This window comes from Cornus florida, unplaced genomic scaffold (assembly GCF_030987335.1).
Source record: "Cornus florida cultivar Cherokee Brave unplaced genomic scaffold, ASM3098733v1 CherokeeBrave_3.0.0_Hap2_Chr06, whole genome shotgun sequence".
NCBI lineage: Eukaryota > Viridiplantae > Streptophyta > Magnoliopsida > Cornales > Cornaceae > Cornus > Cornus florida.
The window spans coordinates 100502530-100563477 of NW_026775576.1; the positions used below are offsets into that span (position 1 = coordinate 100502530).

The 60948-nt window shown below is 35.9% G+C and overlaps 5 protein-coding genes across 5 annotated transcripts in view; 1 reads left to right on the forward strand and 4 right to left on the reverse strand.

Annotated features, from left to right (window-relative positions):
- LOC132313342 (receptor-like protein 7) overlaps window positions 1-2014 on the reverse strand; it is a 3880-nt gene extending 1866 nt beyond the window's left edge. Inside the window, exon 1 of the mRNA XM_059812064.1 lies at window positions 1-2014. This exon is cut by the window's left edge and continues 1384 nt beyond it. Within this exon, the coding sequence (XP_059668047.1) occupies window positions 1-1831 (1831 nt within the window). The 5' untranslated portion in view covers window positions 1832-2014.
- A 4100-nt stretch (window positions 2015-6114) lies between these two features.
- LOC132314721 (glutathione S-transferase T3-like) lies at window positions 6115-6786 on the reverse strand. Its single transcript, XM_059813543.1, has 3 exons — window positions 6556-6786; window positions 6370-6472; window positions 6115-6242 (listed from the first exon to the last, which is right to left on the reverse strand). The coding sequence occupies exons 1-3, from the start codon at window positions 6784-6786 to the stop codon at window positions 6115-6117; spliced, it is 462 nt and encodes a 153-aa protein (XP_059669526.1).
- A 26774-nt stretch (window positions 6787-33560) lies between these two features.
- Window positions 33561-35159, reverse strand: LOC132314722 (protein NODULATION SIGNALING PATHWAY 2-like). Its single transcript, XM_059813545.1, has one exon. It carries the CDS (start codon window positions 35157-35159, stop codon window positions 33561-33563), a length of 1599 nt encoding a protein of 532 aa, XP_059669528.1.
- Window positions 35160-47364: 12205 nt separating this feature from the next.
- On the forward strand, window positions 47365-49013 carry LOC132314723 (protein NODULATION SIGNALING PATHWAY 2-like). The gene has a single exon (XM_059813546.1). The coding sequence runs from the start codon at window positions 47365-47367 to the stop codon at window positions 48901-48903; it is 1539 nt and encodes a 512-aa protein (XP_059669529.1). The 3' UTR covers window positions 48904-49013.
- Window positions 49014-50178: 1165 nt separating this feature from the next.
- On the reverse strand, window positions 50179-57488 carry LOC132313343 (ubiquitin-activating enzyme E1 1-like). Its single transcript, XM_059812066.1, has 7 exons — window positions 57274-57488; window positions 56534-56868; window positions 55906-56123; window positions 53145-53939; window positions 52004-52869; window positions 51472-51904; window positions 50179-50972 (listed from the first exon to the last, which is right to left on the reverse strand). Exons 2-7 carry the CDS (start codon window positions 56853-56855, stop codon window positions 50376-50378), a joined length of 3231 nt encoding a protein of 1076 aa, XP_059668049.1. The 5' UTR covers window positions 56856-56868; window positions 57274-57488; the 3' UTR covers window positions 50179-50375.
- Window positions 57489-60948: the final 3460 nt, after the last annotated feature.

Genomic DNA, 60948 nt, shown 5'->3' on the forward strand with positions numbered 1-60948 from the left:
TAGAGTGCAGGTCAAGGACACTGAGATTAGAAGGAATATCGTAAGGTTCTTGCACGTCCACAAGGAAATTGCAAGAAAGATTCAAGTAAGCTAGACTTTCATTACCAACTTTCCAAATCCAGTTTGGAATATCCCCTTCAATTTGGTTGTCTGAAAGGTCCAATTGCACCAGTCTTGTTTGGTTCTTTAGGTCAGGAAAACTTCGCAGCTTGCAAGAAGCCAATTTTAATGTGGTGATCCGGGGGAAGGCAGACAAGCCTGACTTACTACCACTTGTACCGATTGACAAGTCGTTGTATGAAAGGTCAAGATTAGTAAGATTACGGAGCTTGTAAATATTTTCCAAGTTTATAAGGCCAGTGAATTTGTTTGAAGAGAGTAAGAGGATGTTAAGATTTCCAAGTTCAAAAAAAGAATTGGGAATGCGTCCTTCTAAATTGTTACTCCTCAAATCGAGTGTATCCAATGAAGAGGATGAAGCATGTGAAAATCCATCAACTTGGCCACCAAATCGGTTAAATGAAAGCCGAAGTTTCTGCAGAGATGGGAGCGCCACCAACGATGGTGGAATACTCCCATTGAGTGAATTGTGACGCAAATCGATATGTACAAGTTTCGAGAGGCCATCAAAGTGAATGGAGGGAATCTGACCCGTTAAATTATTGTTAGACAAGTATATGTGGGTAAGATTTTTCAACTTCTGAAATGATGGGATTGGACCAGTAAACATATTGAAAGACAAATCCAGATAAACAAGTTGAGTGAGGTTTTCCATTGAATTTGGAATAGGTCCAATGAAGTTGCAATTGAAAAGCTCTATCCTGGCCAACATCCTAAGGTTATCAATTGAGTTTGGTAATCTCCCTGAAAAATTTGTTTCGCTAAGAACCAAGTTCTCAAGCGATCCATAGTGGTGAAATTCTGGCAAAGAACCATTCAGAAATCTATTGTTCGATAAGTCAAGCGTCTGTAAAGTTGATACCTGGAAGATCTGGTCTGGAAACATTCCTTGCAAATTACAAGAGCTGAGACGCAACAGTGTCAACTCCATGAAATTTGAAAGGAATTCTGGAACTGTGGTGGATAGATTGTTCTGACTCAGACGGATCACTGAAAGATTGCTTAGCTTCAAGAGAACAGAATCAAAAGGGCCTGAAAGATTGCAATTGGACAAGCTCAACACTCGCAAATTGGGCAAGGATGATGATAAGGCCTGGCACCACTCCTTTCCCTGTGCCGATATCTTTACACCATCAAGAAGAAGTTCTCTAAGTTCAGTGAGGTTCTGAACAAGCCCTGACAAATTTGGGTTCTCGAGTTTCAAAGGAAGAATAGCAGGGAAAAGGGTTGAGAGGTCAAGAGTAACCAACCTCGTCATGCTTGAAAGTTCAATTGGAATTTGCCCAGCAAACCCGGCATTTGACAAATTGAGGTATGTCAAACTGGTGAGGTATCTGAACGTCTCCGGAATTTGTGTAAAGTTGAAGTTGTTATTAGCCAAATTGAGACTCTGAAAAGACACAAAACTGAAAAGAGCACTGGAATTGTCGAATCCACCAGAGATTGATTCGCTGTTGAGGTCCATACCTATCACTCGACCAGTAGTGTTGTCGCAACTCACGCCACTCCAATGGCAGCAATCGGTGCTCTGATTCTGATTCTGATTCCAGTGTATGAGCTTGGTGGAAAATGAAGAATCGAATTTGAGGCTGTTCTTCAATTGGACTAACAGCGATGGCTGATCGTTGAGACATTGGCCAGAAACAAAGTCTGTGTTGATGCCAAACAAAATTGTGAATAAGGGTATGAAGAAAAGGAGTAGAATTCTCATTGTACGCAATACGCCCACGCTTAGGAGTGAGTGAAAATAAGAGGATAATGAAAGAGTGACCCATAATGTTGAACTTATTGGCTTTGTGGGTTCAGACTTTAGACCACACCACACGGCAGTGACTAGGAATAGGAGGAGGAAGAAGAACAGTGTGGTCAGAGTCAGGAAAGAGACATCAAATTAAACTGAAGCTTCCTCTTTGATATCTAAGACGACCCACATGACCTAACCCGCAATTCAAATTTGCTTGATTTCTTTTTTTATTAGGAAATTTAAAGGAGTAATGGTACAATGTTGAGTCAGTTTTTATTGGCGACTCAATGATGAACAGTGTCCAATAGGATAATGGTACAATCTCAGTTTTTATTGACTGGACTTAATGAACAGTGTCCAATAGGACTCTTAGGGTATCTCCAATATAGAATTGTTAAATTCGGATGTCAAATCTATATTTTGACAGTGTTACAGTGTCAAAATGCTACATTTTAGTAATTTTACACCAATGATGCATTTTATGCAAAATGCTAATTTTTGACACAATCACTATTATTTTTCAACTACCATTCTCACCATTCATATTTGCATCAATAATATTAATATTAGGCACATTCCAAGTCAAGTTGTAGACATTAGAAAGAAATTAAAATTAAACCTAATTAAAAAGAAGCAAAAATTTAAAATATCTAGTCAAAATAGGACAAATAAATAAATAAATAAATAAAACAAAATGATTTATGGACTTCTGTTGCTGATGGTGTCAAATGAAATCTCAATAACTAATAAGAAATTGACAACTCATCACCTTATCACAAACAGACAACTCCAAATTTATCCTCTCCACCTTTTCAACTATCTCCATCTCTTCGCATCATCTTTCAATGCCTTTGTCAGAATAAAGACAATCTCTAAATAAAAACAATCAGCGACCATGGATTTCGATTTCGGCGAAATTTTTTATGTTTCTCTCCAATGCCATCTCTACACTCCTCTCTCTCTAGCAATTTACTGCTTCACAGACATCCTCATTGGCAACCGTGGCACCCATGGATTCCGACGAAATTAATCTTTGTTTCTCTCTAACACCATCTTTGCACTCTTCTCTCTAGCATTGGTGAAATTTTTTATGATCTTTTTAAAATATATATATGTATACAATATACATATGTGTGTGTGTGTGTGCGCCAAATCTAAGCTCCGCCTTTCTCTCTCTCGCTCTCTTTCTTTGAAATAATAGTAGCTATTTCTTGTGCTACAATTGGTAAAACTTTTGACAAAGTTAAAAATTGACAGTCATTTTAACATTGCATTGGAGAACCCCTTTTGAAGTCCCCTTGTTATATTTTAGAAATGACAGACGTTTTAGCATTGAATTGGAGATGCTCTTACACAGTAATTTTTAAAGTAGTTTGCCAAATTTATAAAAATTAATTCAAACTTTTTTTCTATTTTCCAGTTTAAAGAGATCTTACTGTAAGTACACATATACAGTTGCATAGCGTGAAAAATAATTATTATTAATTTTTTTTTTACGTAAATGAAATAGAACTAGAGTAGCCTAAACGTTGGAAATAGAAACATTAATGACGAGTCTCCCAAGGCAGCGGAACAATAATTGACGTAGTCCACTACGAGAACATTCTCCACATGCAGCTTGCAGGATTTGTCTTAGTAGTTTTATGTCTAATTCAATACCAAACCAATGTCCTTCCACAATAAGGAAAATTTTAAAGTTGAATATTCTTTCAGGTTCCACCGAATTGATTTATGAAAGTGACATGCTCACATTCTTCACATTTTGGAGGGAAAATAGCAAAAAGTTTGTTTACCAAATGAAATTTTTAGTGTGACGGGCAAATACTTCTTTACACTTTGATATTCCTTCTCAGATGCCAGTAACTAACTTTCTTGAAAAATAAGTCATCATTACCATATACTAGCCGTCCAAGGAGCGATTATGTTAAATAACTCGATTTATTTGACAATATTTAGTTAATCTAGATGGCATGAATTCTACAATAAAGAAATAATATATTTATAAATAAAAATGATATTTATAAGCATCAAATGTGCCACAGCCCCGGGGGCTTGGAGCAATTGGGAAGTCTTTAAGTGGCCACACACACGGCCTGGCATCGATTCTTACCACTACCTTTATTACCTCCGGCTTACCTGGTATAAAAAAAATGTGCCACAAATTATTCTTAATTTTTTTTTTTTATTAATGTCAGACTTGATTTTTTTATTATTATTATTTTTATGTAAATTAGGGAGAGGAGTATTAAAACACGGTGCACCAGCTCAAAAAATTGAATGCTCTATCAACTAGGCACGGAGTATGCCCATTTTATTATTATTAGTTTTCTATGAGTTTTCCCTCTCAGCTGTTAATGGAACAAAGTCTAATGACTGCTCAATAATTATACTTGACATGGAAACTTTCTAAAAATCTCCTCGACAAACTTACACATTCACACTAACTTGCTAGGACAATTAAGGCTTAGAAATTAACATCAATCACATTCTATACAGCTTCCAGGAAAATGGTAGAAATTGTCCATAAGAATTTTAATTTGAACATAAGAAAAAAAATAATAATAATAAAATATAATGTTTTGGTTAACATTACTGCTACAAGGAGAAAAAGGAAGAACAGTTCAAATCACCCACTCCATGGAAAGAGACCTGTAAATGTTGCAGCAGCATCTCTTGTCTACTCCCTGACAAGTTATATAAATTTTACACTCCGACGAGTACCATTTCTTTGGCTTCCATGAAGCTCTCTTTGCTCACTCTCCAACCCTCCAATCCTCCCACTTTTGAGTAGAATTCTCATTGGACACAATACACCCACGCTTAGGAGTGAGTGAAAATAAGAGGATAATGAAAGAGTAACCCATAATGTTGAACTTATTGGCTTTGTGGGTTCAGACTTTAGACCACACCACACGGCAGTGACTGTAAACGTTATAAATGCAAAAGACTTGAGAGGACTAGAAATAGGAGGAGAAGGAAGAAGAACAGTCAGAAAAAGAGACATCAAATTAAACTGAAACCGCGTTTTGTATTTGGCAATTTTATTTTCCTTATTCCTTGTGCGACAAATGACTTCGAAGCCTCCCGTCTTTGATATCTAAGACGACCCTTCCTTTCATTAAGGGGCCACCCGCAATTCAGATTTTTTTTTTTTTTTTATCAGGAAATTTAAAGGAGTAATTGTACAATGTTGAGTCAGTTTTTTTTGGCGACTCAATGAACAGTGTCCAATAGGATAATGGTACAATGTTAGAGTCAGTTTTTATTGACGACTCAATGAACAGTGTCCAATAAGACTCTTACACGGTAATTTTTAAAGTACTTCGCCAAATTTGTAAAAATCAATTCAGACTTTTTTTTTCTCATTTTCCAATTTAAAGAGATCTTACTGTAAATACACATATACAGTTGCATAGCGTGAAAAATAATTATTTTTGTTTTAGGTAGATGAAATAGAACTATAGTAACCCATACGTTGGAAATAGAAAATTAAGTCACTGCTGCACATAAAATAGTTGCTTTGGACTCCCCAACGAACCATAACCCTGTTCGTTAGGGCATCGCCATTGGACTCTCCGAATTTGTCACATCAGCATTTTCTCATAGCCACCTCAACATTTCTCATAACCACGTCAACGTTTTAGAATCTCCAAATTTTAGTTATCGGATGTACTCCAATGATGCATTTTCGCTCTCCAAAAATGTTAATATTTTAATATTTTTTAAATTTTTAATAAATTTTATTTTTAAAATTTTTCCTAACGGTTATATCATAAAAAAAATTTAAATAATAGAATATTTATTATTAAAAACAATACGATACGACATAAATTTAAACAATACAATAAAAATAAAAAACAATACAATACGACTTGAATTAAAAACATAAAACAACTAGAAAAAACAGAATAATCATATGGAATGCTTGAGATAATCATATGGAAAGCTTGAGTTGCCACGTGCGCGTATAGATGCCAATATTTCATTTTGGCGTTCAATTAGCCATGCTTTCCTGGCTTATGTTGGCATCGATTCTAGATCTTTTTGCATGATTAACATTTCTTCAGCTCTTTGTTTGTTTTCAATCCTCTTAGTTTGCTTTGAAGTTCGAGTTGTCTGGTTTTTTTTTTTTTTTTATCTGCTTTGCGTGCCTCTCGTTCTATTTGAGCGGCCTCAAGAGTTTCAGATTGTCTTTAATAAAGGGTTGTTGCATGATCGAATTTGCTAATGAAATTATTCTGACTTTTAGATTATCTTTTATCCTTATTTCGCCTCTGCTTCGCTGCTTTTTGTCCTTCTGGTCGATGACATTCTTCAATATTCATCGGATCATTTTCGCTTATGTGCGCCGATCCTTCAACCGAACTTGGTGTCGTTGCTGCATTACTTGATAGAGTAGATGGGTTTGAGTGACCAATAGGCTCACTATCATCAATGTGGATTCCACTCCTCTTCTTCGGCTGTTTTTTTTTTTTTTTTTTTTTTTAATGTCAATTCTTTTTTACTATGTAAATGCCACTTATTGTTGCTCTTCAAATTGTTCCAACAACTGTCAAACTTAAATTTTGTGTTATTTTGACGAGCAAACAACTCTTTCGCTGCTGTCATCTAAAAAAATAAAAATCAATAATTATTAGAAGATAAATCTTTAAAATATCTTCCAATTAAATTTAATATAATAAATAACTTACCTTGTACTCATTGTCTTGTCCACTGAGGTAATTCCTTTCGATCTGGGCCATGCATCCAGAAAATTTGGTAATTATTTGTTGCATAATGGACCAACGATTCAAGCAGGCGATATGATTTCTTTTAGGTGTACCAGCACCATTAACGTGTTGCTCAAAACTTTTTTGAATTCGAATCCATAACGCTGCCTTTTGTTTGTCTGAACCGATGACCGCATCAGTGCTAATGACCATCCACGCATAACATAAAGTCTCATCTTCAACCGTGGACCAATTAGGAGGCCGAATAGCCTTTGCTTTCTGAGAGGTTGGGAGTTACTGGATTGTGGCACTTGAGTAGGAATGTTGGAAACTTGAGAAGGTTGATGAGACGGAAATTGAGATTCATATCCAACAAATTGAGATTCTTCTCCAACAAATAAGAAATGATCAAAATTATCATTTGATTGGTTGAATTAGGAATTGTAGTTGTTATATGGTGCTGGGGGATCCATGAAATTAAACTTGAGTAAAAAATATAACTAAAAGATTGAGAAAATGACTTAGTGGTTGTAATTATAAGTTGAAAACTAGAGAAGATGGGTTGGATATGAGGTGAATAATAGTAGGGGTTGATGTATTTATAGAGGAAAAATGAAAAAAAAAAAAATTAAATATATATATATATATAATGAATTTTTAAAAAAAAAAATCAAAAAATAGGTTTTTGTGTCAATATAGCCGTTAAGACACTATTTGGGTCAGCCAAACAGTGCCTAAAACGGCCATATGTCAATAGGAATATTTTTAAAAGCAAATTTTTTTAAAAAAAAGCACTTATATCTATTTTTTTTTAACTTTTTTTGTCCAAAAAAACCTTTAAGGCACTGTTTGTGTCAGCCAAACAGTGCCTTAACGGCTCTTTGTGTAACGACCCTAAACTGAATACCGAAAATAATAAAAATTAAAAAAAAAAAAATTTCGGCATGACCTCAGTTAAAAATGGTCCTACAACAACCTGTTGAAATAAATAAATAAATAAATAAAAACAACGGCCTTTCAAGATTTATCCAACCTGCCCCAACACACAATACAAAAGAAATATAATGTATTCCCCAATATCACAACATCAACGACCTTCTCAAATTAGCCCATCAACGTCATCCCCTTCAACTTAAGCATTTATATGATCTCAGTTTACAACAAAAATAATCAAGTATCTTAGTTATATTACAGTGCAATGGTTTGTAAAAATAAATACTCTTTTACATAGTTGAGACGATACAAAAAAAGAAATGGGTTAAGATACAAAAGATAACAAAATACAACTCCTAATCTTCTTCAAGCTTGCGAGAGATTGTCATCCTCCACTTCTTTTCCGAGCCCTGAAAAATGTTAAATAATAGGGGTGAGCAAAATTGCTCAGTAGGTAGTGCCTAGGACATACCTCTTAAGACCCCGTGAATCCACATAATGAATAGGAATAAGGAAATTAGGATCATACCATGCCGGGAGTAAAAGTATAACTATGATACCACATCATTAATCCAACACCACAAATAAATATGCCATGCACTGAAATGTCGTGCCATGCAATGTCACTCCCCATTTTCCCAAAACTATTTCCATTATCATTTCCAAACCGTTAGTGAACCCGTCCCATGGCAACTCCATGGCGACACGAGAGGAGGATTGGCCACTGTCCTTGACCCATGGCAACTCCATGGCGTCATTTGGGGCCCAGGTAACTCAACCACACTAGGGCGGTCTCCCTAATCCCCTCTAGGCCTCACAAACGCCGCGGTCCCTAGGCAACTCCTAGGCGGTCGGGTTTTTCACAAAAATCATTTTCTATCAAAACTTTTCACCAAAAATATTTTCATTTCCGTTTTCAAATCAATTTTTCCATTTCATTGCCCAATGTCATGCTTGAATGTCCCATATATTTCAATGTTGTGCAAATAGGGAAATTTCATGCATTTCAAGTAAATAATAAAAAATGAGCATATTATACAAAAATTCCCTAAGTATAATTCATACTTTTTTTTCACAAAATTCAACACTAAAGGCAACATGGGTATAAAATTATCATCAATTAGATCATTTACTAAATAACACATAATCACATGCTTTCACAACATATATAAAGAACATTGTATGGAAAGTTCACAAATTAAGCATGAAAAATCACAAATTTGAGGGAAATGACAACCCAAGAAATTATGGATTAGGAACTCCTACCTCAAAGGAGGAGAAAACCCCCAAATTTTCACCACAAACCCTCAAAATGGGTCTCAATTTTCGGACTCCCTAGGTTGCTCAAAACTGAAATTGCTGGTATACACATGTAGAGCTTGTCGTGTTCTTCGTTTTGCCTCAAACGGCACTTAAAAACATTAAGAAATGAGGGAGGAATCAACAATTGAAGCTTTGAAGAAAAAAAGAAAAGAAAATGCTGAGAAGATGGGAGAAACAGACCAGCGGGGAGAGAGAGTGAGGAAGCAGAGACCAAAAATGTGGTCTTATGACCGCTTAGTAAAATTGCGGGTCCCACAGCTATAATAAAAAAAAATCTTCTTAACACACACACACACACACATATATAAACCTTAAAACATTACACTTTGGTTCAATTATTTTGAGGGAAAAAAAATACCAAAATCAGCCCAAAAAACTAATTTTTTCCTTTTTTTTTCCAGCGAAACAGGCCTTACCAAACAGTGTTCTGGGCTAAAACACTATTTGGGCCAGAATTAAAAAAGAAAAAGAAAACTGATGCAGGCCTGCAATTCGCCAAACCAATCTTGGTTTTTAGCGACTTGGATCAAGATTGTCTTAATGGGGCCCACTTTTGAAAAGTCCATTGGAGCAGCCCAGTCTTCAAAATTGGCCTAAAATCGTCGAATCACTCACCATTGTACCTGCTCTAAGGGCATCTCCAATGGACTCTCTAAATTCAGACTCTCCGAATTTGCCACATCAGCATTTTCCCATAAGCACGTCAACATTTCCCATAGGTACGTCAGCGTTTCAAAATCTCCAAATTTTAGCTATCAGATGTACTCCAATGGTGCATTATTGCTCTCCAAAAATATTAATATTTTTTAAATTTTTAATAAATTTTATTTTTTAACTTTTCCCTAACGGCTATATCATAAATAAAAAAATTAAACAATAGAATATTTATTATTAAAAATTATACGATACAACATAAATTTAAATAATACAATAAAAATAAAAAAACAATACAATACGACTTGAACTAAAAACATAAAACAACTAAAAAAAACAGAACAATCATATGGAATGCTTGAGATAATTCTATGGAAAACTTGAGTTGCCACGTGCACGTATATGTGACGACCCTAGATTTTTCAACCCAGTGTGTCTTGTGATGAACCAAAAGAATGACCCGATAACGGATCCAAAATGCGGAAACGAAGGAAACTAAGTGGCCACTAGAGATGTACGTCATCCCTAAGGCATCAAAATGACTCCCCATGGCATGATCAAATTGCATTATATGCTATTGTGTAATGATGTGAACAAACACGCAAGTGTAAAATGGTATTTTAAACATGCTACAATAGCCCATGGCCTTATTACAACTCATTTACAACATTTGACATGTCAGACCTCCAAGTTAGAAAAATTACATTTCATAGACAAATCATGAACATGCTAACACTTGCATGTGAACAATAATGTTTCTAAAGAAGCTCAACTCAGCAAATCACCCAAGCAATTGCAATCTCCAATCTTGTATCCTGTACCTGAAATATGCCCCAGTATCGTAGGGGTGAGTAACATAAAGCTACTCGTAGGAAATGAGCATGCATCGACCTACGTTTTACAAGTGTACATGATTTAATCATTGTGGTTCATTCCACCTAACATCTATGTCAAAGGTGAGACTCAGGGAGCATCCTAACTACCTAAGATCATTTCTAGCATAAAACACATCATTTATGCAATTTCAACAACACAAAAGCATGCTACACATAGCAACAAGATATAACATGCTTACACAAAGCAACTAGTTAGAAACATGCTTACACGAAGCAACCAGATAGAAACATGCTTACACGAAGCAACCAAATATAGATTCTCAAAGTTATCAATTTGAAATCTAAATATTAAATCAACTAAATATAGCAATTAGTATGGATGTACTTAACAACATCAAATCGCCAATAGCCAAAACCACAGTCACAATATAAACATGATTGATAACTTGGAATTGAATGCGAAAACAAATAGTGGAAGACTTGGACATCACGTCTCGGATTAAACCAAGAACAAATTGGTTATTCCGGTCATTAACCCGCTGGGAAGACCACCCTAGTGCGCACTATCTCAATTGGGGAGAACTCATACCTCCCGCACTAAAGCCGAACTTTAGCCATATCACAGTAACAATGTCCCAAGACTCCAAAATAATCAAATAAGTTCACAACTTATACGTAATTTATATAATGCATTAAGTCACCTTCCATGCACAAGTAGATTGTATCCACACAACACATGCTCTAAATCCACAACTACTATAGGATGACAATGTCGAATCTTCAAAGTGCGATTCGTTAAACGTTATAACAATATAATCCAATATTGAAAACATAAACTCATAGATTCATTATAAGTCAAAAGTCATGCTTTAAACATATTATCAATGTCAAATACATGAGTTAATCAATAATACCATAGAAACAGAATTTAATCTATAAACTAATTAAATTCCCTAGATTTCAAATCTTAATCAAACGACCTCCAATTAATACTTGATAAACAATATAGCATGGTCATTACATACACCACATCAAAACTCGATTAGGTCATAAGAACAATAAAGTGGAATTTAATTAAATCATGATAATCAAATCCCTAACTTCTAAAACAACATCAAATGGTTCCAAATTAACATATGCTAGAACATAAATCATAGTTATCACAAATATCAAGTTAAACACTTAATTAGGCCAATGGAACCCTTAATTAGATTTTAATTAATCATTTTAATTAAAATCTCTAGATTTTCATACTTGTCCAAATGCTCTTAAATTAAAGTATGTTAAACAACATGCCAAGACATAATTTAAAAGCTTATCACAAGTCAATTTCATGTAAGGTACGGCCATGAGATTTAATCTTTCACAAAAGATAAATATTAAATAAAATATGCAATTTTTATTCAATCAATACCAATTTAATATATATTAACAAATATATTAAAACATGATTTTCTAGTATACCACAATTCAAATCAAAGTTATATATCATCTTGAATTTTAAATCTTATATAAAGAAATAAAAATTACCAACTTTCTAAATTTGATACAAGGCATACATATAAATTGTATAATCATGAAAAATACTCAATACAACACATATAAATCCTAAAATATTTCCTATCTCAATTGGAATGAAAATCCCAATTACCACCGAAATGAAATCGCCCTAAATTTTTAGTTTGCAAGACAGATATTTCAGCTTGTTACCTTCAACTTGGGAAATTCATAAAAAATTCAATTCTAATCCAAATTGAATGAATCCAAAACCCAATGAAAGCTTAAACACTGTAATTTGATAATATCAATTTAGTTTCACAAAATATTTTCTCAATTGAAACAGTTTTGACCCACAACTTTGAAATAAATTCTGCCCAGAAAATACATTTTCAGCCTGTAGCTTCCAACTTTGAAAATTCATGAAAAATTCATTTGACATCCAAATTGGGCAAACCTAATTTATTTTGGAAGTAAACATATGAGAGTATAAAACTGAAAATTTAAGCCATGATCCAATGTCAAAAGGTTAGTGAAATAAATCATCTAAAAATATGTTTTCTAGCTGTAATAAAAACATGGACAGCAGATAGTCTCGGATTTTTTAAAAAATTTACAAATGCTCTAAAATCGTGAAAAAATTCTGAGTAGTGTAAAATCCATGGGGAAAGTTCCAGTAAAAATTTCAAGGTAATTGAAGTACCACAGCTCTATATAAAAATTCGTTTCCGGACCGGATAAGAAAAGATTTAAATTTCCAGCAATTAGCTTGCAACTTCAAAAATTCATAACTAATTCATTTTAAATCTAAATTACATGAAACCAAAACTAAATGGAAGCTAATTGATTATATTTTCATGTTATATATTTAATTTGACAAGATTTATTTCAAATTAAAACAGTTTAAGGGCAGAATACAAGTCCTTCTCTTCTATACATGTAAAACACTCAATAATGACATAAAAATACTTCAAAATAATAGATCAATACCTCACTAGAGAATTGAATCCCTAGATACCAAAGCAAAACTAGGAGTTAGGCTAGATTCTTCAAGGTTTTGAAGAGGAGGATGAGGAGAACAAAAAGTATTCCAAGCTTTAAGGTCCAAAGTAAGTGGAAGGGCCTCAAAGATCAAGGTCAATGCCTATAGCTTCAAGCTTCATCCATGAAGGCTAGGGTTTTGTGGTGAGGAAAAAAGAGATGAAATGTGAAAATGTGTGAGTGGAGGAAATAGAAATCCTCCACTCACTATGTGATCCTACACCATGGTCAACACACACATCTATGGTCAATTGCACAAAAACCCTCCTTTAAAACCATAATCCCAAAGTGGCCCAAAGATATTTGCAAGACTAAATTGTAAACTTACACTTGTCACCAATCCATGGCTCCTTCCTAGGCTTAATCCCACACCTACACTTGTCAACTATCCAAGCCAACAAGTGCATCAATCCTAGGGCAACAAGTGGGTGAATCCTCACCTCCAAATGTCATCATCCAATGCATCAAAGTGTTTCCACACAAATATCAACAAATGGACCAATGAGAGTGTGACACTTGTCACACTTTTCAAAAATTGCAAAAAGGTCCTTTTTGAAAATATCTTCCAAATTTAATTACAAAATGGTCCCCAAGATGAAAAATAATTACTTTATTTAATTACACTAAAACCCCACAAGTTAAGAAGAATTACACTAAAGTATGCATTAATGCCCCTTTATGAAGGAAGTAAGCAATCAACATGCTTTTCTAAAAAAATAAAAATACCACTATCATGGAAATCAAATATCATGAATACATGCAAAACCGGAATCAAATCCGAGCATAAAAAGTGAGGTTGTGAAAGGAAAAAGGATAAACGAGAAAAAGACAAAATGTGAATAGTGTTCGGAAAAATAAAATATGAAAATGACACAATCCCCAAAAGAAGTTGTCAATCCAAGGAAAAGAGTCTCGGAAATCATTCCAGAGCATTCGAGACGATATCAAGTGATGAAAAACCGAACCCAAAAAGGAAAAGACAACGGAAAAAAAAAATTATCCGTAAAAATCCGGGTTATTACAACCTTCCCACCTTAAAGAGATTTCGTCCCCGAAATCCAGCCCCAACCAACAAAAGGCGAAACCAGGATAACTACAGAGTACATCTCCGAGTATCCCACACAACACGCCACACTAGTGACCTCAGAGCTGAAAGGAACACACAAACCAGTGTCATTTGCACCCACGTGCTCATGACAAGATGACCTCTCAAAGGAAAAATGACCACATGGCCACACGACAAGTCTAAACTTACACACAGAACCCAAGGTCAAACAAAAGAATGGAAAACAACAACAGTAAGCATTCCTCCTGATGAACCTCCAAACCGATCCATAAACAACCACCAATTGAACTCCAAGATCATCATAGATCAAATCAAAGTACCGAGCAAAGACGACATGGCAGTACGAATAGCGACCAGAACCCGCCCACGACGTACTCAAATGTGTGGTAGCAATGACAGTGCTTAGTGCTCGCCCACACTTTTTCGTCAGTAAGGTAGCATCGACGGCAACTAGTATTCGCCCACAACACATAACTTCGTACGGTAGTATGACAGTATAAAGCACTAATTCATAACCTGCCCCCCACTAGGTCTACCCATGAAACCTCTCGATACCAATGACATCAATGTCACAAAATGATCATAGCCAAAAGCAATATGGGAACCAGGCATCTGTGAGAGTTAGAATATGGTCCAAAGATATTCTGGACCATCTCGGCCAATCCCAAACTATGACAACAATGTCATAGGCACCATTATGCTTAAGGCCATAAATCTTCAATACAACAAAATCGACTACTCTAATGTCTCAAAATGCTACTACCAACAACATCAATCGAGAATCCAAAGCCTGAGAAACGAATCAAGACCTCCAAAAATTAAAACGAAACTCACCACAAGACATTCCATTGAAAGTCCTACATTTCTCCCTGAAACAGATCAACTACATTACCAATCACCATGATCAAACATCAGATCCACAACTTTATCACAGATAACTAAATCCTCAAAATACAAGTCCACTAAGTGGCACTCACATCAAAATGCCAACAACCAAGGTCACAAATGAATCTCTCAAAACCGTGCTTGGCATCACCAAGCTAAATCAAAATTCCTCAATTTCAATCCAAGAACCATCACTGGAACAAAAATTCCTCAAAACTACGCCTAGTCATAACTAGGACGAGAAAACTCCTCAACAAGCTATATCTAACAGTGATCCTCCAAAACTCTTCCTAAGAGTCAACCACATCAAGGTCTCCAAAATGAAAACAAGTCTCTGAAAGACATTCTCAAAAGTGCATCGAGCTCACCTCACGAATCAAACAAATCCTCAATGATATGGACATAAGTCCCCGAAAAAGAATCTCACATCAATCAACTCACTTTGAGCACCACAACCGTCAACAACCACGGTAGGAACTCCCCAAGGGAAGACACGAAAGAAAGGGGAACACTAGTCTTAAAAAGGACAACACCACGACTCCATCTCTGAAATGAAAGACAACAAAGTCAAAGACTTCACCCCCTACATGGAATTAAGTCGACCAAAATCTATCAAATCCTCAACAAGGACTCAAGACAACAACGATGATCCTCATGGACCAACTAACCCCAAAACAGTGCACAACGTAACGGAGGGAAGAGACTCACTCCTTGTGAAGTCCCTAACACGAACTAACACAAAACCATTGTGGAAACCCGCATACAGACTACGTGCGACCAAGGAAACGAATGGGAAAACCAAACCTGGAAATCATGCATATGACAAGGAATGCAACTACCAAAAAGAAAATCTACACACATAGATGAAAATCAAAAGCACATGCTGCACGTCTCCACATAAACACAAAAGCATGTCATTAAAGCGCAGTAACAACATGGCATCTTGAAGCATATAAGAAAAGCATGCTATCGCCACACAACAAGAAGACAAATGTGGATAGACCTCCACCTACTCATGCATCACAATATCATAAATCATACTACTAACATGGTAGTAAATGAAACTGCAGAAAACAAAATTGATGCAACAATGAACCCTATGGACATCGTGTCTTAGAGTGCCTAGGTAAAAAAGAAAGACCAGTCCTAGCCATACACTGACTCCAAAAACCAATGCAATAACAACATGTCTCAAAACAAATGTGAGCCCTTACCACAATGGTAAGACTCTTACAATCCATCTCTGAATCTAAGGGTGACACTATAAGTGACACTAACAATGCAATGCTCTCTCTACCCAAAGCATCTATCAATCGACTTGATCCCAAAAGCGTCATCGCGCAAGGAGAACTCAAAGAAAATGGTAACTATAGCCATACCAACAACAACCAAATCAATCACCACGAATGATTTCTAAAACAACCATCATCATCACCGATTAAAGGACAATGCCTATCAAAACAAAACCAACACTGATTCCATCTAAACTGCGCTTGTAACTAGCCAGCACGGTAGCATGACAGTGCCATGCACCTGCCCACAAACATACCCGCCTACGAAAAATGCAAGTTCTAGAGGAATATTCCTAGACAATCAATGATCCTAAGAGGTCCATAACCTCATAATGGCCCAAAACCAACAAATCCACCACTACGGTAACGCCAAATGACTCATCTTATAAGAGCCTAAATAAAAGGTGACCATCCACCTACCTAAAAACCAATACTAGGTCGACAACAACCTATACTACCACGAAACTGTGACTACAATCACCATCAACCTCAACTCGTGCCTCAATGACCAATCCCATGTCATGCCAAATATGCAACACAATTATGCATATACAATTCTAATCAAGCATACGTCACATGTCATGCTCTATAAATTACAATAAAACAATGCTAAACAAACGGCATACAACATGTAGCACGTAAGTACATAAACAGGTTATTAACCAAAACATGTTATCAACCAAAATATGTTATCACAAAGCATATAAACACAAAGAACATAGCAACAAAAGCATGATATGCACCCAAAACCCGTCGTCCTAAGGTTTTCGAACCTAGGAGCTCTGATACCACCTGTGACGACCCTAGATTTTTCAACCCAGTGTGTCTTGTGATGAACCAAAAGAATGACCCGATAACGGATCCGAAATGCGAAAACGAAAGAAACTAAGTGGCCACTAGAGATGTACGTCATCCCTAAGGCATCAAAATGACTCCCCATGGCATGATCAAATTGCATTATATGCTATTGTGTGATGATGTGAATATACACGTAAGTGTAAAATGGTATTTTAAACATGCTACAATAGCCCATGGCCTTATTACAACTCATTTACAACATTTGACATGTCAGACCTCCAAGTTAGAAAAATTACATTTCATAGACAAATCATGAACATGCTAACACTTGCATGTGAACAATAATGTTTCTAAAGAAGCTCAACTCAGCAAATCACCCAAGCAATTGCAATCTCCAATCTTGTATCCTGTACCTGAAATATGCCCCAGTATCGTAGGGGTGAGTAACATAAAGCTACTCGTAAGAAATGAGCATGCATCGACCTACGTTTTACAAGTGTACATGATTTAATCATTGTGGTTCATTCCACCTAACGTCTATGTCAAAGGTGAGACTCAGGGAGCATCCTAGCTACCTAAGATCATTTCTAGCATAAAACACATCCTTTATGCAATTTCAACAACACAAGAGCATACTACATATAGCAACAAGATATAACATGCTTACACAAAACAACTAGTTAGAAACATACTTACACGAAGCAACCAGATAGAAACATGCTTACACAAAGCAATTAGATATAGATTCTCAAAGTTATCAACTTGAAATCTAAATGCTAAATCAACTAAATATAGCAATTTAGTATGGATGTACTTAACAACATCAAATCGCCAATAGCCAAAACCACAGTCACAATATAAACATGATTGATAACTTGGAATTGAATGCGAAAACAAATAGTGGAAGACTTAGACATCACGTCTCGGACTAAACCAAGAACAAATTGGTTATTCCGGTCATTAACCCGCTGGGAAGACCACCCTAGTGCGCACTATCTCAATTGGGGAGAACTCATACCTCCCGCACTAAAGCCGAACTTTAGCCATATCACAGTAACAATGTCCCAAGACTCCAAAATAATCAAACAAGTTCACAACTTATACGTAATTTATATAATGCACTAAGTCACCTTCCATACACAAGTAGATTGTATCCACACAACACGTGCTCTAAATCCACAACAACTATATATATATATATATATATATATATATATATATATATATACACACACATATATATATAATGTTAATGTTATGTTATTAAGCTGTGGGACCCGCTATAATGTATAAGCCATTATAATGGATTTCAGTCCATTTCATCGGCATTTTCTTTTTCTCTCTCCCACGCAAACTCTTTGTTTCTCTCACAGTTATTTTTTTATTTTCTTTTTCAACATTATCAAGCTTAGATCAAAGCCACACTTGTGAGAATTAGACTTTGTTGTAAAAAGCAAAGTTGATGAGCGCGTCGAGATCTATGTTTTGATTAGAGCAAATTTTAGTTTGGAGCACTTGGGATTTTGAATTCTAGGGTTTGATTTGGGGGTTTTGCATTCTTTGAGGTAAGGGTGTTTTATTTGATCTTTTGTGAGTTTTCCCCTTTAATTTGATTTTAAGCATGTTTGATTTTAGCAATTTTGCCTATATTGTTGTGGTTGTATGTAATTAAGATGATGGATGTATTATATGTGTTAATTGAACCAATGATTATGATTATATACTTGGTGGTGAAGATACATGCTTAGTATTGACATTTTGGATGCCCCATGATTTTTAAATGTTAAGAAAAGTGATGTTGAATTTATGAAAATAAATGTTAGGATTTTCCTTCATAATGTGACCATGATGTAGATGGAGTGTATGGGATTTACTGTAAATTTTTCTTGAGAAATTGCCATGATGCTAAATATATGATGTGTATCTCTATGTGTTGTGTGTAAATAATATAGGTGTGTATGATTTGTTGATTGGATATAAAAAGCATGCTTTTGTGATTATGTCCTTATTTAGTATGTGTAATTGTAAAAATTTTGTTGACTTAAAGCATGCTATAAATTCATAAGAAAATTTTTCTTTAGTATGGAATGTTTTCAAGGTTTAATGATGTGAAAATTATGGTAAATTGTGAAGCATGAAACATTCATGCATCCATTGGGAAGGAAAAAGGGGAAAAATATATTTTTTAAAACCAATGAAATTGTTTTGGGAAAACGTTTTTGAAAAGTATTTGTGAAAACCCGGACGCCTAGGAGGCGCCTAGTGGTCCGTGGTGTTAGTGTGGTCTAGAAAGGAGACTAGGGAGAGACCCTAGTATGGTTGAGCTAACCAGGTCGGATGTGACGCCTTGGAGGTGCCTTGTGGTCATGGATGGTTAGCCAATCCCCCTTTCGTGACGCCTTGGAGGTACCTTGAGTTGGATTACACTAACGGTTTGGAAGTTGAAACGGTATGATTTCGGAAACGGGGAATGACATTGCATGGCATGGCACATCATTGGCATACGTGGTGCGTTTGGTAATTGGTTAAGATATGTATGGTTGTTGATGATACAGTGGTTTTTACTTGACTCCTGAGATATGATCCCGTTATCTTGCTTTCTATTCTCTATGTGGATTCATGGGGTCATAAGAGGTGTGTCTTAGACACTTCTTACTGAGCGTTTAGCTCACCCCATCATTTTAACACTTTTCAGGTCACGGGAATGAAATGGCGGATGGCGTTCCTCCACAGGATTCGATAGGTTAGTAAATCGTTTTGACATACTTTGCAGCTATGATCTCATTTTATTATTATTATTTATTTATTTACTATTATTTTATTTTTTTTTAATATAAACCCTGTGATGATACGTATATTATGTATTGACATAGGACATGATAGTGGTGTCCTTAATTAACCTCGGGTTCGGGTAAGGACTCGGTTAGCGATTCGGACCCCCGGGTTCGGGTCGTTACAAAATTGGTATCAGAGCTTTAGGTTCGAAAACCTAAGGACGACGGGTAAGGTTGATCTAAGTAGGACTTGAGTTGATTTAGATGTATTACATGTTAAAGTATTTATCGCTTTGAGAAGCTTGTTTAATTGTTACTTGCTTACGTGTTTACAATTTTGAAGGCATGTCTATTTGCTAAGTGCTTACGTGTTTAAATGCTAAAATGTGTGTTATATGGTTATGACGATGAAATGTATAAATAATTGAAAACATATTAATTATGATATGATGAGAAGTGTGATTTGGGTGGTAACGGCACGTGCTAGGCACGGTGTGTGCAGTTCTAAATTAAATGCTAATGTGACAAGTAATGAACATGGTATATGCAAACATATTTTGTGTAGCATTCTAGGTTTTATTCATTTTGTATATGCATATGTCTATATTCATATATGTTTATGCGGTTGAGCATTGGGGTGGTTGCTAGTACGGTAGAATACTTGTCACGACATTGATGGTTATGTGAGTTTTAACCTGAGTAAGCGAGGAGCTCGGTTGCTCTAGGGTTGTTTGGGTACCAGTTCTTATCAAACGAATTGTTTGGTTTTTAGCTCGTGGATTGAGCTATTTAGTGTATAGTCATTTTGATTTTCTTGTTGCATTTGTGCAGTGCTTAGAGCACGACTTCAGATTGGGTTTGTATTTCATGGCACGATGGCTGTGTTGTGTGTGAGTTTCATGCATCGGTGTATAGGTTCTTGTGACCATGGGGGTTAGGTGTGCGAGTGAAGGTTTTGTGGAAGAAAGGTATTACCTTAAGGGGTTGGTGTTTGTGACTTGGGTCACAGTTTTGTGTGGAGGTTCTTTTTGAACCGGTCGTAGTAGGTGTGACTGAGGTTGTTTAAGTCACGAATATAGTCTATGGGTTGTAGATGTATATTGCAGGTGTTCTGGTACAGTCTAAGAAAGTGTGTTGGTTATGGTTGGTTCATATGTGATTCCCATTCCGGGAAACTACAGGAGTGTGTCGCGAGTAATTGACTCATGGTGAGTTGATTGCATGGCTCGGTCGATGAGCGGGTTTATGGGTTGGCATTGTTATCGAGAGAATCTTGAGGTGGCGTATAGCGGTCAATTTTAGCTGTGTAGTGCAAGGTTGTGCGATAAGGCAGGTAGTATAGGGTCATTGAAGTGCTGGTCGATTGCAGATAAGGTGATAGATGATGGGTATTGTGTACCAAATGGACTATGTTTTAGAATTTGGAAGCTGTATACTGGGGTTGTATTTCAATTGTGTTTGGGGTATCAGGAGATCATGCTTGTTGTCTAGGGATTCAAAGAGATAGACCAATGATTAAAATGGTTTGGATGAGGGTGATCTCGTAGGTTAGCTGGTAACCCCATTTGACTTTTGTTGGGACCATGGGTGTTTTGAGGAACAGTGCGGAAGAGAGATAATGGTGTTGAACCTAGGGCGTGAAGTTTTCTTGTTTAGGCATATAGATTGCCTTAGGAAGAGTGGTTTGAATAGCCAATTAAGGGTTAGTGATTGATTACATCGTTGATGGTTTTAAGGAGACAATTGGGTATTGAGCATTCTGGAATTTGTGCTCATTTTTCTTTTGAGATTTCTTGGCATGACGTTGCCATATGGAGGTTATTTTCTAGTGGTAAATACTAGTCATTATGGGGAGTATCGAAAGTATTGCTTATTCTTTTGTTATGATGGTGTCATAGGAGAAATTGCTTGGTAGTGACTTGGTAATCTGGTGAGATGAGAGGTTTGAGTTGTCATTCGAGGATGATGGTAGTAGAGGCGTTATTGCGTGATGTTTAGTATTGATGAGCAGAATGGTTTGGGGTATGATCAGAGGGAGGATTGGAGAGTATGAGTTGTTGTTGTATGTTATCAGGTAGGTGATGGGGGTTGTGCATCAGTCAAGGTGATAGTGGGCAGTTTAGTCTTTAGAGCCAGTGAGGACGATGTTGCCAGATAGATACCTTTTTCTTTTGACGAGTCAGTGGGTAGTTGTGACTAAGGTCATGAGTCGGGTGTGCATGGTGATCGAGGCAGTATCGTCTTGGAAGGTAGTAATGGAGCAGGTGGTAAAATGCCATTTTATAGCATAGGGGTTGTCATTTGGGAATGACGGGATGCGGTGCCCGATGGGTTGTGATCGTTTCTAGTTTTGGTTTATTGTGAGCATTGATACTCGTGTCTGATGGTTGTGTTGTGAGTTGTATCTTAGTACTTGACGAATGGGTGGTAGGGATCTGATTGGTTTTGGTTAGCATGGGTGTTGCGGGTATCGTATGCGAGATTTCTGTGTTGATAGTGTATGATGGTCCGTTAGTGGCGAGGTCGCTTAGAATTGAGTTTGTAGTTTCGTACAGGTATCCATTTGGTTCTTCTCTTATGTGTAAGGAGTTCAGTTCATCTCAGGTGAGATTAGGAGTCATGGTTGGACAGTTGGTGTGTAGCACGTGATAAGGTGTCGGGTGTATTCAGGTGCGAGTCATCAGTGTCTTGTGAGAACAGGGTTTGTTATCCTTTCCAATTCTTCTAGTCTTGGCAAGGACATCGTTTGTCGTGAGTTTTTTTTTTTCCATTTAGGAGTTGTGCACGTTCGTGGTTGGACGGCCCTGTGTGTGATTTGTTATGTTGTTCAGTTCATCGGTAAAAGGTTTAGTTGATTTAGTCGACTCACTCCCACGAAGAGAGATAAAGTTATCGGTTTTTAGTAGTGCTTATTTTGAGGGTGGTTTTGACGGCACGAGTTGCCAAATAGGGATTGTGTTTCCAGTGTCTGGCACTTTCGGTGATAGCTAAAGGTGTGTCATAAATTGTAAGCTTGAGGATGGTTAGGTGATGTTATGTGAGTCATGTACTCGGATGTTTTTATAGGCGTTTGATTTGAGCAGTGTCTTGAGGACAATTGTCAATGTCGCCTTAAAACTACACGATTAAAGAAAGTGAATGTGGGATTCCATTGAGGAATAATGGGAATGATTGATTTTGATTTTGAGGTTTCAGGCATGAGACGGTCGTATTGTGTGTTTTAAAGAAGTAAGAATTGAACCGAATAATGTTATGGAGTCATCTACCTCGTATGAGTGCTATGAGATCATTAGAGAGTTATTACGCTGATTGATGATTGTGACGTTTGGTGTTGTGTTATTACTAGCCTGTTAAGGTTGTATAATTAAAGCATGATTGGAATTTTTAGAGTAAGTATGTGATTGTTAGTCGTTTTGGTTACGTAAAACGATGGATTGATAGCGAGTGAATCTTATGGTTGTCTTATGGACTGTGTGAGAGTATGTATGAGATTTGGACCTGAAGACAGGAACGACATTTGTGTTGAGACCGGATCGATGATGAGAATGGCCTGGCCAACCATTTCTCCTAAATCAATCCCTCTTTAGCACGATGTCAGGTCAAAGGTCAATGATTGTTTCAATTTGTCAAGGATAGTGAGAGCACGGTATTGCGCGTTGTGTCGGTGTGACAGTGTGGATTCGGATGAATTGTTTAGGGTGACGAAGTGTGTTAGGTAGTACCAAGTGTCTAGTATAGGGTTTGTGATTTGATTATTAATTATTGAAGATTTTGTTTTGAGGATTTGTGACCTGGGTACATGATAATTTGTTTTATTGTTCTGTTGATTCATGATTATGTAGTCATTGGGAGATTCATTATTTAGTCATCTTGAGGATAATAAGTTTAGTGATTGCTACTTGGTGTGGTTGGTAGTCGCTGTACGGGTATGTAATGGTGTAGTTAAGTGTTAGATAGTAAGCGTTCGGTCTGATAGGGATGTGTAGATCTGAGTTGACCTTGATTGTGAGATGGATGGGGTTCCTCGTTTGGGGTCTTGTGTGTTCTTTAAAGGATGAGTTGAGATAGGACATTGTCATGTTCAGGGGTCTTGTGACCATTCTTCTTTTAGACTTCGAAGTCTTGTGTAGCGGTGTAGAGGGGACCAGTGTTGGTTTTAAGTCGAGTGTAAAATCCAACAGATTTTGTGTAGGATGTTGTGAGTGACGAGTACCGTCATAGGGTAGTGAGCGTTGGGTTTTTCTAGCAACAATGTGTGATTACCTATTGGCGCCTGGTGTCAAAGGCAATTGAGTTGTTGAGTTCTTAGTCTTGCGGTCTTGTGAGGTGCTTGTGGTTGTGGGCCTCCTTCCTTAAGGAGGGTAGATTTTGAGGACGAAATCTTTTAAGGATGGTAGATTGTAATATTTATGATACATATATATATATATATATATATATATATATATATATATATAATGTTAATGTTATGTCATTAAGCTGTGGGACCCACTATAATGTATAAGCCATTATAATGGATTTCAGTCCATTTCATCGGCATTTTCTTTTTCTCTCTCCCACGTAGACTCTTTGTTTCTCTCACAGTTATTTTTTATTTTCTTTTTCAAAATTATCAAGCTTAGATCAAAGCCACACTTGTGAGAATTAGACTTTGTTGTAAAAAGCAAAGTTGATGAGCGCGTCAAGATCTACGTTTTGATTGAAGCAAATTTCAGTTTAGAGCACTTGGGATTTCAAATTCTAGGATTTGATTTAGGGGTTTTGCATTCTTTGAGGTAGGGGTGTTTTAATTCATGTTTTCTTTGAACTTTTGTGAGTTTTCCCCTTTAATTTGATTCTAAGCATGTTTGATTGTAGCAATTTTGCCTATGTTATTGTGGTTGTATGTAATTAAGGTGATGGATGTATTATATGTGTTAATTGAACCAATTATTATGATTATATACTTGGTGGTGAAGATACATGCCTAGTATTGACATTTTGGATGCCCCATGATTTTTAATTGTTAAGAAAAGTGATGTTGAATTTATGAAAATAAATGTTAGGATTTTCCTTCATAATGTGACCATGATGTAGATGGAGTGTATGGGATTTATTGTAAATTTTTCTTGAGAAATTGCCATGATGCTAGATATATGATGTGTATCTCTATGTGTGTTATGTGTAAATAATATAGGTGTGTAGGATTTGTTGATTGGATATAAAAAGCATGCTTTTATGATTATGTCCTAATTGAGTATGTGTAATTGTAGAAATTTTGTTGACTTAAAACATGCTATAAATTCATGAGAAAATTCTTCTTTAGTATGGAATGTGGTCAAGATTTAATGATGTGAAAATTATGGTAAATTGTGAAGCATGAAGCATTCATGCATCCATTGGGAAGGAAAAAGAGGAAAAGTATATTTTTTAAAACCAATGAAATTGTTTTGGGGAAACGTTTTTGAAAAGTATTTGTGAAAACCCGGACGCCTAGGAGGCGCCTAGTGGTCCGTGGTGTTAGTATGGTCTAGAGAGGAGACTAGGGAGAGACCCTAGTGTGGTTGAGCTAACCAGGTCGGATGTGACGCCTTGGAGGTGCCTTGTGGTCGTGGATAGTTAGCCAATCCCCCTTTCGTGACGCCTTGGAGGTGCCTTGGGTCAGATTACACTAACGGTTTAGAAGTTGAAATGGTATGGTTTCAGAAATGGGGAATGACATTGCATGGCATAGTACATCATTGGTATACGTGGTGCGTTTGGTAATTGGTTGAGATATGTATGTTTGTTGATGATACAGTGGTTTTTACTTAACTCCCGAGATATGATCCCGTTATCTTACTTTCTATTCTCTATGTGGATTCACGGGTCATAAGAGGTGTGTCTTAGACACTTCCTACTGAGCGTTTAGTTCAACCCATCATTTTAACACTTTTCAGGTCACGGGAATGAAGTGGCGGACAACGTTCCTCCACAGGATTCGATGGGTTAGTAAATCGTTTTGACATACTTTGCAGCTATGATCTCATTTTATTATTATTTATTTATTTATTAATTATTATTATTTTTTATATATATAAACCCTGTGATGACACGTATATTATGTATTAACATAGGACATGATGGTGGTGTCCTTAGTTGACCTCAGGTTTGGGGAAGGACCCGGTTAGCGATTCGGACCCCCGGGTTCGGGTCGTTACAGTTTTATTTTTATTATTTGGAGAATTTTTTTGTATATTGAGGTTATTGACTTTGTATATTAGAGGGGGCAATTTTTATGATCCTAGGTGTATTTTGATGTATTTGTATTTGAATAAATGGAGGGTTTTATTGGAATTTTCGGGTCGTTACAAATTATCCAGTGGTTGTGCGCGACTTTCTAGATGTGTTTCCGGAGGACTTGACTGTGTTGTCTCCGCACCGAGAGGTAGGGTTTGCTATTGATTTGATGCCTGGTTCCGCGTCAATTTCTATGGCACCGTATCGTATGGCACCAATTGAATTGGAAGAATTGAAGAAACAACTTAACGATTTGAGAGTGAACGGCTTCATCCGACTGAGTGTGTCACCGTGGGGTGCACCGGTGTTGTTCGCTAAGAAGAATAATGGTCCTTTGAGGTTGTGCACTGATTACCGAAAATTAAATCATGCCACCATCAAGAACAAGTATCCTTTGCCAAGGATAGATGATTTATTTGATCAGTTGAGGAGAGCCAGTTTTTTTTCGAAGATTGACTTGAGGTCAGGTTATTATCAGTTGCGGGTTAGAGAAGAGGATATTCCAAAGACCGTTTTTTGTACGCAGTATGGACACTATGAGTTTCTTGTCATGCCCTTTGGTCTGACTAATGCACCAGCGGCATTCATGGATCTAATGAACTGTGTTTTTCCACGATTAGTTGGATCAGTTTGTGGTAGTTTTTGTGTAACGACCCAAATCCTCATGGATCCGGATCATTAAACGGGTCCTTACCCGACCCAAAAACATCCGAGGGTAGTACAGTCATTTCACGTTAAATTTAAATAACAAGGTCCAAAAGGACAAAATGGTAATTTGCCATAATTGAATAAATTGAGTCTCAAAGGGGTAAAACGGTCATTTACTTGCATTACATAATAAACAAAATAAGGTCCGGGGCAATATAGTCCTTTTTGGTGGTTAAAATATAATTATGGCATTTTAGTGGGTCATAAAATAATTACATGTAACTTCACTTGGGTGCCAAAGTGTAATTTGGAAAACTAAGCACATATTACTTAAGAGACAGAAACCGGTCGACGTATCCACACCATACGTCAACTGGTTTGGGTTATAAACAATGGGAAACCCCACTGCCAAGATACCGGTCGACGTATGGGGAGCCATACGTCGACTAGTTTGGAACGTATGTCTCAATGACCCCATTGTGAAGATACCGGTTGACGTTTGGGAAGCCATACGTCGACCGGTTCTGGGTAATTCACACTTCCACTTCCCACTGACCTGTGGAAACACATATACACCAACTTTTGGTAATTCAACCACCCACGTCACTACAGTTACGTGAAATTTTATTCACATTTTAATATCAAATAAAAACACCACCACCATCAATAACATAAATTATCACACGTTACTTAAAATATATAAACTAATTTTGAGTGAGTAAAACTTAATTACATTTTCTCTATAGCCGTGAATACAAATTTAATTACATTCTCAAAATTATAATTGTACATGTAATGGCCAAATACAAAATAGCAAAAATTTCATCTTCTAACAACTTTTAAGCTTGCGGAGGATTTTCATCCGACATTTCCTTGCCATGACCTGAAAAAAATATAATAATATAGTGGGGTGAACAATTTACTCAGTAGGTGACACCTAAGACTCACCTCATGAGACCCCGTGAATCCAAAACAAAGAATAGGCCAATAAGAGTTGGGGTCATACCACATAAGGGAGAATACAACATGGTTATCCTTCTCAACACAAATAATAAGATCCAATGGAGATGCAATGCATGCCGATGTCGCTCCCCATTTTTCACAATCAGAATCATCGCTTTCAAACTGTTAATGTAACCCCTTTTAGTGACTCCGCAACGCCGAGAGACTGATTAGCTACTGTCCCTGACCTTTGGTGACTCCGCAGTGTCATTATGGGGCCCAGATAGCTCAACCACACTAGGGCAATCTCCCTAGTTCCCTCTAGGTTACATTAACCTATTGGCCCGTTGGTGGCTCCGCAGCGACCGGGTTTTCCAAAACACTTTCATCAAAATATTCTTTCCTAAAACTCCCCATTCTCATTTCAAAGACAATTTCTTCCCTTCATGCAACCCAATGGTGTACATACATGTCTCATGATCTCAATACTATGAAAATGAGGAATTTGACACAACACAAGTAAGTATGTTCTCATACTTTTAATATTTAAACAATAATGGATTATCACAAAATACAATAGGGCATGCTTTCATACACCATTCATAGCATATGAACAATACAATAGGCATAAAACTCATTATCTAAGCATGCATCTCATATAGCACAATCAAGACAAGTCTTCACATATTCACATATATACAATCAAGACATTTTAGGCTACAATTAACACCAATAAGCATGCTATAACACAATTCAAGTAGAATAACTCACAAAGGTGCATGAATAATGTGAATTAGGAAGCCCCTACCTCAAAATAAGCAAAACCCTTGAAATGGGTCAAGGAATTCGAAAATCAAGGAGGGCACCAAATCTAAAATTGCTTGCATGTATGCGTAGAGCTTGTCGTGCTCTTCGTTTTGCCTCAAATGGCACCTAAATCCGGCAAGTAATGAAGGAACTATCAAGCTTCAAAGATTTGAAGCAAAAGAAGAAGAAAAATTGAAGTTTGAGAGAGTGAGAGAGCTGGTAGCGGGGAGAGAGAGAATTAAGAGACCAAAAATGGTCTCTAACCATTATTTACACTAGTGGTGGGTCCCGCCACTTCTTTTTTTTTTCTCTTTTTTCTTTAATCCTCCATTTACACCACATAGATAAAAAATACACCACTTACATATACCACTTAATCCACATAAATTAAAATGCACAAAAAATGAAATTTGACACTATTAAGATCCCGTACACAAAACTTGAAAGGACAAAAATGCCCTTGTGGCGACACGAATTACAGAAAATTGAATAACGCTGAAAATCGAAAACGTCACATTTCGTGGATGACATTCTTATGTATTCATGGACTCGGGAGGAGCACGAGGTCCATTTGAGTATAATGTTATAGATTCTGCGAGAGCACCATTTGTATGCCAAATATGAAAAGTGTGAGTTTTAGCTACAAGAGGTGAAGTTTTTGGGACATGTTGTCTCGGAAGGTGGAGTTTCAGTCGATCCTTCAAAGATTAAAGCAGTTCTGAATTGGGAGCAACCCAAGAATGTCTTTGAGATTCGGAGTTTTCTTGGCCTAGCGGGTTATTATCGGAGATTTGTGAAGGATTTTTCCCGTTTGGCAGCTCCTATGACCAGATTGACCCGGAAAGGGATCAAGTTTGCATGGAATGAGGCATGTGAGTTATCCTTTCAAGAGTTGAAAACAAGGTTAACTACGGCTCCAGTGTTGGTAATACCCGAGCGTGGCATGGGTTATGTGATCTATTATGACGCCTCACGTGATGGTTTGGGTTATGTACTGATGCAGGATGGTAGAGTAGTGGCTTATGAGTCTCGACAGTTGAAGACTCACGAGCTTAACTACCCTACTCATGACTTGGAGATAGCGGCAGTTGTGTTTGCCTTGAAGTGTTGGAGACACTATTTGTATGGTGAGAGATTTAAGGTGTTCTCAGACCATAAGAGTTTCAAGTACCTTTTCTCCCAGAAGGACTTGAACAACAGACAAAGGCGATGGGTTGAGTTCTTAGAAGACTACAACTTTGATTTACAATATCATCCTAGCAAGACAAATGTTGTAGCTGATGCTTTAAGCCAAAAATCTCGTGGGACTTTGGCTAGTTTAGCCATTCAGAAGTGGAAGATGCTTGAAGATTTGGCTAAGATGGGATTGTATTGCTTTGATGACGATGATGATGGCAGTGAGTCAGCATTCTTGTTTAGTCTCATGGCTCAACCCACTCTTGTTAGACGGGGTGATTGAGTCACAAAGACAAAATTTGGATTTGGATGTCATGTACACCTTGATCTCCAGTGGTAAAACCGTAAAGGATTGGACCTTACATGCAGATGGAGGTCTACGGCTCAGGGGTTTGTTGGTTGTTCCCACAGTTTGTCGTGAAGACGTCTTATAAGAGTTTCACACTTCCCGCTTTGCAGTTCATCCAGGTGGTACCAAAATGTATCATAATCTGAGACGTCAGTGTTGGTGGAATGGAATGAAGAAGGATGTTGCACAGTTTGCGGGTAAGTGCCTTACCTCTCAGCAGGTGAAGGCCGAACACCAGAGACCAGCTGGTTTATTGCAGCCATTGCCGGTAGCGCAATAGAAATGGGAAGAGATTGCCATGGATTTTGTGACAGGTCTTCCTAGGTCACAGAGGGGAAATGAAGTTGTATGGGTCATTATTGATAGATTGACCAAGACAGCTCCCTTCTTGCCTATTAAGGCAACAGATAACGCAGAGACACTTGGTGTACTTTATGTGAAAGAGATTGTAAGATTGCATGGAGTTCCAGTAGCTATTGTTTCAGACAGGGATGCTAAGTTCACCTCGAAGTTCTGGGAAGGACTTCAAGCAGCGTTTGGCTTAGCATTGCACCTTAGTACGGCATTCCATCCACAGACGGACAGCCAGTCAAAGCGTACCATCCAGATCTTAAAGGATATGCTTCAGGCCTGTGTACTTGACTTAGGTGGTAGTTGGGAAGATCATCTTCCACTTATTAAGTTTACCTACAATAACAGTTACCAGATGAGTATTCGGATGGCTCCATTTGAGGCGTTGTATGGTAGACCTTGTAGGTCTCCTATCTGTTGGACTGAAGTAGGCGAGACAGCCAGCTTAGGACCCGACATTGTACTCAAGACTACCGAGAAGAGTAAGTTGATCAGGCAGAGATTGCTTACAGCTCAAAGCCGACAGAAGAGTTATGCAGATAGACGGAGACGACCGCTATCCTTTGAGGTGGGAGACCACGTTTTTCTTCGGGTTTCTCCAAGGAAAAGGTTGATGAGGTTCGGGAAGAGTGGCAAGCTGTCGCCACAATTTATTGGACCTTTTGAGATCTTAGACCGTGTAAGAGAGGTTGCCTACAGACTTGCTTTGCCACCGCAGATGGACAGAGTTCATAATGTTTTCCATGTATCGATGTTACGGAAGTACGAGCCGGATCCGTCTCACATTTTGAGTTGGGTTGATGTAGACATTGATGAGGATGTTTCCTACGAGAAGGGACCAGTTCAGATCCTTAACACACAGCTGAAGGTGTTGAGGAAAAAGACGATACCGTTGGTAAAGGTTCTTTAGAGGCATCATAGAGTTGAGGAGGTTACTTGGAAGCTCGAACAAGAGGTTCGCTCTAAGTATCCCGAGTTGTTTTCTTCCTCAGGTATGGCTTGATTTCGAGGACGAAATCTTTTAAAGTTGGAGATAATGTAATGTTATGCTTTATATATATATATATATATATATATATATTTATTTATTTATTTATTTATTTATTTATGTTAAAAGAAATTATTTTAACTAGTAGGCCCACCAATATTTTTAAACACACAAAAAGCCTAATGGCCATTAAGCAGATCAGTTTCTCTCTCTACGTAACTGTCTCTCTCGTCCAGTTCAGAAGCTTCCCTTTTCTTTTCTTTTCTTTTCTTTTTCTTTTCCAATTTCAAACTTTGATTCCTCCTTCCATACTTGGAATTTTTGGGTGCCGTTTGCAGCAAATCGAAGAGCACGGCGAGATCTACGTGTGAGTACCAACAATTTCAGTTTTGGTGCACTCTAGAGAGTTCAAAATTCTAGGGTTCTTGGGCTCAAATTGGGGGTTTTCATCAATTTGAGATAGGGGTGTTCTAATCTACAACTTCTTGGCCTTTTGTGAATTTTTTCCCTTAAATTTGATTCTAAGCATGCTAAATTTTGATTACCTAGCTCCTTGTTGTTGTAGTTATGTGTAATTAAAATGTTAAGTGTGTTCCATGTTATTTGAGTTCATATACATGCTTAGTATTGATATGTTGTATGTTCTATGATTATTTTTATTTATTGCTTTGAAAAATTGATGCTATTGTTATAAAAATAATAATAATTATTATTATAAATAATGAATGTTTAGAAATTCCTATTAAATTGTGATGATGATGTAAATGGAATGTGTGAAAACATATAGTTGAATTGATAAATTGAAACACACGCATTCATGCATTCATTGAGAAAGAGAAAGGGAGAAAAATATTTTTAGAACAAACGAAATTATTTTGGGGAAAATATTTTCTAAAAGTATTGCGAAAATCGGACGCCTAGGAGACGTCTAGTGGTCCGTGATGTTGGTGTAGTCTAGAAGGGAATGTAGTTGAGTTAATTAAGCCGGATGCAACGCCTTGAAGGTGCCTTGTGGTTGTGGATAGTTAGTCAACCTTCCTTTCGTGACGCCTTGAAGGTGCCTTGGGTCAGATTACACTAACGGTTTGGTTGTTGAAACGGAATTGTTTCGGAAACAGGGAGCGACATTTGCATAACATTGCACTTCATAACATTATGGGAAATTTTGTAATTTGTTGACATTTGCTAGATTCTTGTTGTTGTGGTTGAGATTATGTTTTCCTCATGGTATGACCCCGTTCCTTTTTGCCCATTCTTTGTGTGAAATTCACGGGGATATAAGAAGTGTGTCTTAGACACTTCCTACTGAGCTTATGCTCACCCCATTATTTTTAAACATTTTTCAGGATACGAAAAATGGGTGGAGGACGACGATCCACCAAAGGTTTAGACGAGCTTGGAGACTCATTTTATTTTGTTATCTTTTTTATTAGACTCTAATATTTTGTAAATGTAAACTTAACTATTTTGAGAAACTTTAGTTTAACCAGTATAATATTGTAAATTATGGATTTTAAAACTTTAGCTACATTTATGGTTTGTAACTTGTTGTAACAGGATTGCTCCTTGTTTGGATGAGATGCAGGAAGGAATTTTTGATATGTATGTAATTATTTTTGGGAATATGATGTAATACTTGTATTGTGCGTTAGGACAGAATAGGTTATTTTTAAGGCCAGTAAAGCTATTGCATCTTTTTATGTATTTCAACAAGTTATAGAGGAACATTTTCTGCGGAGGCCATGCCGAAATTTTTTTATTTTATTATTATTATTTTAGTGTCTTTTGGGTCCTTACACACTAACCATTGGACCTGCTCTTAACTATTACCAAGTCGAAGAACCAACAGTTTCGAGAACTTGGGACAGTAATCCATGTGTATCAAAAATAAATTCTATAGGGGTAACTAGCTTTGTTAATTACCAAATTTTTGGTAACACAAACATGAGGCCTCAGAACATCAAGTTTCAATATAGCAATCTGTGTAACTTTTTCTCTTGATTGGGAAACCACCAGATTTTTAGAACAACCTTAGTAATAACCCATTAATGATCGTAACGAAAAGGGGAATGTTAATTGAAAACATAACCCTGGACCAATCTAAACCGAGGTGTGTATTAACAAAATAAAAATGAAAAATATATCAAGGAAAGGAGAGAGAAACTTTAGCAACAGATAAACAACTACATAAATCCCACTAATCCATAAAATCTTGTACACAATTCGGTCCTTGTATAATATTCACATAATAAGGAATCAATAAAATACGAGTGATGTACAGACTATATGTCAAAGGATTTTTACTTCTCCTTTGTTTTTCCTACTGTCTCGCTGGTAATGTCCCTCGATTTATTACAAATGTTCTTTTTCTAAATCCTCCAACAAGTAACTGTCACTAATGGTGCCCCTCTCCAATCCAGGACCAGCTTGTTGTTAGTGTCCCCTTCAACCCTCACCCCATACAGACTCTCCCCTTCTCTCACCATTTCTTTGGCTTCCATGAAGCTCTCTTTGCTCACTCTCCAACCCTCCAATCCAAACCCCGCTTGAAGATCACAACAATCCTTCATCTCCTCCCACTTTTGAGTCCATTCAATAGAAGAGACAAAAGGTGCCACAAACAGACATTCCATGGCAATTCTTGCTTCAAGATGAATTGGAAAACTCCGCTCAATTGATTCTATTAAAGTTTGGTAATGTGCCACATACCCATCAAGAAATGACTCAAAACTTGAGCAATTTCTTGTCTTCTCCCAAGCTTCTCCGTCACCAAAAGTTACCATACCCCTGGTGTTGTTGTTACCATTTGATGTATAGGCTAGCAAATCCTTTGCTACACTCATAAATTGCATAGCTTCTCTCCTGCTCCTCCCTCTCCCCATATGTGGAAGTCCCACGTTACAATTAAACACCAACCATTCTCTCCTCCCACCCCTTCTCTTCATTCTCTTTATCTCACTCACCACATCATGCAATTCCCTCTCTTCCAACTTTAACTTCACACCAAAAGCTCGCGCATGGTCGTACAGCCATCTCTGTGTCTCCTTGAACTTCCATCTTGAAGGGTCACAATCTGGATCCTCCGCGCTACATTTTATTGATGTCAGCCTAATCTCCCTTTGTTGTCCAATGGCTTCGATCATCGAAGACCATTGAACCCCTTCTCCCATGTCGAAGTCAATGATGTGTATGATCTCCGCCTCATGAGGCATGGCCTCAAGGATGGCCAAGTTGGCTGCAAAGTGAGCAAACTTGCCATATGGGAATATCTGGTAGAATGCCTTGAAAGCTGCATGGAAGTTCTTGCCGGCCTCTTGTCTGATGTAATCTTCTTCCTTGTCCAAAGGTTGGAATAAGTAGAACAAAAGGCGTTCCATGATTCCACCTACTGGACCGACTTTCTCACGTATGCATTCCACGATGGCCTCAGCGAGCTGTGTTTGTTCTTCCTCCGTGGCTTCACCATAAGCCTTGACTAGGTGAATTATGCTCAGTTCATTATCAATCTCCATGTCTTCAGTAGGCAAGATTAATGATGGTTGGATCGATGTCACATCCATCGACATGTCACTTGGTTCAATAGATGGGCTAAGCCTCCATTGATGTCCTCCATCAACTGATAGTTGTTGGGTAGGAACACTACCTTCACTGTCCTCCAAATATCCAGATATCTCTCCAATTTCACCACTCGAGATCGGTTCAAACTCCTCGAAATCTAGAAAGAAATCATCTGTTGATAAACTGATGTCCAGTTCATCAACATTTCTTGGAAAATGAATGAACTCATCGGAGAACATGGATGGGAAATTTGGGATCATAAGAGAAATGTCAGAGGAGTCCTCTGTTGTGGTGAAAGGAGGCGAGAAACCAGAGTGATCCATATGATCATTCATACCAAATAGGTAATAACCATTGTCATCAAGGGATGAATTTACGTTGTTGTTGAAGTGTGGCCATGTAGGTTCCATTTTTTGAAAACAATGTTGAAATGTGAGAAGTTTGGGTTGAATCCCAATTGTGACGAGGCTTTCTATTTATATCAACTGGGGAGATAGCAGAGTCCTACCCAAATGAGACGAGAGTTTCATTCCAACACAATTCCCAAACTGAGGCATGTTCCTCCTTGTCATTTTCTCTATCAAGAAGGGTTTTAATAATATTTGGGAATTGTAGCAATCCCCACCTTAACCAGATATGATATTGTCCGTTTTTTACTTTCTCAGATCAAAGACTTTCCAAGGTCACCCATCCTGATACTATTCTAGTAGCATGCTTAACTCTGAAGTTTTGATGGGTTCACGGCCATCACAACTTTAGCTGTAACTCGCTCGCACGCGCGCGTAGGGCTTGGCCCTGGTGCCCCTTTGGCACGGCAACGCCCATTTTTGTTTTTGACCGTTTTCTTCCGTCCGGATTTCGAATCAAGTGATTCTTAAGTCTATCTTTGTTAATTTTTCATTGTCTATCCAATGGTGTGCTCGGTAGCACCCATAATTTTCTAAAAATTATCGTTTTGCTCCTAGGGCTAAAATTGTCCGTTTTAAAATATCGCTTCCGCATTTTGTTTTCTTTTAAATTCCGTGACTTCATGGAAAGTCACTCTAGCGTTCTTGGGATACCGTTTATCCCTAAGAACTTTACTTTCTATGTTTTCGCTTCCGTATTCTGAATCCGCTATCGGGTCAACTTTCGGGTCACATTGACACTTTCGGGTTTGTGATAACCTATTACACCCACAAGGTCGCCACAAGAAGGGTGACAAACATTCAACATTCAGTGATAAATTTGACATAAGATGGATAATTATGCAAAGCAACAACAACAATATATATATATATATATATATATATATATATATATAAGTCTTTTATTATTATTATTATTATTGCAAAAGCCAATTACGTAGTAAATTAGTTCACATGAAATGAAGATTTAGGTAAAAGCTTAATTCCTCTTTTAAAGTCATTTGGATTTCTTTACTAAAGACCATAACGTTTGTATTTGTTAGCTTATCGAACTTTATTTAGCCTGATTAATTATTAAGTTTTTGGTTAATTAGGACTAAATTAATTGTTGGCCTCTTTCGCCATTTAACCGTCATCTTGTTGAATTATGAAATTACAGATGATGATACTTTGCAACTTCATAATAATTTCCATCTTAATGTCTCTAACAACTGTTTGGCTTTTATCTATTGTCCTTAATGAAGTGATTGCCTCTTGTAACCCTGTATTTGGAATATAATGTTTCGTTTCATTCATTGACTTATATTGTGGATCTTTCTTCGTCTTGTGATCAACGATAAGAATCTAAAACGAAAGTGCATTTACTGTGATATATGTGTATATATATGTATCAACCAAGAAATTTCTGGAAGGAAAAAAAAAAACAACAAAAGGTCAACGTTTATAGTTAATACAACTGGTATTTCAACAAATAATAAATTATACAGTACATTTTCTTCTGCCTACCATTGTTTTGGAGTTCAAAAGTTATAATACTGCAGATGATTTGGGAGAAGAGATCAGAGGTTGCACATGAATAAGGTTTCTATGCACACACGTCGCGTGTACAGACAAATACAAGTATATATTTGCGACCTTATAATTAATTTATTTACTTTTAAATCACTTTAAAGTACATTAGCAGAAAAAAAAATTTGTTGCACAAACAAGGTATAAAAGTGGTGAAATACATTAGGGGCACCTAAAGTTTCAATCATGAGTCATGACTTGTGAATGTGACATCAAAATTAATAGTATTATTATATGGCTTGAGTATTGAAACCGCTACAGCAAAATTTGCAAGTCATTTTCGAGATAATGATATGGAATAGCCGTTACAATTGCATATTGCAGCACAAAACAAAAGTAAGTTCTGGTCCTAGTCAAGCACGTTACATCAATGCTAACAACATTGATACACACATAACACACAGATTTATATATATATACACACATACGTATATAATTGCTAGCTTGTTGCTTTGTAACAATTAGAATTCAGAATATATTAGTAACGAACTCCATCAAAAGCACATAAAGTTGGCAGTAGTGTTTACGTGTGGCCGTCTTTTTCAAAGTAATTTTATGGAATAATCGTTTATATCAAAGAATGAAAAACACCTCATCAATCTAATGACATGCATCACAGACAAATTTAGAGAAAAAGTCATGCAAATGCGTAGGTGGAAACAGGGCTAGCTTGGCGTAATTGTTGTTTTTTGTTGTAACAAGTCATTGTCGGCCCGTGTGTTTTCTTTGAGTTGTTGAAACCATGCACAAATTCTATGGCATGGTTCACGGTCACAATGTAATAAATTCGAGCGAATATCGATATAAATTTGTCGAATCAATCAGTTTGTAGAGACGTGTAACGGTACCAGACCCGTAAAAAATAATTACGGATCAACCAATACGAACTGAATCTTAAATATTCTCCATCAGAGAGATATGTATACTCTCAAACTATTCATTTAGATCATTTTGAAACTCCAACTTTGTTTACAAATCAAACATAACACGGTTTTTGATCTCAAAGCAACATATATACTTTCGAAATGAAGTAATCTTATTGGTACACTGATCTGTCAATAGTAAAAAAAAAAAAACTTGTATATAGTAAAAAGACACTCGAACTTGTACATGGTAAATGAAGCCAAAAACATGTTCTTTACTAGTACTTTTCACACATTGATCCTTTTCCTCCAAACTTATCCATTCAAGGATAAAACAACACAAGTTGATAATTAAAAATTATACAATAAATCTAATTCAACCGGCAGATTCCATTTTATGACTACAAATTATATCAGAAAAAGACGATAAAAAAAGCAATTATAATATAACCTCTTGTCGTAGTTATATGAAAGTGAAAATATCCTACAATTAGCACCCATAACAGAGAATGAATTATGTATTAGCTCAATTGAGAGTGAATTAGGTTCATGTTGGTTTTTGTATCATTATGGACATGCATCATTGTGTGTGTGTGTGTGTGTTTGTGTGAGAGAGCGAGAGACTTGAAAAATTGTTAATAAAACCTTACAAAAATTCACAACACCTATTATAAAAATAAATTATAAATATATATAAACACTACGTATGGTTACACAAACAAACAGGCAAGCAATAAAATGACAAGTGCACGAAACATTGTAAATTTGCAGAGGTTAAGCTCTAAAATCTCTTTATATTATATTAATCTAAATTATTTGGTGCTGATGATAATATATATATATATATAGATATATATGCAAAACAACTGCGTATATATTGACTTTTTTAAACCAAACCCAGCGGATCATTGGACACTAGTCAATTCCAGTTGTGTGACCACCTGCGTGCAATAGCTTGAGCTAATTAAGGGGTAATTTCAATTTTCCAAAGATCAAATCTTTCAGTCAAATTATATGAATATGAGAATTTCATAGCAATGTTAATAACAACTTCATGGAACAAAACATTATAAATAATTATATATGGTGCGTGTTACAGCATAAGACAATGTAAGTCATTGTCTTCGTCATGTAATGCTACTACAATAGTTCATTAACATAACCATTACAATATAAATATATATATATATAGTAATAATAAAATACATCACAAGCACATAAAATTCTCGAGCTACTTATAATTGGAAGTCTTTTTCAAGGAAATAAATATGGAAAGGTCATTATAACGGTAAGAAATAAGTAATGTTTGTTTCATTTTCAAAGACTTTGTAGCAAGTATATTGCTTTATAAAACAAAATTGGGTTCTAGTCTAGTGTGGTCACGTACTCCATTACGTTATTACTAACTTTTACATAATTTTATATCTACATATCGTTCGGACCTACTATATACTAAAATTTATAATTCAGTAATATGTCATGTACTTGAGGAGTGTAAGGTTGAAGATTCAAGTCTCAGTAAAGAAATAAAATAAATGTGTATCAGATAAAATATAAAAATTAAAAGAAAAAAAAAAATTTAGACGATGTAACATTGCTATGAGAATTTCATAGCAATGTTAATAATAACTTCATGGAACAAAACATTATAAATATTATATATGGTGCGTGTGTTACAGCATAAGACAATGTAAGTCATTGTCTTCGTCATGTAATGCTACTACAATAGTTCATTAACATAACCATTACAATATAAAAATATATATATATAGTAATAATAAAATACATCACAAGCACATAAAATTCTCGAGCTACTTATAATTGGAAGTCTTTTTCAAGGAAATAAATATGGAAAGGTCATTATAACTGTAAGAAATAAGTAATGTTTGTTTCATTTTCAAAGACTTTGTAGCAAGTATATTGTTTTATAAAACAAAATTGGGTTCTAGTCTAGTGTGGTCACGTACTCCATTACGTTATTACTAACTTTTACATAATTTTATATCTACATATCGTTCGGACCTACTATATACTAAAATTTATAATTCAGTAATATGTCATGTACTTGAGGAGTGTAAGGTTGAAGATTCAAGTCTCAGTAAAGAAATAAAATAAATGTGTATCAGATAAAATATAAAAATTAAAAGAAAAAAAAAAATTTAGACGATGTAACATTGCTATGAGAATTTCATAGCAATGTTAATAATAACTTCATGGAACAAAACATTATAAATAATTATATATGGTGCGTGTGTTACAGCATAAGACAATGTAAGTCATTGTCTTCGTCATGTAATGCTACTACAATAGTTCATTAACATAACCATTACAATATAAAAATATATATATATAGTAATAATAAAATACATTTATAATTGGAAGTCTTTTTCAAGGAAATAAATATGGAAAGGTCATTATAACTGTAAGAAATAAGTAATGTTTGTTTCATTTTCAAAGACTTTGTAGCAAGTATATTGTTTTATAAAACAAAATTGGGTTCTAGTCTAGTGTGGTCACGTACTCCATTACGTTATTACTAACTTTTACATAATTTTATATCTACATATCGTTCGGACCTACTATATACTAAAATTTATAATTCAGTAATATGTCATGTACTTGAGGAGTGTAAGGTTGAAGATTCAATTCTCAGTAAAGAAATAAAATAAATGTGTATCAGATAAAATATAAAAATTAAAAGAAAAAAAAAAATTTAGACGATGTAACATTGCTATGAGAATTTCATAGCAATGTTAATAATAACTTCATGGAACAAAACATTATAAATAATTATATATGGTGCGTGTGTTACAGCATAAGACAATGTAAGTCATTGCCTTCGTCATGTAATGCTACTACAATAGTTCATTAACATAACCATTACAATATAAAAATATATATATATAGTAATAATAAAATACATCACAAGCACATAAAATTCTCGAGCTACTTATAATTGGAAGTCTTTTTCAAGGAAATAAATATGGAAAGGTCATTATAACTGTAAGAAATAAGTAATGTTTGTTTCATTTTCAAAGACTTTGCAGCAAGTATATTGCTCTATAAAACAAAATTAGGTTCTAGTCTAGTGTGGTCACGTACTTCATTACGTCATTACCAACTTTTGCATAATTTTATATCTACATATCGTTCGGACCTACTACATACTAAAATTTATAATTCAGTAATATGTCATCTACTTGAGAAGTGTAAGGTTGAAGATTCAAGTCTCAGTAAAGAAATAAAATAAATGTGTATCAGATAAAATATAAAAATTAAAAGAAAAAAAAAAATTTAGACGATGTAACATTGCTATGAGAATTTCATAGCAACGTTAATAATAACTTCATGGAACAAAACATTATAAATAATTATATATGGGGTGTGTATTACAGCATAAGACGATGTAAGTCATTGTCTTGGTCATGTAATGCTACTACTACAACAGTCCATTAACATATTGCTTGTAGTATTCAAACCATTACAATATAAAAATATATATATACTAATAATAAAATACATCACAAGCACTTAAAATTCTTGAGCTGCTTATAATTGGAAGTCGTTTTTCAAGGAAATAAATATGGAAAGGTCATTATAACTGTAATGAAATAAGAAATGTTTGTTTCATTTTCGAAGACTTTGCAGCAAGCATATTACTCTATAAAATAAAATTGGGTTCTAATCTGGTCAGTGGTCACGGACGTCCGTTATGTCATTACCAACTTTTTTATAATTTTATAATTTAATACCATGTCATATATCTACTTCAAGAATGTAAGATTGAAGATTCAAGTCTCGGTAAAGAAATAAAATAGATGTGTATTAGATAAAATATAAAAAATAAAAGAAAAAAAAAAATTGCTTAAAACTTCCAAAATATTAAAATACAAGATAGAGAAGTAATGTAGTAATTAAAGAGCAAATAATGTAAATTATCACACATGGTGAATATGGAACAGTTCTTACATGCATGTCCAACAATAGAAAATAAAACAGAATGTTTGTCTCTCCTGAAATCAAACATGCGACTCATATAACATAATATACGTACTTTGATAACATGAAGCCAAAAACACAGATTATTAATCAAGATTCTGTCTCTCTACTTATCCATTCAAGAGTAAAACAATATGTGTGGGTAATTAACAATACAATTATGTAATTCAACCGGCAGATCCCATCTTATGGCATTTAATTAAATCATGAAGAAACCACTTAAATAAATAACTTCTATATATATATATATATATATATATATCTTACAATTAGCAAAATGTACTTTCAGTAATGTTTCTCGCAGACCATCAGATGCAGAGAATGTGTCGTAAAAGCTACACATCCCATTAAATACATGCATATTAGTGTGTGAAGAAGATTAAGGCACCAAATTTTGTCATATTCATCAGTAACAGACTATTTGGACACATTTCATAGTATGTACCTTTTTAGTCAAAGATGAAAAGTAACTACATTCCCACAATTGAGGAATATCCTATTTCCTGGACTATAAGACCACAATCAATCATAAAAACAGTCGTTGATTATTATTATTAATTAAAAAAACTTACACATCAGAAAGGGTCTGACATGGCGAATCCAATGACTTGGCAGGAAAATATCCCATCGCTCACTATATAAAGATATGCAAATAGACAAATTCAGGTGTTATAAACGTTTAAAACTCAAAATCTCAATTTACACACGTCATCCAAAAATTATCTCATTAAAAAACAATCACAAATTTGCAACCAGTGGACATCACTTGCCTGAGTTTATTTACATTGCAATAAAATCTCTACACTTCCTGCAATAAGTTGCTTTCAAAAACACTTATTTTAAATCAAAAACAAGCATGAAAAATATTTTAGCACACAATTGTTGTAGAGCACATGAATCAAACCTAACCAGACAACAATTTCTTCCCTTACATTCAAATACCAACAAGTTTAATTCAATTATCCCCATCAAGAGTTGTAATTCGTATCATTGTCATAATATCCAAAAAAATATTAATTAATTAATTAATTTACAGATTGCATTGGATTCACCAACCGAAAAAAAATAAAAAATTGCATTGGATACTAAATAAGAATTTAGAAAAACATGAATACGTGGAGTGGGTTAATAAAATGTTAAAGAGTCCTATAAAATGAATTTAAAAATCCTTATGCGGGAATAAATTAAGTTAAGAAACATATACACACATAAAAGCAAACAATAAAATATTTAGACAGAAAAAGACAAGTTAAAAACATTGCTAATTTGCAGGGAGTCACGTCAAACACTTTGTTTTAAGACTTCTTTTATATTATATTAACCAAATCGGTTTGGTGCTAGACGGCTAACAATTACAAAATGATACACAACATATTATTCTTATACCAAAATATAGATGAAATGAACAATTAGACATTAATTAAGAATACCGGCCGAAATGGTTCGAACTAAAGGGTGATGCAAGTAATTGTTCAGTCAAATGGGTTTATCCGATAACCTATATTCCATATTCCACACATATAGTGATTTAGGGATAGACCTTATAGCTAGCAATTTTGCTCTCAAAAGCAAGATAAATAATATAAAATGTTATCCAGGAGCATTGACGATTAAATTAATTTAGAAAACTCTTCAAATCAGTCGTGCAGATCCTTGACTCCTTATACCAATCAATGAGCATGACCCTATGGTGACATGAAGCCAAAAACACACAGTTTTTACTACATTTTAACAGATTCATGGATAAAACAGCATAGGTTGATAATTAAGAATACAGTAAAAATATAGAATGAACCAGAGATCCCATTTTATGGCCCCTAATTAGATCATAATATAAAATCCCCTGTAGCAGTGACACAGCAAATAAAATATCTTACAATTAGCAATGCATACCAAAGAAGTATCAGGAGAGTTGAAATGGTTCACTAATTCTGTATATGATTGTTTCAATAGTTCACTAACTCTGCATAAAGTAAGATAAAATATCTTAATGTAAAAAGGTATTCTCCTCCCAAATAAATGTGTATGAGATGGTCTAAAAATGACTAAAATGGAGATTAAATCAGATCCAGTGCCATTACAAATGATTAAATATATTCTTTGAAAACAATAGTGTGACTAAGCAATGGGTTAAACAGTTTTCAACTGAAGTGAGGTGGACATGGAAAAAGTGTACAGCTAAAGCTGTGTCACCATGGGGTTCTCACAGAGGATGCTCCCGGAACCCTTACAGTGTGCCACATTCTGCAGTCCAATGTAAAATGAACCAGTAGCTAGTGTCACGCCCTCAGTGAAGGTCAGTGATATTTGTCAGTGGCAATCAAATAAATTGTAGAACTAAAGCTACCAAAAACCATCATCAAATGCAGATAACATTACATAAAAGCTACACATTTCATTCATTGATTGAAATCATACTGTGGAAAGAGAAACTAAGACACCCAATATTTGTCATATCCATCAGCAATAGACAGTCAACACACTTCATAGTAAATTACCCATTTAGCATAAGATGACAGATTAATGCTACATTAACTATATTACTAAAGATAAGGGAGATCCAATTTTCTGGACTTCAACAAACCATAAGAGCAGTCATCAACGATTATACAAATAACTTGGACATCACCATCACTTAAGGTCTGACATGGCAAATCTAATAAAATTTGGTTTGATTTAGGTTTAGCATGGTGAGGTCATTATGGTAATGATCCAAAAAATGATGATACAAATAAATAATTGAAAGATTATACTGGATTCACCTACCTAGAAAAACATTATTGTATTAGGTTCTGAATATGATATGACGAAATTCATATACGTTCAATTGACTTAATAAATTGCAAATAAGAACACTGCAAAATAAATACAATACTCCTTAAATGTAAATAAATAAACATGTATAGGCACACAATGACAAAAGTTTAAAACATTATAATACGTAGGAGGTTATGTCGTTTAATCTAAGACTTCTTTATCAATCAACCCACTTGGTTGCAAGGATTTAAAAATGATACAACCAAATATTTATATCAACTCCTTTAACCCACAAATTCTACAACATGAGTCACTTCTAATTAAGAACACCAACTGAAATGGCTCAAACTAGTTAAGAGATAATCTTCATTTTCTTATGAGCAAATTACTGTTCAATCAGATCTGTATGACTATAGCTACAAGTTCATATTGAAAAACAAAAAATTCCTATTTCAAACGATGTTGTCCTAACTATTTTAGTTCACCTACATGTATCGAGTTCACCATTCTTATTCTTAGTATTCATGTTCAAAAAAGTCTGGTCAAAATTCTTCACAAACTCTCAGTTACCTAATGCAAACCTCGTCCTATTCTTCAATTTCCAAGTTATACAAGAAAGAAACTAAACACAGCAAGGACCGAGTTAAAAACAAAAATTAAATCAGGAAATTTTCCAGTCAATTTAATTAGTCCGTAAGAGAATATCCATATTAGGCCACCCCAGCATTCCTCACTTCCAACACAACCAAATATATAGAAAACAACAAAAGAATAAGGACTGTAAACCAATTTAGGGCTAAAAGTATGAAACAACTAACAAGTCAAGGAGTGTTGAATACTAATCTGGTTTTTGATCTTGATGCAATACTCCTTAATTATATGTGAATAAATAAACATGTATAGGGCACACAATGACAAAAGTTTAAAACATTATCATATGTAGGAGGTTGTGTCAAACTGTTTAATCTAAGACTTCATTATCAATCAACTGAGTTGGTGCCAATGATTAAAAAATGATACAAACAAATATTTATGTCAACTACTTTAACCCACGCACTCTACAACATGAGTCACTTTTAATTAAGGACACCAACTGAAATGGCACAAACTGGTTGAGGGATAACCTTCATTTTCTTATGATCAAACTACCGTTCAATCAGATCTGTATGACTATAGATACAAGTTCATATTGAAAAACAAAAAATTCCTAATTCAAACAGCATTGTCCTAACTACTTTAGATCATCTACATGTATCAAGTTCACCATTCTTATTCTTGGTATTCATGTTCAAAAAAGTCTAGTCAAAATTCTTCACAAACTGTCAGACTGTCAGTTACCTAATGCAAACCTCAACCTATTCTTGAATTTCCAAGTTGTATAAGAACGAAACTAAACAGTAAACACAAGAAGGACCGAGTTTTAAAAAATAACAATAATAAGGGAATTTTCCAGTCAATTTAATAAGTCGGTAAGAGAATATCCATATTAGGCCACCCCAACAATGAGCCAACATTCCTCGCTTCCAACACAACTAAAAATATAGATAACAACAAAAGAATAAGGAATATAAACCAATTTAGGGCTAAAAGTATGAAACAACTAACAAGTCAAGGAATGTTGAATACTAATCTGGTTTTTTATCTTGATGAAAACATCAACAGGGACTTGGAGAAAAAGATTGCATGTAATGCAATACTCCTTAATTATATGTGAATAAATAAACATGTATAGAGCACACAATGACAAAAGTTCAAAACATTATAATATGCAGGAGGTTATGTCAAACTGTTTAATCTAAGACTTCTTTATCAATAAAATGACTTGGTGCCAATGATTAAAAAATGATACAAACAAATATTTACAGCATGAGTAACTTTTAATTAAGAACACCAACTAAAATGGCACAAACTATGATGAACTTCATTTTCTTATGAGAAAATGACTGTTTAAGCAGATCTGTATGATTGTAGATACAAGTTCATCATATTAAGGGTAGTTTGAAAAACAAAAAATTCCTATAATTCAATCAGCTTTGTCCCTAACTATTTTAGGTCATCTACATGTAACAATTTCACCATTCTTATTCTTAGTATTCATGTTCAAAAGACTATTGACAAAATTTCTCCACAAAGTTATATTACCTAATGCAATTATGCAAATCTGGTCTTATCCTTGAATTACCAAGGTGTATAACAATGACACTAAACACCGCAAGGACAGAGTTAAAAACAAAAATTAAATCAGGAAATTTTCCAGTCAATTTAACAAGTCGGTAAGACAATATCCATATTAGACCACCCCAACTTTCCCCACTTCCAACACAACCAAATACATAGGTAACAACAAAAGAACAAGGACTATAAACCAAATGAGAGCTAAAAGTATGAAACAACTAACAAATCAAGGAGTGTTGAATACTAATCCAGTTTTTGATCTTGATGACATCAACAGGGACTTGAAGAAAAAGATTGAATGTGATGCAATACAATTTGGTTGTCCTTTACTGTTGGAAGTTATTGGATTACCAATCAGAATGCCCACCCAGAGGCCAGGTGTCATTGTATAAGAAGTTACTTCACCAAGAAGAAGACTTGTGGGGCCCAAATTTCTCATTGAAAGGTTATTATTTTGAAAAGACATGAATAGTTATCTAATCTCTTGATTAAAACATATTAAAATAAAGAGAATGTATACAGCTTACCAACTTCCAGGAAGACTCCAAGAAAAGGAAGAGGACTCAGCAGGGAACTTGTTGGGGGTAAAACTCTGTAGAAACCATGTTGAGAGTCATTGGGTAGCTTCCTTCTCTCTCTATTTCCTCTAATATTTTAATTCTCTATTTCCTCTAATATTTTAATTTAAACTTTGTATCAACATTGTTCACCAGTTATATATAAATACACACACCAGCAAGACCTATCATCAAAACTCACAAGTCTTCCTGCCCTGTAGATATCCTCAAAAAAAAACAATGATGCAAACTGAACTTTTTCAGCCATCATGGCCATTCTACAACATTATGGAGTCAACTTCTGATCAAGTTGGACTGTATGATCTGCAGATGGATGGCCATGTGGGTGATCATGAATTCTCTCCCTCATTCACCACAACTGAGGACTCCTCTGGGATTTCCTCAGACCTGTTTTTTCAACCCATGTTCTCCAATGAGTTTGTCAAATTTCCAATTTCAAATGATGAACTGCAATCTATGGAGAATATTGCACATGATATGGAAGGGTTTGAGCCTATTTTAAATCAAATTGAAGATATTTGTAGTTGGTTGGGTGAAAGCGAGGGTGAAGCAAGTTTTCCTTCACAACTGTCTGTTGAAGGAGAAGATGTGTGGAGTCCTGGCCTGTCAATGAAATCTAGTGAGGCCTCGACAGTCATACCATCGGAGAACCTCTCATTAGTACTGCCAGCAGATGACATGGAAATTGATAACCAATTGAGCATCCATCATCTGCTTCAGGCATATGGAGAAGCCATGGAGATGGAACAGAGAGAGCTCATGGAGGTGATTGCAAAATCCATAGGCGAGAAAATTAACCCAATTGGTGAAACGCTGGAACGTCTTGCATTTAACTTATTCCAATCCACAGAGAAGGAAGGCGACTACCTAAAAGAGGAGTCAAGCAAGAACTTTGAGGCAGCTTTCATGGCGTTCTACCAAATATTCCCATATGGCAGGTTTGCTCACTTTGCAGCAAACTCAGCCATCCTTGAAGCTATACCAGGTGATGCAGAGACAGTCCACATAGTGGACTTTGATATGGGAGAAGGGATTCAGTGGCCTCCAATGATTGAAACCCTTGGGCGGCTAGGAAAGGCAGTTAGATTGACATCGATAAAGTCATGGGAGGAGGATTATAGTTGTTCTCCTTCACAGTGGAGATTTGAGGAGACCAGGAAGAGGCTCTGTGATCATGCAAGGTCTTTTGGTTCACAGTTAAGGGTTGAGGAGATGGGTATTGAGGATTTGGTGAGTGAGATAAAGAAGATGAAGACAAGGGGTGGTGGAAGGGAATGGTTAGCCTTTAACTGCATGGTGGGGCTTCCACATATGGGAAGGAGAAGGAGTAGAAGTCATGTTACGGACTTTCTAAGAGTAGCCAAGGAATTATTGGCCAATTCTGCAACTACTGGAGTCATAGCCATTGGTGATGGAGATGCTGCAGAGAGATTGAAAAATTGCTCCGGATATAGTTCATTCTTCAACGGGAATGTAACGTATTACCAAGCCCTGTGTGAATCAATGGAGTGGAATTTCCCCATACATCTTGCAGATGCAAGAACAGCCATTGAGAGTCTCTTTGTGGCACCATATGTCTCTAATCTTTCTTGGTTTCAAAAGTGGGAGGAGACGAGGGAATTTTCTGATCTTCAGACAGGAGTGGGGTTGGAGGGTCGTAGACTAAGCATGGCAAACTTAATGGAAGCCAAAGAGATAGTGAAAGGAGAGAGTTCCTACAAGGTTAAGATTGAAGGACAGAACGCGAATGAAATGGTTCTGGAATGGAGCGGAACCCCATTAGTGAGAGTATCCACCTGGATATAGGAAACACAGAAGCCAAAAATTGAAGGCAAATCATATACCACAATTTCTTTCTTTTCAGTATATGTACTTAATATGCACAGATACTGTATATTTCAGGTTGTATAGATTGATTAATGTGAATTATGAAAACATTTTAGGAAGTTAATAATGGATACAAGAGATGTCACTTGTGTAGTCACCTTTACTGTTCACTTTGACAAATACTTGCTCAATGGATGGAGCCAAATCCCTCTTCCCACCCCCTTATCACCATAGCCAAAGGACGGCGAACAACATCCTTTTCAGTACCAAAAATTTTCATTGATCAATTTAACAAGCAGACATAACACCATACTTAAGTTTGAAATAGTATTCCAAAAAATTATGTTGCTTATGGAGGGTCACCATTAACTTTCAAAGGATGTCATGAATCAACAAAGACAAAGGCATGAATCAAGCCCACAAGCATGAAAACCAGGACTGTCTCCATAATTCTATTTTTCCTTAAAAGGTGGGGGAGGTGGAGAGACTTTTATAATTGAGGCTTTGTTTGTGAATAAGACGAACGTTGTAGGTTAGACGCAGAGGGAGTCCTATGTGTCTAAATTCACTCACTACAAGTTGGGGTAAGAGCAGAGGGTCCAACCCCATATAGAACAGAAAATCACAATCATGTCAATTATATGAAAGATTAGAGTTCGTATAATAGAGATCCTTCTTTCAGTTGTAAACAAATTTCAAATTAAGGTGAGCAATGTAAGTTTTTTTAGTCGAAGTGTTTGGTTTCAGAGTGTGTAGCTCACCTCCCTCTTAAAATGAGATTGCCATCCTTTAATGAGTTGAAAGCGGATATGTGAAGCCCATTTGGAAATTTTTTATTTTGGTATGTTAGCAAGAGTAGACAATCCTTTATTACTCTACAGAAGAAAAGCACACCAGATATCATATTCTATTTCACGATTTAGATGAGAAACTTGGTTCTTGGAAAATAAGGTAAGAAAAAAGAGAAAGGGAAAGTGAAAAGAAAAGAAAGTGAAAGAAAGTAGAAAAGCAATTCACTTATGAAAAATAATCCATTTCCTTTCCACACAAGTTCCCCACATATTATAATAGAGGAAAATGCAATTATCTTGGATACTTTACAACCCCTACTAAGAGTTCCAACATTACCACTCAACATCACAGACCAGCAATTAAGTTTTCAAGATCTTACATCCTATCAGAAATTATGTTCTTCAAGAGGTGCATAATGGAAAGATTTGAGGTAGCATAATAAAAAATGGCTCGGCCACAAACAAGTAAAGCCAGACTTGAACAGGGTATTAGGTATTGCATAATTAGAGTTGCTTTTAAATTTATAGGCAAGTTACAACAAAAAGAAAATTTTCCCATGTCACATAAATCAATGGGAAACCAAGATCATGAACTACAGCTGCTAAATAGTTCCATCATGGCTTGCATGCTGATTTTGTTTACTAATTAGCACAAACAATCTAACGGAAATATATAGAAACCTGAGGAATATCGATATCATTATCTTCATCGTCCTCACAAGCAACTACCACATCAAGATGACGCCGGAATGGAGGTAACTCTGCTTTGGCGACTTCCCTGGCCAGATCCACCATCTTCCGGTCCATCCGATCTTTGTGCCTTGGAAACATGCTGTTATAAAGCAAGCAACTCCCATAGGAGATGCTGTAAGCATTAAGCCCCTTGTTTTTAAGCCATTGAAGAAGCTCTCTCAAAGTTTGATTCTCTCTCAGAATCCACCTGTCCCAAACGGTCCAGCTCATGTCCTGGTGCTTGATCAACTTGGGAGGAACAGGCTCAGCCATGGAGAACAGAGGGAGTGCTAGGTTGGCAAAGGTGTTCCGGTAATCCTCCAGTTTGTGACCTCCATCAAGAACTTTGTACAGCTCTAGGCACACAAGGCCAGTGGCCATAGCAGTGGAGGTTGCAATTGCTGGGATGATTCTACCTGCAATAAATTTGGCCTTAAGCTTGTCTACTTCAGGGATGCTATAATTCCTTGCCCTCATGTTGGCAAACCCAGCAATAAGGTCCATGTGATAATTTGCATCATCATCCTGCACATTCAAAAGAATTATAAAGAAAGGTCTCTCAACAGTAAAGATACATGCAAGACAATTACATAGAAAAATGCAAAACTAGGAAAAAATCGCTGCCTATCCCCCTGCACAACAAAGCACCATATCGTTCTAGACCATTCCACTTCTACATGACACTTTGCAAGCCATCATGCCAATTATGGTGACATATTCACAAGGAATGAAAGCTCAACACAGTTGTATCGTCTAAAACTTGGCTTCCAACAATATCTCCATGGTGAAAAATAAATAAATTATGTCCCTAGATCACCAGTGAACCAATGATGCAATTATCCTTTGGCAGCTAACAATATTCATTATATACCAGCAGAAAGAATAGGACGTCATATAGTTACAAACAGAATGGTGTCCAAACAGATTGACTTAAGATCTGCGATGTTGACAATCTAAAAGAGACCCCAGCTTTGTGGTTGTGGCAAATAGAAATAGGAAAAAACAAAAGGGAAATAAAATTAACCTTCTCAAACTGAACTGGATTCATCTTGAAACCAGGCGGCAGCTGTTTCTGGTATTTTTCCAATTTCATGACCAACTCATTGATGACTACAGCATCATCCATGGATGAGGTTGAAAGACTAGTGGCCTTCTCATCGGTCACAATTTTTACATCTTCCTTGGGCTGGAAATCAGGGATAATCACTTTGTTAATTGCATCAGCTAACTTTTTAGGAGACTTAACCCAGTCAGGAATTGGGATGCCAAATGTCTCCGCTCGTAATACGGATGCCGCCATGACAAAGTGAAGGTGACTGATATCATCAACAGAAAACTGCAGTGGGCGAGGAAAACGCTTTGGGGCAGACCAGAATGGTGTTCCGCTACTGGTGACAGCATCCTCGGGAAACGTGAATGTTAACTGCTTCACACGGTTAGCAAAATAGTCTTCAAACCTAGTTCCATAAAAAAAGCACATCATAAGAAGCTGTGTGGAAAAAAATAATAAGCAAAGCAAAATGAGCACATATATAATCAGTGTTAAAGCAAAGTACTTCGAACGGGCCCAAAATATGCAGTCTTGGAATGTTTCACATCTCTCCTCAAGGCATTCAAGAACACGTTCCAAATTGTGCCGGGCCTGTGCATCACCAGCATTCTTCATCGCAGATGTATATTCACTGGGACTGGTTAAATAGGCATTTACTTCAGCTGGCGTTTTCTCAAGCAAACCCTCAAACTCAGATCGAGCCCACGTCAAGCAGTGATCAATGTTATGAGGGAATGAGTGCACTGTGCACATCGGTGCTTGTTTCTCTGGTGGGTCCCTTGAGGCACCATAGTTTTCTGTCAAGTGAGGGATAACCATCTGGGTGTTGCACTTGGCACCTAGGGTTCCTGACTCTAGAAGCGGTTTCTGAAAATATAAGCACCTTTGATCAATGTAAAGCCGGGCATTTACATTATCCAGGGCATTAATGACTACACTCAGATTCTCCCAGAATGTATCATCAAACACATTCTCGGTCTCAGGGCTAGCACGGTTTTGAAGGGCTTCAATGTGGAGATGATGGTTTATCAAAGAGGCAGCTGAAGCAGCAACTGTTGATTTGGCCTGCCCTATGTTCCAATCCCGGAAAAGAAACTGCCTGCTCAAGTTGCTCTTCTCGATGACATCATCATCTGTAATTGTCAGCTTTCCTTGCTTACCACAACAAACCCCCATCAGAGCTACATTTTTCAAGAACTCACATCCTAGTGCACCAGATCCCACAATAAACACTTTTGCATCCTCTAGTTTTTTCTGAAGTTTAGATCCAAACACAGAGATCTGTGCATCATAGCGACTGTTTAAGGGCTTCAAGTCACTGGGATCCAGGGGTTCGGCAGGAAGGGACTCAACAGAATCAAAATAGAAAAACTGTCCACAAAAACCAATGAGTATGTTAGGTTAACACCGTAAACATAAATAAACATTAAAAGACACATAGTCCTAGGTTGAAAAGCTTGTGACTCATCAAGAAGTTTCAATTCAGTAGAAGTTCCACTTAACTGGCCAAATAACAGATCTAGTGAAAGTTTTTGTTCGGTCTAGTAACTGCCTCTAAGTAGGCTTGACCAAATTTTGAACTAGACTCACAAGTAGTATTTAGCTTAAAAGTACATCTAGAACCAGTTCCATGCACAATAACTAACCTGAAAAAGAGGATGAAACTTCCCAGAGCAAGCCTTCACAACTTCCTGTCCAACAATACCACCAAACATAGCAGCCATGGGATTTAGCACAGCCCTAGCACCAAATGCAAAGTTCCGAAGAAGTTTTTGGTCAATCTCTTCAAGTTTCCCATCTGCTGAGCTATTGTTGATTTTAGTGGCTACAGATATCAGTTTCTGAGCATCCTCCTCTGACCCAGCAACAGGGAAGCGTCCCATCTCCAATATAAACTTATCCAATGCTTGAAATGCCAAGTGTAGGAGAGATGGTCTATCAAACTTGGAGAAGTCACTTAGAAGAAAATCACCAGGATCCTTAAGTGCTTCTCGCAATGGCTTAAAGTTCAACACTTTAGGTTGCTTCACCTGTGTGACAATACCACCTTTCTGATGTACAGAATAATTTGTGGTATCCTCTTCAATGGCGAATGAATAGGGTCTTGCATTCTTGACCTTCCTTGGTTTCCCATCATTCAATTCTGTCATCCCATGGACTTCTGAGAATAAAACTAAATCTCCATCCTGAAACTCTAGCCTCTCATCGTCAACACATGCTACAAGAGCGGGGTTATCATTGCTAATAGATGCAATAATGCCAGTGTGAGGATCTTCGCCATCGACATCAAAAACTGTAAACTCAGGGCCAAAGTCACAAAACACGCTACCAAAAAGGCCCCGTACTTCAGATTTAATAAAAGCGATTGGAGGTTGATGATTATGGCAGTAATCATCAAATTCAATTGCTTTCTCTAAGCTTATATCCGTGAATACCACAGCCTGCAGCCATAAATTTTAAATAATTATAGAACTGTTCACAAAGCAGGAAAATAAATTGAACAAATGTAAAGAGAATATGCATTGTTCCTAAATAAGCCTACAATACTCCTAGAAAATCTATACATATATATATATATACGCACACACATATATAAAAATTAAAAAAAAGAAAAAAGAAAAAAGAAAAAAGAGAGATATACAAGTTAAAAAGTGAACACCTGCTTCAGTCAGCAAGCATTCATAACACGCACAAAGCAAGCAAGGGGAGACTTATTCTGTAGTCTGAGAAGCTTAAAACTTTGTTACAAGCAACAGGGATGCCCACAAAAAAAAAAAAAAAAAGTTTTAAAAATGGTGGAAAATCATGATAGTGATGGTTTATTCGAGTAAATGTGAAAATAATGAAAGATGTAGCACAATCATCATCAGTAGGCTACTGAAATGTCTATATATGCATATATAATATCATTATTTCACTTATTAATTTAAACCACAGAATTCAGAAACAAATGTGTACAGCATAATGCAATAAAAACACAATATCTTCTCCCCTGCAATTTCAAATCAAAATAGCCTCATTATAATTACAACTATTATTATAAGATAAGAACTGTTTTGAAGGTCCCACAAGATGGAGAAAATGAAGGGTAGGAGTAATTCAGAATCTTACACGTGAAGACGATGAGAAAGATTTACGGAGCCATTAACAATCATCATTTGTTGACAAGTAATGTATATCATATTCATTCCACAAACTATTTCCTTCACAAGTAAGGAACAACGAAAACGAAATTACTAAATTAGTCATTTCCAAATACCAGCTTATTTGTCATGGTTAACCCTCCTACCCTTAAAAAGATTGAAACTAAAAGAAACTTGAGAGCCAATACATAGAGAATTATCTGACAAACAAACTTTATCTGAAGAAGCAGCCATACGGTCCTGTTATGGATGAGAACACAACTTTCATAGAGTATCTCAACATCCTCAGTGGTCTGATCTGCCAAGCATTGACCTCAATGTCAAACACTTAATTTCATTGGGTGCATTTGAATTTATCTTGTATAGCTATTTGACAAAAAGAGTAGCTACATCAATTAGCAAAAGCACCTTGGTTATTATCAAATGGTAGATGATAAATAATCTGTAAAACCTTGTTGGGAACATTATTGTGGGCGGAGATCCTATATCAATCCCTGCAGCTATCTTACCCAAACTTGGATAAGTGTATCGGGTGTGGGTGTGTATCTGAGAGTCGGAACTCCTCGAATCCCAAATCTTAGGATACAGAGGATATGTGTCCAAGAGTTGGAAAAATTATATGTTTTATTATGGTGGAATGTTAATGTTGTTTTACAAGAGTATACTCAGTTATTACTTAAATTAAATGGGATGTGGTAAAAGAAAAGTGTTTCAATCTACCTTATAGATAGAAACTCATCTTTGCAATTAAATTTGAGTTTTTTCTTCTTTTTAATCATGTCGTGTGAAGGATTGGGGGGTTTGATTTGGTTCCTTTTTCAAACACATATCCGATACCCGTACCCATTCCATTGCGTGTTGACACTAATATGTGAACAAAATGGGAGAGTCCAAGTAACAAAGTCCTGCAGAATCTAGAGTACAAGATACCAATATGTGGCACATACGGTTTGGGTATATTAGGGGTGGAACTTGACAAATGGAAATTGCTAAATGATATAAAATCATTTGAGATATCTTTACAAATACTACGTGTATAAAAAGCAATGTGAACATGTCTAAGATGGGGTATACCATCAAATGTATACTCGACTACATAAATTCAAATGTGTGCAACAAGATCAATATAATTGCAACACGTAGCATGATATTCTATGATCTTCTTAATGACTACTTGAGGAAGAGGAACTTAAAACTTGCACAAACCAACAAAGAGAAAAGAGAATGAGTCGATAGCTAAAACAAATACTGTACAAAACATTACCTGAAAATCAGATAGTTGTTCCTTAGCCAGTTCAGTTGTTAAACTTGAAATGACCACAGAGTCGTTGAGTTCTTGCAGTTTCTGAACAGAAGCAAGGGCCCGATTCTTCCCCACGTCATCCTCAGAGAAAATGAAATTGCTAGATAAGTCCCACAACTCCACATTTCCTTTGTCGTGCAAGGTCACAGACTTAACACCAGCAAGAATAAGGTTCTTTGCTGCAGGTGCAAAAATCCCGTTCTATCAAAACCAGTGACCCAAATTATTGAAACCAACTAACATTCCTTATCTTATCTCAGAACTAGCATCATTCACATAAACTGAAAAATAAAAAATAAAAACAACATTTCCAATACCAGAACATCACAAAAGAAACACCAGCTACTGTAACAAGTAACAATTGCAAAACAAAAACAAACCATCACAGAATTCAATTAAAAAAAACCAATGTTTTGCAATAAATATTCCAAACAAATTATACACAGCATGCGCACACGTATTACAAAGCCTACCAAATTGATTTGCGATAAAGGTCACGATCAAGAACCTAATTTTATGGCAAATCAGCAATCTCACTAATCTACCATAAATGAACAAAAAGGCATAAATTATACGGAATTAAGCATACCAATTTCGGTGCCGAGGCCTTGCATCCCCGATATAAGAATGTTTGAGGCGAATAGCCGCCTCATAGTCTCGCGACCGTACACGGCGAGCTGGCGGCTGTGCAGATCCTCGTCGATATCTGGCGGATTCACATCACCAAATACCACAATCGGCGCTTTACCGTTGCCGTTAACATTTCCTCCCATCGTCGTAGTGGTGGTGGCGGTCGCCGACGAGATCAAACAATCGATCTTTTGCTTCTTGATCAAAGATTCAGTGTTTTGGGTGTCTTCTCCTGCGTCCGATACAACCTCTCCTCCAACAGCTCTCTTTTCAGGAAGCATATAGTGCAATGAACTGTTACCCACCATTTTAAATTACATCAAAATATCAATAACAGAGTACATACATGAAGATACAGAATCACAAATTTACAACCACACATATATATACATGCAGGGTTCGAATATTTCCTATACGGAGGGTCAAAGATGCATGGGTGAAGTAAAGAATTAGGCATAACATCAATAAATTGCATTTTATTGAGAATATAAAAACATCACCGCCATTTTAAATTGCGTCAAGGCATCAATAACGGAGTATATACATATAGATATATATATTCATACGCAAACACGTATATATATATAAAGGGTTTGAGTATCTAATGCTCAAAATGGTATTTTTTATAAAGATGGTCAGAGTCGGAGAGTTGAAGTAAAGAATATAGAAATCGATAGAGAATATAAGCAAAGAACGTACTGATTAGGACTTTGATGGAGTGAAGAAATCGATGACTGTGATAGGCAGTGAACGAACGGAGACGAGGAGTTTTGGGGGTTGAGTTGTTTGGCTTCTGTGAGTTGGGTTCATCCCATCTCTCCTCTTATTAGTGAGAGGAGAGGGTGGGGGCGGAAAAGGAAAAGGGAGTCTTTCAAGGACTTCAATCCAAAATACACTCTTTTTCCGCGTTACTTCTTTGTGGTACTCCCTATCGCCACATTATATGGTGAAATTCCGAGTATTAAGACAAATGTTTTTTTTTTTATGACAAGTACTATTTGCAAATGACAGTTCCGTCCTTATAATACTCTGAACGAAATTTTCCACCAATATGTCAGATATGGTAAATCGGGAATTTGGTGTTAGAGGAGGTTTGGAAAACTTATTTTGTGTCACAAGTAAGGGAACAGAGGAGGAAGTATTTTTTATGTCTCATGTTTTTTTTTTTTTTTTCTGTTTTTTTTATATATATTTTTTTTTTATAAGGTACATCCATCCCTCCTTTTTTCTATTCCATCTAACTCAACCAAACATTGAAAATGATAAAATTTGCACACAGCCCCTGCTCAATTATAAATCTGAGTAACGGGCATCTTACTCTTCTCTTCGAGTAAACCTCACAAATTATAGATTATAACCCGAACACATCTTATATCGCATAATTCTTCTTTTAATTTAAATATTTTTTTACATTAATAAGAAACTGCACACTTATCTGTGCCCACCTTGTCTCGAGCCATCATCTACCGTATTAGGAGGTAGAGTAAATATTACTAAGTTACATAGCCTTTGATAATTTAATTTAAATGGTTTAAGTATTTCTCATGACAGTTTTGTAATACCATAGTTATTACTTAAAGAAATTGTGTTGCATTTGGTATATAACAATGGAATGCACATTTCAATTATTTCTTGTTTCATATGAAATTTAAAATGGTAATGACCATTCTTTTGTATTGAAAATCAACTTTACAACTAAACCTATAAAATGACCATTCCATTCAAAAGTGAATTTTCTTTATAAAAATAATAATTATTATTATTAAGTTCTAAAAAAAACCCTCATATTCTAAGTCTAAAAACCGTCATCACCGCTTTCCACCACCGCTGTCTTCTACCACCACCATATCCACCACTATCTGTCATTGTCACCATTGTCGCCGACTTCCACCACTCCCACCGTGCCATCACCACCACCACCATCTTTATTAACTTCCACCACATCCACCTCCATCGCAACCACCACCTTCCACCGTCGTCATTGACACCACCACCACTTTTTACCACCGTTATTGACACCACCACCGCTTTCCGCCACCGTTATTGCCACCACTACATACCGCGGTTGCCGCCGCCATCGACTTCCACCAACAAACACTAAAATGGTTATTATCATTTTATTCATACGTCATTTCATATTTGCAACCAAACATTAAAATCGGAATAATCATTTCCTACGTACCAACGTAACATTAGTGTTAGTTAAAATAAAAAACTTTTCTAGTGTTATTAGTTATTTCAGTGTAAATTCAAAACTTATCAAATATTCATCAATTTATAATTATTACTTAAAATGTTAATTGCTTAATTTTTAATTTTTATTAAACAGTAATTATTAAAGGGTAACTAGACAAATGGCATAACATTTATATCTTCAAATAGGATGACGGCGGGGGTTAGTGTGGGCAATTAGTGTGTGGTCTAAAGTACAAACACCCATTAAGGATCCCACACCAGTGTCCAATATGCATATTCCGTGTCTATGTTTCTTAGAATGTGTATATTTTTGTCAATGTAAAAAATAAAAACATAGTTAACCAATTTAATTTGACCATCTCAAGTCTTGATTGAGTTTCACCTCACCAACAGAAGCTTCACCCTACCAAATCAAGCCATTAACCATGGGTTTTTTACTTTGGGGCTATAAGATTTGGGCTTGGAAATATTGTGTTATATTTTATGTTATTTCCGCAGGGGCCCAATTCTCTTTAATTGAAATGAGGCATTTTTAAAAGATAAATTTGTGTAATTAAGTGCTTATTTTCATAACATAATTCATTACATGGATACCACTTAAATAAACAATAAAAAATTTCACTTCAAAATTTAAGTGAATTAGCCTTTTCACTTAAAATTAAAACAAGTAGCAACAAGGTTCTATGTTTATAATTAACATCTATGTACTAATGATAAATCCGAAAATTTTAAAAGTTACATATTTAGTATTGTATATTCAATGGCAAATGGCCCAGCGATACCATACTGATACTTCCCAATGGAAGGTTATGAGTTCAAGCCACCATTGGAGACAGTGTGTGAGTAAATTGTTTTACCTTTCAAAAAAATTATATATATATAATCCCATAATTTATTTGATATATATATATAATTTTTAATGATTTTAGGTGGTGCAATCTTTATGTGGTATTTATATTGAATTATCTTGTGCACTTAAAAGATAGTGAGTGTGGAGCTTGATAAGTACTATACACATTAGCGAATCCAACCTCTTGACAATTTTGGTGTATTTTAGTATCTTCCTCGCATGTTGTGTTGCCCTATTACGGGGTTATATATTTTATTCTAAACTAGTGTGTGCAGTTTTTTTAACATAGTGATTTGAACATAACCCTAATTTTTTGGGTGAACTTAAAATATGTGTATTCTTGTATATGTGTTTGATCTAGTTTCTGTTAATTTTTCACAACATTTTATTACAAAGAACTTAGATGTGGTAAAGGCCAAGCCTTAAGTGCCTCCGGTCTTAGGTTCGAATTCTCTTTTCCCTAACCCCACTAACTAAAATATATATATACAAATAACTTAATTTATTCATAACTAAATATTGAATTGATTTATCAAATAGCACAATAAACACTAAAATTAACTCAAAAAATTTTCAATATCTAATTTTCAATTTTATCAAATAATACCTAAATTATCAAACAACACCTAAATTTGCCAGACAATATTTGTAGTGCTCTAATGTTTTTTACTTTTAAATATTTAAAATTCATTGAAAATTGATTTGAAAACAAACCAAACAAACCCTTTTTTCACTTTATAATATATATATTTTTAAACTTCCCATAAACTATAAGAAATTACATTTTATCACACCTCATTATCAGGATAAAAAAGAAAAAGAAAAATGAAATGCACACACTGACTATATATTTTTGCCTTCATTTGGTTTTGAACACTCAACTTGTCAAAGGGAAGAACAGGTTGTACTTTCTATCTAAGTAACACAATCCTTCTCAACGGGTGTCAGTTGTTGGTGTCAACCTCTAAGCGCACTTTTACTTTTACACTCCTACTCTTAAATTTAATCTCACTTCCGTTTTATGTGACTTAGATTTTTATTGATAAAAATATATATTATCTTGTATTCAACGTTTCTTTAGATAAATTTTAATATATATTTAATTATTACTTACCTTTTGACATCTTAGAGGTTAAAAATTCAAATCCTCTTGTACAAAAAAAAAGATTAATAAAGAAATTTTTGATGATTAATTGGGGCATATAAAACGAGAATGGCATGAGAACTTGAATTCCATGGTCAACAAGACAACAACGAAAGAGAGAAAGCAAAAGAGCTGACGGATTAGTTGGGTCGCCTTGTTTGCAAACTTTAAATACTCCAAGGCT

What these genes read in the sequence shown, in the direction of transcription:
- LOC132314722 (XM_059813545.1), bottom strand. Translation starts at nt 35,159, where the DNA reads ATGGAACCTACATGGCCACACTTCAACAACAACGTAAATTCATCCCTT.
- LOC132314721 (XM_059813543.1), bottom strand. Translation starts at nt 6,786, where the DNA reads ATGGTCATTAGCACTGATGCGGTCATCGGTTCAGACAAACAAAAGGCA. An exon ending in GACAAGACAATGAGTACAAG is followed by an intron (nt 6,473 to 6,555) that starts GTAAGTTATTTA and finishes TTATTTTTTTAG; the next exon opens with ATGACAGCAGCGAAAGAGTT. An exon ending in CAATAAGTGGCATTTACATA is followed by an intron (nt 6,243 to 6,369) that starts GTAAAAAAGAAT and finishes CAAGTAATGCAG; the next exon opens with CAACGACACCAAGTTCGGTT.
- LOC132314723 (XM_059813546.1), top strand. Translation starts at nt 47,365, where the DNA reads ATGGAGTCAACTTCTGATCAAGTTGGACTGTATGATCTGCAGATGGAT.
- LOC132313343 (XM_059812066.1), bottom strand. Translation starts at nt 56,855, where the DNA reads ATGCTTCCTGAAAAGAGAGCTGTTGGAGGAGAGGTTGTATCGGACGCA. An exon ending in AGGCCTCGGCACCGAAATTG is followed by an intron (nt 56,124 to 56,533) that starts GTATGCTTAATT and finishes TTGCACCTGCAG; the next exon opens with CAAAGAACCTTATTCTTGCT. An exon ending in ATCCAGTTCAGTTTGAGAAG is followed by an intron (nt 50,973 to 51,471) that starts GTTAATTTTATT and finishes TTGAATGTGCAG; the next exon opens with GATGATGATGCAAATTATCA.